The sequence below is a fragment of the Candoia aspera genome, chromosome 13, assembly GCF_035149785.1.
Source record: "Candoia aspera isolate rCanAsp1 chromosome 13, rCanAsp1.hap2, whole genome shotgun sequence".
NCBI classification, from domain to species: Eukaryota; Metazoa; Chordata; class Lepidosauria; order Squamata; family Boidae; genus Candoia; species Candoia aspera.
Genome location: NC_086165.1, coordinates 23,317,317 through 23,386,907, shown reverse-complemented (window position 1 = coordinate 23,386,907; position 69,591 = coordinate 23,317,317). Strand labels below are relative to the sequence as shown.

Below are 69,591 nucleotides of genomic sequence, written 5' to 3'. Positions count from 1 at the left end.
ACATTAACATCTGTAACTCTTCTGAACACAGGTGCAGGGTCAGAGGAGAACAGACAATTTTATCCTGACCAAGATTGTAGAGGAAGCAGGGAGCCTGAAATCCCTCCACAAGACCCTCCCTCTTTTGGCCAAATAAAGTGCTATGCGTGGTCAGGCACTCTGGAGCCCTCCAGCCCTTTTGAGTCACATGATTCCAAAGTGAATGCAGATGGGAAAGGGCAAGAGAAGGAAGAGAGGGAACCAACTCCTTACCCTCATGAAAAAACTTTTCAGTATGCTGATGTCTATGGGAATGGGGAAACGTCTGATGCTGGACACTCTGGAAAGGGTGCGGTGCTCAAGACTGCTCAAGCATCAAGATCTCAGAAGGAAGAATTCCTTTATCCCATTTCCTCCAAAGAAGAAGATTCTTATCTCTGCACTCCTACTGAGAAAGAACTCTCATCTCCAAGTTCATCCAAGGATATGATGGGGTATTCCTTTAAGTATGCAGATGTTAATGAGCAGTGTCTGGGGAGTCCATGTGCCATGGCGTCCACAGACACACAACCTAAAGAACACTTAATCAGCCCACTACCACTCCTACCAGAAAAACCAGTGAGTCTCCAGCCTACCTCCTCTTTGGGAGACACGGCCTTCTCCCACTCCATCAATGTCAGGGACACATTTAACCAGGAAGATTTAATCATCTCCTCCAAAAATATGAGCCCCTCAGATAGAAAACTCAGTCAGGAGCAGGAGTCTCCTTCAAAAAGTTTTCATCCCAAGGACATTTATTATGAGAAAGCTGAAAGAGAAGAAAGTGTAAGTGACTCAGAGTTGGAGAAAGGTGCCCAGGAGAAGTCAGAAAAAGAATCAGAGTATCCAATGGTGAAGCCAGCCAGAGAAAAGGAACTCTGTACAGAGAGTTTGGTAACAGAGGAGGACAGTGTCTCAGTACCATGGCAAGAAGCCCATGATGTGTCATTGGGAGAGGGAAATCACTCAAAGGAAATGGCCAGTGACCACCCTGTAGATCCAGATGGACAGGAATGGGGCTCAAACATGCCTGAGGCTGCCATCAAGCAATACTCCAAGGAGGAAGAGAGAAAGGACCCCTTGGAAAAAGCCTGTGGTGATGTTGATCCCAAAAGCTTTTTACTTGCAGCCACTGCTAAAGACAAGGACTCTCCAAAGGGACCGGTCCTCCTTCCTAAAGGGCTTGATTGTTCTTCCTCGGGATTTGAACTTTCCTGCCTGGAAAAGCATGAGCCATCCATTTTGTTCAGACATGAAGCCCATTTCTCCTCACATCTTGAGGATAAATCTCTCACTTTAAACATACCTGTTCCTGTTTCTTCAGAAAAGGGCCAAAAAGATGGATACTTAGAGGTATCCAAAAAAAAGGATTCCCTCTTTGTAGATGTTTCACAGCCAGATCTATATGAAGAAGAAGGAAAGCTCCCTTTGTGGACATCCCAGGAGTATCAGATACACAAGGTGTCACCCAGACCCTCTGAGGAACCTTTCCCAGGGACCTCCATCTCAGCAGTGCAGGTGACAAATGGCAGCCCCCTCCATGGCCTCCAGTACATCTCAGGAGCAATTGCTGCAGAGACAGAGACCCAGAGCCCACAAACCTTGTCCCCATTGCTTTCGGAAAAGGCCACTTTAGATGAGTTAGGGGAAGTTGCCTCTGCCAGCACGAAGGCCAGGCAGCCACCAGAATCCACTTGCGCAGTGGGCTGTTTGCCACAGCCTCCAAGCCCTGAAGAATGGCCAGCACCCGCTTCCCTTCCGCACGCCCCAGCAGGTTCTCCTCATTGTCAGCAGGAGGCAGGAGCAACAGCCAATGGCCCTGCAGAAGTAAGCATCAGTCCACTAGCTTCTTATGATCCTTCACACCTTACAGGAAAATCGAGGAGGATGGGGGAGGAGCAGGAGTGGGAGAAGGTTTGTGAAAGGCAGAGCCGCCCCACTTCTCTCCTGACCCCTGACCCAAACTTCCCAAGTCCTCGGCTGAACAGCCAAACAGAGGGTCCTGGTGACACCTCCCAAGCAATGGAGCCATGTTTCAAAAACACATCTCACTCTGGACAGAAATTATCATATAAGCAAAGAAAGGGCGAATTATCTCCATCGTTCATCAATCCGAGTCCTCACGATTCATCGGAAGACAGTGAGTTTTCACAGGCTAAAGGCCATTTTTCAGTGAAAGGAAAGCCACATTCAGTTCCTGGTGTCCATAGACAAGCTACTTCTACTGTGGAAGAAACTCCTCCCACCTCTGCAAGTGATTCGGGGACTTCTCAGTCAGACTCAGATGTTCCTCCAGAAACAGAGGAATGTCCCTCGATCACAGCTGAGGCAGCCCTGGACTCAGATGAAGATACTGATTATCTTCCAGTAGACAAAGCTGTAGGCGGTTCCCAGCATGGCACAAAGTCTGGCCATGACCCACAACCTGCTTCCTTGGTGGACCCTTATCCTCACCCTCCACGCCCAGATGTTTGCATGATGGATCCTGAAATGCTGCTGATTGAACAGAACATCAACAGACTCGATAAGATATCCAAGAAGGACCTGAAGGATAAAAATAAAGCATCAAAGAAGCTGCTGGGCAAGTCCAAGTCCTCCTCCCCATACCAGAAATCTGACAAACAATTGCTTAGTCCCATACAGCAACCATTTGACAGGTCTTCAAAACCAGTGTCAGCTAAGAAAGAGAAACTGCTCAAGCCACACATGGAGGACAAAGATGAGGTTTCTCGAAGCACCCACACCAACCCTGGCAAGAATCTCGTCAATGGTATCAAAACCAGCCCAGGTAAGACTGAACAGATGTACAGCAAAGATTGTGGAAGTTATCATTCTCCAGAGTAATGACTATCTGGGCAGAGAAACTGAGTTTTATAACCCTTCTAGAGCTTCCAAAAGGTCACCCTTTCTGTCATGGGGGCTTTGTGGGGCCACAAGAATTAATCCAACAGACAACACACAGTACCGACTTCTCAATTTTTTTCCTTCTTTTTATTAGCACAACAGAGCAAGTTACTACTTTCATTTTCATCCATAAAAAGTGATTTAGGCAGAATTAATTAACTGATTAATTAATTACATGGGCTAAACAAGCCAGATGCCTTTCCCCCCCCCTCTCACTTACCTTGTCTGCCTTTTGGATAAGCAGTACTGTAGTGAAGCATCAACAAAACAATCAGCAATCAACAGTTTAAAGTTAACTATCTCCCTAGTGGATATATGTGCAGCTTACAGTGTTGACAAAAAGTATGCATTGCTATTTCTAGATTCCTACTTAGAGTTAAGTAAGGGAGATAATTGCACTCAGGGGCAGTCTCAGCCTGGCAGGATGTGGATTTCCTCTCTTCATTCTCTTCAGCTTCCCATGAAAGCCATTGGTTAAGAAGAAATGTCTCTGGGTGTCCATCTTCAGTGGCCTTGGGGCACCTCTGGATTACTTGCATTACCTTGTCTGGACCCTGCTCTGTAACAGATGGTTCCTCAGCAGTGCAACATTGTCTAGTCCATCTCAGAGTCTCCAGCCATCTTTACTCCCCTTCCCCAGAACTCCAACTGTTTCAAGTCTTACCAGCTCCCTCCCTCCCCTACGTGCTAGCACAGCAGCGGTCCCCTTTTTCCTATAATAAAGCTGCTGTCTGAGAAAATATGTCCTCTCTACTTATGCCAGCTGCTACTATCAGTTAAAAGAAAAGGCTGTATGTTTGGCTCAGGATGTGGCAGGATGGCAGGCAGCCATGCTGTCACATAACCCCTCCCTTTCATGAAGGGTTGGGATGATTTTCCCCAAGCCTTCCATTGGCTTCATCGATATCTGCATGGCAAAGAGCATTCTTTGGGTCATTTCCATATCTGGACAGAAAAATCAGCAACTTGACAAAAATCAGCAACTTTCTTTCCTTCTTTCCTTCTTTTAGAGTCTCTCCTTTCTTTCCTTCTTTTAGGCTCTCTTCTTCCTCTGGCCACACCTCTTTAAACTTGGCTTTCTGAACCCTGGCTTTGTCCTTTGGAGCCACATTCCTCCCCCACCCACCCGCCGGCCAAGACTCCTGCCAAACTCCCCCACGTGCATCTTCAGTTCTCTGGGCTGTTGGATAACCCTCAGCCAATTCTTCCATCCACCTTCCTGTTTCAGGGTGGTGCTCTTGAGTGTAGCTGGACCTGGTAGAACATGAAAGACCTGTTCACGGATGATGTCTTCTACAACCTGTACATTGGTTTGGAGTTAGGCTGAAATATTTTAAACCTAGACCCAGGAACTTGGCTCACAATCCTCTAACCCCTTTCTGAATTTCTGCTGCTATGGATGTGACGTGACACCGTATTGGTACCGAATCCCTTTTTAATGCTGTCCTGGTGCTTCATGTCTCTGCTGAAGTCTACTGTAAATGCTTAAGACTCTTCCAATGAATCCAGGAGCCAAGCGTGCGACCCAGCCCCTCCAAAGCCACTGATAGGTGGTTCTGCTCAGAAAGGCCCAGGGTCACCTTCCTCGCCCAGTTTAAGAAGGGTCAGCTCAGGTTTTGTTTGGCTGTGCTTTGCCTGGCTAGCACAAAAGCTGACTGTCCTGCAAAAGCGGGCATGTGCGGCTTTTCCTCCCCCTCCCCCTCCCCGCCCCTGAGTTTGCAAAGTCCTTTGGCTGTTAGCAGGCCAGTTAGGGCCAAATTCTTTTTCCTCTTCTCCGTACGTGCTGTTTAATTCACAAGCTAATGCTGAATAGTTGCTCAGACCCTGCTTTTTCCACCAATTTTGTCACGAGGGCTTCATGGGTTCTGAGGAACTGATCCAACAAAAGCAGGTTTTATTATTTTCCCCCTTCTTATTTTTCTAAGTTCCTTGTTACATTTTCAGGCCTAAAAGGTGTTTTAGGTGGTACTTAATTACTCCAGCTGAACAAGCCAGAGGCCTTCCCCTCCACGCCCTTCCTCTGCCTTCCTCCTCAGTCGCAGGGAAGCAGCGCTTAAACACAGCAATAAGCTAAAGGCTCCCTTATGCACCTGTGTCCCAGGGTTACTCTCCCTTCCCTGCTGGATATATGCGCAGCCCACGCTGCTGACAAAATACGCATCAGTGTGTCTAGATTCCCACACAGAGTTACATAAGAGGCTAATTATGCAGGTGGGCCATCTGGGGCTGGCAGAACACGGCCTTCCTCTCCTCCCCTTCCCTCTTTCGCTTCCCGTGACAGCCATGGGAGACCTGATGGCAGATAGCTCTGGCTCATGACAGGTTCCCTTTTCCTCACTGGTAGGAGGTTAATGAGGCCGTCTTCAGAAATGTAGGGAATTACCTGGTGTTGTACCATTTGAACTTGCCTAAAGAAGAGTGCATTGGCGTTTCTGCTGAAAGCTCTGCTTTGGAACATTACAGAATAATGTAATGAACCAATATGCCACCCCATCTCATGACTCTTGGACATTCACAACGATTATAAAATACAATAAAATGTCTACAGTAAATTAAAATTAAGTTAAATTAAAATGAAAATCACATAACACAATCCTGACCATATCATAATTCACCACAAAGACCTCAAGAATACTTCAGATTTAACTAGTTTTTGGAAGGCTATTATTAATAGAGCTAATCTCACCTCCAGATGGAGTCCATTCCAAATGGCTGAGGCCCTCATGAAGAAAAAATGCCTCTGGCCATCCTACCTTAAGGCTGCAGGCATAATCCAAGAGAGGTGTTCCAGTTTATCACGTCCCCACCTATGTCCCAAAGAAGCCAGGAGGGGAATGTGGCAGTGGTCATGCTAGAAAAGTATTCTATTCACTTGCCTGGAGTCTACAGCCCAAAAGGAGCCCAAATAACATTGCAATATGTTACCCCAGTCAACATTCTGGACTCCACTTGGTGACTGTCAGGAGGTTTGCTGGCAAAGTGCTTTGCAAAAGAGACACAGTAGCCAGACAGGAGAACAAGGTTGCCAGCTGAAAGCCTGCCAGTGCAGTAAAGGATCCTTTGACCTCTTACCTTCACAGTGTAGGCTCAGATCTGAGTTCATGCCCATGTTCATTCAAATTCACTTCTAGTCTTCATCTACCAATGCTCCAAATGTTACTTTGGTCAATTCATCTCCCACAGGTCATCAGAAAACCAAGGAGCACCTTAGGATCGGTGCCCTGAGAGTTGGGAGCAATTCTGTTGAAAGCCCAGGTTGCCTCCTGATGCCAGAGCCCAACCAGGGAATTGACAGAACTGCCTGGCAGATCACTGGAAAACTGCCAAAGCACCCTCTGGAAACCCTCCAGATCCCTCATGCTCCTGCAGACCTGCATAGCTCCTGGGTGCCAGTCACTGGACCAGGAAGTTCAAAAGGCTAGATGTTATGGCCTCACAGCACAGCTGCTCCAAGGCAAAGACAAGGTCCAGAGTGTATCCACTCTCATGGATTAGGCCAGAGATTACCTGGTGCAAGCCCAGTTCCCAAACGTGGCCCAAGGGCAGGGAAACTTAAGTCAACTAACACTGAAAGACAAGGGAACTCCAAACTAGCCCAGAGACAAGGCCAAGGGTGGCCAGTACACCAGGGGGCTATCCAACTCATCCTATGGTCCAGGGTTGAATATAGGCATTTGCACTCTGACATTTTAGGAAACAGAAACTCTGGTCACAAGAAAAGTCATATACAATCCATGCCACTCCTTCCCACCAGCCTGGGGTTTGAGCCTGCTGTGTAGAAGCTGAAACCCAGAAGATCTCTGAAATATCTCCACTCTTGGCCAGTCAGGTTTTGGTAATACCCTCTTGGTCCACTACTCATCCACAACCAGGTCATGAATGAGCGTGGGAGGAGGAGGTGGAGGAGGATATAAATATAAATATCAGGCAAGCAGAACACCTTTGCCCCTCAACTTTGTAGGCATCACTTGATGGGACATAAAAACACATATTGCCACCTAGAAACCAATTAGAGTGATAGTCCTCTGGTACCATCATCTGCCCTTTATAAACCTGACAGCAATCTCTTCCCTCATCTTTATGAGCCCAGAGCACTTCATTTCATAAGTAACATCCAAGTACTATTTACTGCCTGTCCTTGTCAGTATTTCTTAACCCCTGCTCTTTGCAACTCTTGCTGCTTCAGTGATGCCCTCTTTGTCCTGTCACGGAATCAGAGGACACATGGACCTAAGGCGTCTGTTCAGAACCAGATTTTTATTATGAATGTAAAAAACAGCTCATAATACTTGTCCATCTTCCAAAGGGGTCTCTGGACAAAGTGGCGGCTTTCACACATGCTTAACCCAAATAAATCAGTATTAATGATGACAAAGTAGCTGCATTCACAGAAGATGATAAAATGGGTTAAATGTATTTGCAAAGATAGAATACGGGTTAATCCAGTAAACAGTTTAAGCCCATGTTGTGTGAATACAGCTAGAGTGATCTAGAACCTGCATCCAGCTTCCTACCAGTGCTTGGACTGCAAGGCTGAGGACAAGGTTAAGGAAAGGGTCCTACAGTGAAAATGGGACCTAGAGCTGCTGAAGGAAAATGGCTGATGGCAGTGGTTCATAGGCTTGAACTTTAATTGGGCTATGGACTTTCATTTTCTGGACTTCTCTCTTTGTATGAGCAGAGATCTTGGATGTGGTTTGACCACCTCTGCTAAGCTCTAATTATGCAAGCCCCAAGAGAGGACAGGAATTGGCCAGCCAGGATGTCAATCTAGGAGCTGCATCCAGACCTAGGGCCTCAGTTCTTACATCAGAAGCTGGTACTTTCATTGGAAACAATTTGTCCCTCTGCTAAGAATTGTGGGAGAACCTTTAATGAGTTATACAAGGCCCTTTTGAAAAGATGGTGGACTGAAGTCAGTTCCTAATGGCTCTAGAAGACAAAGCATTTCTTGTGATGCTGCAGCAGAGGCAGACAACCTTCTGAGGATGAGGATGCTTGGTTTATTTCCTAGGGCCTTCACTGGGGAGGGGGTTGTGGGGTAGCATTGTAGTTCCTTCTTGTTTGCTTTTATTCTGAACATTGTAAAAAATGTTTGTCTCAATGGTTTGGTTTGGTGATTTTTCCATTGAAAGTCAGTGGCATAGTTGTCACTGCCCACAGTTGCAGGCCAGAAATTGCCACCGCTAAACTACAGAGGCAGAACATGGCATTCCTTTGCTTGTCTCATCGGCCTGCAAGCAGGGATTGGCAAGAAAGGGCAAGCCACAGTTGCCCAGCAAAGCCTGGGCTGCCAGTTTGAAGATTCCATGAAATCTTCCATAGTAGCCTCCTATAAAAAGTGATTAGTTGAAGCCAAGTCTTTCTTCTCAAAGAAAAGGTACAGTTGGGGAATCAGCTAAAAGGGATGAAAGATACCTCAGGATCCTGTTGCCATGTAAGCATGCAGTATAAGTAATGAATCTAAATCCTGCCCTAAATTACAGACCTCTTTTTAAGGAAGTGCAATCTCATTCAGAATAGAATGACCAAAATACCTCTCCTTTACCTGGATTACCTTTCAACTTCTTAGCCCCCACCATTCCAGGAACCAGTTGATCACTTCTCCATCTCCATGAAATGGCACAACAAAAGGGAGAGTAGATTGTGTGTTTCTGTATTACCAATTTCATGCCAAAATGCATGAGAGCAACACTGAACTTTAGGTATCTCAAGGAATCTCAGCTGGAGCTACCTTCAGAGACTTTTCAGGATTAGTGTAACTGAAGAATCCACGCCCTGGTATTTACTAGACAGTCTAGAAGGTGCCATATTGTTTCCTCCATGGTCCAAAATGACTGCTGTTGGGAGTATTGCCATGCAAGCATGAAGTCTTTGGTAGAACACATGATATTTACTGGGCACCTTATTAATTACTTTAGTTTGACCAGAATGTCCCCATCTTGGTAGTACTCCTGTGTACTTAATAAAAGTAATGAAAGCCAACTACGGCATAATGAGGCTTCCTTGGGGTCCTTTTTAGACAGAACTAGAACTGAAGAGTCAGCCAGCCACCTTCCAAGTTCATGGATACAGAAGGCCTTGCTAAGGGGGATGACTTTCATAAAATCATATTGGACTTTCCCCTCTTAGCAGTTAATTTCCTTTTCCTATAAAGGAATAGGGGAGAGTTTCAGAGGGGATCTCTCTTTCTGGAGCCTCAACCCTATAGGAATCAATACAGGCATGATTCGATGGACATCTCTGAATCTGGTCATGTCCTAAGTTTTTTGGCCGAGGAAAAGGGGTGAGACGTAATAAAGAGGTGCCATTTTTCTCCCTTGATACTGGAACTGAGAGCATTTTCTGCATCTGAATGGTAGGACATTAAGGTCAAACAAGAGGAAGGAATTTCTTCACACACACACCATATTATTAACTTGTGGAATTCAGTACCACAAGGTGTAATAATGGCTTTAAAGATGGATCAAACAAATCCAAGATTAAGGACACTAATGGACATATTTATTTATTATTCAAATTTCTATCACTGCCCATCTCCCCCAAAAAGTGGGGACTCTGGAATATATTATTTCCAGGAATAGAGATAACACCAGCTGTTGGGAAACGCACATATGAAAGTGTTCTGGTGCTAGTAGAGCACCAGGGTGTCTAGTTAGCCACTTGAATTGTTGTTGTTGTTGTTGATATAATTACTGCCTCTGAGTTGCCATCTTGAGGATTTCACAGAGTCCCACTGAGCATGGAGGGGAGGAACAGCAGCAGATGGAGAACCAGCTCCTGGTTCCTTTCTTTCCCTCCCAGCTACAATGACTTGTGTCACCCTGGGATCTGGCCAGGAAACAGAATAAAAAGAAAGGCAATATGTCCATGGAATTTGTTATAAAACAATTTGGCCAAGAACTCTAGAGAGCCCCAGAGAACCTCTGGAGTCCATTGAAAAGGTGCAGGGGATCTGGGAGGCCAGGAAGATCTCCCTCCCTGGCCCCAGTAGAGGTAAGACCCAGGCCCGGTCTTACAAAGCAAGAGGTGCTGTTTGGAATAGAAGGATGGAAGGAGGAGGTGGGCAAGCTCTTACCTGGGTGTCTCAGGGCACTAGCCCAAAGGACCTCCACCTTTTTGAGGCAGTGGCCACAGAGGGGGTTTTGGGAGCCATGGAGACTCCCACAAAGCCTGGTGCCCAATCATACAACTCTTTGTTCCAACAATAATTCTTTGTAAGGCAAACTAACAAGGCTCAGTGGAAGGACTTTCGGGAAGCTGCATGCTTTAGGTGGTGGCAGAGTAAAAGAACTGGCATCTCCCCAGATAGTTTCATTTCTTATGTTTAGGGACCACAGTGGGAGTTTTTGTGATGCAAAAACTGAACAAGATGAGAGCAATAATTGGACAGTGATTTTGGGTGGGGTCTGCCCAATATAAAATAAACAGCAAGCACAGATCCAGAAATGTAAGGAGTTCTGCCTAGTTTTCCACTGGTCAGCTGCTCAAGAAATGGATTTCTGGTTTCCTATTGCTAATGGAAAGCATACCCAGTGCTCTATAGTGGGTCCCTGCAGAGGACAGGGAAAGGAAGAATGAGATGTTTTGTGTGGGACAGCACAGTGTGAATGGGCACAAAATATGCGACCCCTAAATGGCAGAGCAAAGAATCAGGAGCCCTGCTTAGGCCAATGTTCTGTGTCATGCCACGGCCAAACAGAACTTCCTGCATTCAGTATCTCACAAACATGGACAGGAGGGCACAGCCCCATTCCATGGTTGTTTCACAGCACTAGCATTTAATGTATGCCCTTTGTGACCAAGTAAGTAGCAAACAGCTATTGAGACAAATAGCCATTGAGAGTCCAGTCTGTGCATTGGACTAGTTTCCTTTTGAAACCATCTAAAGAGATGGCTGTCATCACATTCAATGGCAGTGAATTCCACAATTCAGATATGATGTTGTGTAAACAAGTTTGATCAGTCCTGAATCTCAGCACATTTTGTTTCAATGGGTAGCTCAAATTCTGTGAGAGAGAAAAGTGTATCTCTGACCACAAGTTCCAAGTTTGGTTGTCTCAAAGGGCATTACTAGATAGGTGGTTCCATTTTCAGTTCTCTTCCTAATTTATTCATTTTATTTATTTGTCATATTTCTCCACCACTCATCTCGTATACAATGACTCTGGGCAGTTTACAAATGATAAAATAACATATCACTAAAACAACACAGTATAAATACTATATAAATACAAATATAAGTATAAATGTAAAAATACAAAATATAAAATACAAATTCAAGATGGCAAATCAAGATCTTATCATTGGCCCCATCGTGGTGCCAACCACTTCCATGAATGGCTATACCTCCTCCCACCCCAAGCAAGGTGGCATAACCAGGTTTTAACCCCCTTCCAGAAGGCCGGGAGAGTGGGTGCCTATCTTACCTCCAGGGGTAACTTATTCCAAAAAGGCGGGTGCCACGGCAGAGAAGGCCCTCCTCCTGGACCCTGCCAATCAACAGCCTCTCATGGATAGGGTCTGTAACATGCCCTCTCTGTCTGACCGAGTGGGATGGGTCGATGTAGCAGAGGTGAGGCGGGTAGCCTGGACCCATGCCATGTAGGGCTTTAGAGGTGATAACCAACACCTTGAATTGGACCTGGAAGCAAACTGGCACCCAGTGCAGCTTGTGCAGCAACGGTGTTATATGTGCCCTCCTTGGGACTCCTAAGCCTGGTCGCGCGGCCGCATTCTGAACCAGCTGTAGCTTCTGGATACTCTTCAAGGGTAGCCCCATGTAGAGCGCATTGCAGTAGTCTATACAGGAGATGACTGGAGGGACTCCCGATCCAGGAAGGGGCATAGCTGGTGCACAACACAAAGCTGCACAAAGGCTCCCCTGGCCATGGCTGCCACCTGCTCTTCGAGCAGGAGCCATAAGTCCAGGAGGACCCCCAGGTTCCACACCAGATCTGTCTGGGGCAGTGCAACCCCATCCAGAGCCAAAGATGGTAAGTTCCCAGATATCCGGGAGCCCCTAACCCACAGCCACTCCAACTTACCAGGGTTCAGCTGAAGCCTGCTGTTCCCCATCCAGGCCCACACAGCCCACAGACACTCGGAGAGGGTGGTCACGGCATTACTTACCTCACCCAGGATGGAGATGTATAATTGGGTATCATCAGCATATTGATGATACCTCACCCCGTGGCAGCAGATGATCTCACCCAGCGGTTTCATGTAGATGTTGAAGAGGAGTGGGGAGAGAACCGAACCCTGCGGCACCCCGCAAAAGAGGGGTCAAGGGGCGGATCTCTCCTCTCCTATCACCACTGATTGGGACCAGCCCCAGAGGTAGGAAGCAAACCAGCACAAAACCATGCCACCCACCCCAACCCCCTGAGCCAACCCAAAAGTATACCATGGTCAATGGTATCAAAAGCTGCTGAGAGGTCAAGAAGAGCAAGGATGGATGCACTGCCCCCATCCCACTCTCACCAGAGATTATTCATAAGTGTGACCAAGGCTGTTTCCATCCCATATCCGGGCCTGAAATCCAACTGAAAAGTATCCAGATAATCCGTTTCATCCAGGACCCTCTGGAGCTGCAGTGCCACCACTTCCTCAACCACCTTCCCTAAAAAGGGGAGGTGGGAGACTGCATGAAAATTGTCTAGAATCACCATTCAGTGATTGATCCAGTGCCAGAAACACTCCCTCCCTTAAGGATGAATTCACCATTGCCTGGACCCACCCACACGTCACTTCCTGAGCTGCCTTCACCAGCCAGAAGGGACAGGAATCTAATTGACAAGTGGTGGCATTTACAGACTGGAGGATCCTGTCCAGTTCCTTGGGTTCAACAGGGTGCAGGGTTCTGAATTAGATGATGTTGGGTGGGTCTTGTAATCAACTACTACTCCAATATTACTGAGAAGCCTGGTTTTTCCAGTTCCATACTTTTGCATTTTGATTTTGTTTCCAAACTGAACAACTTTGCATTTGTCTTTGCTAAATTTCATTCTGTTTATTTCAAAATATTTTTTCTAGACTATCAAAATAATCTTGAATTTTATTTCTGTCTTCTAAGGGATTAGCTACTACCCTTAAAGTACACATCTGATAAACATTCTCTCTACCTCTTTAACCACATGATTAATAAAAATATTGAAAAATAAGGGTCCAGGACTGAGCCTTCTGACACCCCGCTGGATATCTCTCTTCAGTTTGATGAGCCATCATGGATAAGCAGTCTCAGAGTATAATTTCTAACTCAGCTATATAGGCACTTGATGGTCATCTGACAGTTCAATTTACACTAAGCAAGCTGGCTAATTAAGCTGGATGAAACAAGATAGTTTACAGCATTCCCAAATGAGGAAACAAAAATGAATTAAGATAGTTTGGAAAGACTTGTTCTTGATAAATCCATGCTGATTTCTACTAACAGTTGCATTGTATTCAAAGTACCTAACAAGACTGATTGGTTTAAGATTTGCTCTACAATCTTTCCACAGAGTAATATCAAACGGTATTTCCCAGAATCTTTCCCCCCCATTTTGAAGATAGAGAAGCTGTTGCTACTCCACCTGTTTGCCAAGATTTCTCATAAAGTTTCAGTCCAACCAACGGCTAATTCCTTCAGTACCCCAGGATGTAGTTTATATGGCCTTCTCTAAAATCCTGAATTAGGATTTTGGTTCTCCCTGTTTATTTCCCATCCCCTGTGCATTGGTGCTGGTATCTCAGCTGCAGTGTCTGCAAAATGCTCAGGTCTCCATCCTCTTCCTTTGGTTCTAGTCTAATGCTTTCCTTAAGAAACTGGCAAGTGCCTACCAAACACTTTGTTCCCAGTTCTTGTCACATATATCCATTTCTTCCAGAAGTTCTTTGTGTAGGCCACTGTTGTTTAATCCAAGCACTTCTTGGCAATCCCATATGAGTAGCTGCTTGTTGACTTCCAGGATCCTGTTTCTGAGTTTTATGCCATGAGGGATTGATGAAAAAAACTACCAGTGCTCTCAGTTCCTTCCCAAGACTGTAGTCTCCAGAGATGGTTTCAAGGTCTCTTCTGGTCTTGTCATTTGTCCCCACGTGGGACAAGAGGAAAAGAGAGTTGAATAGCCTTGTCTTTATCATGGACTTCCCCTTAGCAGGGAATCACCCACCAACCACTACCATGGTTCACCTCCTCTGATTCAGGGTGTCCTTGGGTTCTTTGATTTTTGGGAGCCTGAGCATGTTCTGCAATGTTCTGTGGTATCATTTGCTCAGGCAGCTGTTGATCGTCCTCCCGAGGGAGAGCCTGGCATAATTCCTGAGCCCTGTCGGCACCAAGTGTCTCCTGGTCCTCTTGCTTCCCCAGGTTTGCCTCTGCCAAAGGGAGCTTTTCCTGTTCTCCTGGAAAGCTTCAGCTGGCCTGTCCAGAGCCTCTTGTCTTCCCAGAGGCCTTTCAGGAGAGAAACTCTTCAACTCCCTTCCAGGGAGGAAGCAAGCATGTGCTTGCCATGAGTGCAGTTTGGGCCATCTTCCAGCAGGAGGACAGAGCGCCGTGCTGCTTCCCTTGCTGCCTGGGATGCTTAGAGCCTTCCCCACCAGCTGCCCTCGTCAAAGGCCCCTCTTTGCTTGCTGAGTTGTGAGTTCATCTCAGGAGGAGGCCTAGGCTGAACTGGGTTGACAGAGGGGAGAACAAAGGGGCGGGAGGGGGGGGCTCCCTCTTGACCTCCCCAGCCAAACTCCTCTTGCCCCCGTTTTACTTACGGAGCTGACCTGTGAGCAGCGGACCCTGATTCTTCTCCTGTGAGCATTTCTGTTTCAGCAGAGTCTTCTGCCTTCTTTCGGTTTGCTTTCTTTACCTTTTTAAAAATACATATCCTTTAATCTTTTTTGACACGTTTTCCTCTTCTCTGTCCAACCTGAGGTACTGCTGGGGCTAACAGCTTCTAAAGTTTTATGTGTTGTTATTGCAGAAACTTCCTGACTCTGGACACTTCTTTTAAAAGAGACTGGTCATAGCTGTCATCTCTATTTCTGCAGCACTGTGGCAGTTATACTGCTCACTTGAGGATTAAACTATAAACTGGCCAGCTTCACTTCAGTATCAGCAAAAACTCTGGAACAGATTGTTAAACAGTTTGTGAGCTTTAGAGCCAGCCTAGGTATTATCAACAAGTCACACCAAACCACAACCTGATCTTCTGTGGTAGAGTGACCAGTTTGGTTTATCACAGGGATGCAGTTCACATGGTGTACCTCAGCTTCAAGCAAGTATTCAGTAAAGCCTTCTACTGTATGACAGGCTAGCCAAGAAGGGACAAAATATGGGCTGGACTATGCTACCATCAAGGGATGCAGTGGCGCCGCGGGTTAAACCGCTGAGCTGCTGATCGGAAGGTCGGCAGTTCGAAACTGCGCGGCAGGGTGAGCTCCCATTGCTAGTCCCAGCTCCTGCTCACCTAGCAGTTCGAAAACATGCAAGTGTGAGTAGATCAATAGGTACCGCTTCGGTGGGAAGGTAACGGCGTTCCGTGTCATCATGCTGGCCACATGACCCGGAAAAGTGTCTACGGACAACGCTGGCTCTAAGGCTTTGAAACGGAGATGAGCACCGCCCCCTAGAGTCGGGCACGACTGGACTTTACACCAAGGGAAACCTTTACCTTTACCTATGCTACCATCAGATGGATACAGAGCTGGTCAAACAATCGTACCCAACAAGTATATGTCAATGCTCTACATCAAGCTGGAAGGAAACATTGAATGGTGCACCAGAGGGCTCTGTTCTGGGCCCTGGGCTGTTTACCATAGTTGTAAATGACTTGAATGAGGGTTTGAAAATGTGATTATCAAATCTGCAGAGGAGACATAGATGGGGAGCATAAAGGTAAAGGTAAAGGTTTCCCTTGACGTAAAGTCCGGTCGTGTCCGACTCTAGGGGGCGGTGCTCATCTCCGTTTCAAAGCCTTGGAGCCGGCGTTGTCCATAGGACACTTCCGGGTCATGTGGCCAGCATGACTCACGGAACGCCGTTACCTTCCCGCCGAAGCGGTACCAATTAATCTACTCACATTTGCATGTTTTCGAACTGCTTGGTGTGCAGGAGCTGGGACGAGCAACGGGAGCTCACCCCGCCGCGCGGTTTCGAACCGCCGACCTTCCGATCGACAGCTCAGCGGTTTAACCCGCAGCGCCACCGCGTCCCTTAGATGGGGAGCATAACAAACACTTTAAAGGACAAAATTCAAGATTCAAGAGGCAAAAGCCAGCAAGATGAATTTCAACAGAGACAAAGCAAAGTTCTATATTAGGGCAAGAAAAGTCAAAGTCATGAGTATAGGATGCAGGGAGGACCAATCTAGGCATACTAGAAGAATCTGGGTGTCTTGAGGCTCACAAACTGAACAAGAGCCAACAGCATGCAGGTGTAATTGTAGGCTGTATCAAGAAAAGAGTTTCTCTTTTCTGCATTGGTCAGACCACACCTAGAATATTGCATCCAGTTCTAAGCAGTGTGTGTGTGTGTGTGTGCGTGCGCATGCATGCCTTCAAGTCAGTTTTTGACTCCTGGAGACTTCCTGGACAAGTCCCTGAAGTTTTCTTGGCAAGATTTTTCAGAAGGAGTTTGCCCTTGCCTCCTTCCTAAGGCTGAGAGGAAGTGACTGGGCCAAGGTCACCCAGCTGGCTCTATGCCTCAGGTGGGACTAGAACTCAGGGTCTCCTGGTTTCTAGCCTGGTGCCTTAACCACAACACCAAACTGGCTAAGCACTGTACCTTTAGCAAATACAATGATAAACTGGGGAGGAGAGGCACCAAGATGATAATGGTCATGGAAGGATGGAAAAATGTACAAGGAGCAATTAAAGGTGTTGGGTATATTCATCCTGGAGAAGACTGCAGGGAGACAGGATAGCTGTCCTTAGGAATCTGAAGGACTCTCATGTAGAAGATAGAATAATTTGAGGAGAAACAAAGAGTTTAATAACAAGGTAGTATGGTTGGACTAAGGAAAACATTCCTAATGTTAACAGTTTTTCAGAAATGACAGGCTTCCTTGGGAGGTGATGTATCTCCTTCACTGTTAAAACAGAGGCCAGAGGACATCTGTCAGGAATGCTTTAGTAGTATTCCTGCATTGGGCAGAAGGTTGGATTCTATGAAAATATACTAACACTCTCTGTTTCCGAGCTCCTTCATTCCTATCAAGGCTTCTATTTTTCCAGAGAGTTTGCTTATACTTTCTGAAGATCCCTTCACTCTAGAAAAGTTCATGGTCTATGTCCATTGCTCCAGACTCACTGCCAACAATGTCCAATGAGAGAATCTTGGAACCCTCCTTGACCATGTTTCTTTAGATGCCACCCCAGTTGTGCATGCCTGATTCTCCCACCTTGAGGGCAGTAACATAATTTACCAGGTTTGAGAAGCTCACTTGATTCTTGTGGTTCCGAGGCTTCCTGCGTCACTAACTGGTACTGAGACTGCTAGTATCCTAGTGTGTTTTACTTGCCTTCTCAGGACTGTGATTTGTATGCACATTCTCATTCTTATTGTCATCACCCCTACTATCCTCCTGTATTTTATTACAGACTGAGTTGCCTTCTCCCATATTGAGTATTCACTCAAACCAGAATAATTTGTCTTCTCTTCTGTGCATGTGCAAAAGAACTCTGCCATGGTCTGCCTCATCTCAAAATTCAGACCCTCCAGCACTGTCCCAGTTGCCTAATCCTCAAAAGCTTGGCTCAGCATTTTCTGCAATTACAACTTGGCTGGGCTTCCAACCACTTTGATTTCTTCTGCCACTCCCTGGCATCACTTTCTCTTTCTGCTAAACCTCAACTAGACCCATTTGGTCAGGAAAATTGCAGGTCAGATTTGTCTTCTCAGTTTCCTGAAGCACTCTCCCTGTCTTCCCCAGATCTAAGAGGCCAACTTAATTCCTGAAGACTTCTGGTCTTCTTTGGAGCAACTACTATGGCTTGCATTGCCAAAGCCTTATTCTCTAATTTACCTGTAATACATTTATATGCTGATAGCCATTCCTATTCTTTTGGAACTATTCTGGCCTGCCAAGGCTACTTGGCAAAGTCCAGCTTCCATAACGCCAACTTCCAAGAAACTGAATGATCTCTCTTGGATCTAAGAAGACAGCAGAAAGTGTATTTACCTGCACTTCTTAGCAGACTTTAATAGTGGACAAAGACCATACAAATCTAGGTCAGCCTCACTGTGTCTTAGAAGCTCATAAAGGAGAGAAACCGGATGCAGTCCAGCGTCTTTATACAACGACCAGAAAAAAACTGAGGGAACAAGTGGAAACTTCCATCAAAATGGCACTTACAGTTCCAAAAGATTCCAGCGCAGATGCATCGCCCATGTGTGAATGTGCACAGATGACCACTAGCAGAACACCAGTCACTCCCAGGCACATTGTTCCACTATTACTGCAATGCACTCTGCATAGGACTGTTTTGCTTCCCACGAGCATAAAAGATGAGGAGTGGGACTGCTAGCTGGGACCAGCCAATTCAGTCATGTTGCAGTAGCATTCATTCATTCAACATCTCTGCTGCCCTTCTTGTGCACAATGACTCTGGGCAGCCATTTAGGGAGTCAGGCTGGGACTATTTCTGGGCCCAGTTCCAAGTTTTTATATTGACTCTGGAGGTTCTAAACGGTTTGGGTCCAGGTTATCGAAGGGATTGGTTGAAGTTCTGTTCTGTGAACTGCCTAGCATACTTTTGCTACTGCAAAGGATCAGTATCAAATTTAGTGAAGTGTCAAATAAAGTAGATGCTGCCCCAAGCTGGCATGAGATTACCGGTTTCTTTCTTCCACAATGTGAGGAAGAGCGAGTTTCCAATTGTTGCATTCTTCGTCAGCAACCTCCGTTTTCTCCCCACAAGTCTCCAGTAGCCCCAAAAGCTCCTCTGCAGCGACTGGACCCCCTGTCTACATGGACATGGCATACATCCCCAACCACTGCAGCGGGAAGAATACCGGCCAGGAGTTCTTCAGGAGAGTCAGGGCCTCCTACTACGTTGTCAGTGGGAACGACCCCAGCAGTGGGGAGCCCAGCCGGGCTGTCCTGGACGCCTTGTTGGAGGGCAAAGCCCAGTGGGGGGAGAATCTGCAGGTAGGTGCCTGGCTGGCCTCCATTTCTTCAGGAGGGGTGGCTTGTGGGACTTTCCAAAGCTCTTAGCAAGACCTCTTTCTGTGGAAAGTAGAAGTGAAGTACTGTGGCAGGTCCGCTCAGCCCTTCAGGGAGCAGCCACGTGCCCAGGTCAGAAGCATCCCTTTAAGGGGAAACCTCCATCCTCACCCATCCGCCAGCTCCTGTCATGCGGGGGTGGGGTGGGGGGTGGCATGTGAGTTGGCTCCATTAGAAAGTCGTCTTGCCTCCATTGCCCACTTCTTTCCGACAGACCTGCTGAGGACAAAGCGTCAGGGTCAGCCATGACTTTTCCCATTCCCACATCCCCCCCCCAATGACCACAACTCAGCTGGCTGGCCCACAACTGTTATTGCGATAAACCCCCTCTACCACGCAGATGAGTGCTCTAGCTCGAAGCAAAGCCTGCACCACCCCTAGCCCCGCCGTAACAGGACCAGCCAGAATTTCAGTGCCATCCACCGCCTTTTCACACAGGGCTCTGCATTCCTTGTTTCCCCAGGTGACTCTCATCCCGACGCATGACACTGAAGTGACACGGGAATGGTACCAGCAGACCCATGAGAAGCAGCAGGAGCTGAGGATTATGGTCCTGGCCAGCAGCAGCACTGTGGTGATGCAGGATGAGTCCTTCCCTGCATGCAAGATTGAGTTCTGAGGCCTGAGCCCCCCTATTCTCCTCCACCCCCACGCAGCACTTAGAAGATCCATCCATCCATCCGCCCGCTCGCTGCTTGATTTGTTTGCCTTTCCTGAGTGTAAATTGAACGCGCCAGGAGCAGCGTGGTTCTGTGCGTGGTTCTCTCGCCAGGACCCCCGAAATCTGCCCCACATGCCTGGATACGTGTGCAGAGCGGCACCACCTCGCAGGGCTTGATGGCTCTCCCCGGAACTGCTGCCCAGGAGTTCTGCTCCCTCGACTGGGTCCATTTGTGCCCCCCTCACCCTTTCCCCTCCCATCCCAGGGCTGAGTTCTCTCCTGATGGGTTAGTCCCACAGAACGCCGATGCGGCAGCCCTCAGGCAACCTTTGGAGGCGACATTAGAGACGACGTCAGAGGAGGACAAGACAGGATGGAGAAGGCAGGCCTCAATCCCTTTGGTGAGCCAACAAGGAGGTGTCCAGCACTGGGGCCCTCAGTCGCTACTTTCTGGAGAAGCTGAGCAGAAGAGAGAATCCAAGAGGCCAGTCCTCAGCCTTCCCACCATAGAGTGGCAAATGCTGCTTCTGTGGCATTGTGGGGGATGGAGCTAGACCTTTCGGAGATGTGGCACGACCCACCTTCTCCTCTGCCACACAATAATTTTGCTGGGGAAGGGAGCAGTTCCTGTGGCAATCCCATGCCCAGGCTGCAGCTCTGCCTTTGCCAAGGGCCCTATGCTGGAATGTCCTGTGCAACTCTCCCCCCAGCTCTGGGAGTTGCAGAGGCCCAGTTGGTTGCCAAACCTTTTGGCATTCTGTGGCGAAAGTGGCCTGGATCAGCCCTTCGGTGCAAAGCTGTGTGTGCTGTAGCCCTGAGCAGGAGGGGGTGGAGGCAGCACACGCTGGAAGTGACCTTGTACAATTCGGAACAGGTTGTGGAAAAGCATGCTTTGTCCTCCTGCAAGAATATATCTGCTTGGAAGAACCAGAGGATACCTGGCGCCATTAAAAGGAGAGGGCGAGTGAGGAAAAATAGAGCAATGTTGCTTTTTTTCTGTTATTGTCTAATTTATTATTTTTTTTAATGAAGTGTACTTTTTCTTGTGCAGGTATAATTGTTTTGCATCTGTGTTTTAAACCTTTTTGACTTTACATTTCGTTATAGGCTCCTAACTTCCAGATCACAGGGTACTCAAATTTCTAAATGCTGCAAACTGAAAGAGGCTGAATAATCCCTCGCCCCCACTTTGTAGACACCCATTTGGATCCTCCGCTCTGCAGAGGCACAGATCAGCTTTACGGCATCCAGTCATGGGATGAGGAGAAATGCATGTCAACCTTTGTGGTCCTCTTGGCTTGAATTGCTGCCCTTCTGACGTGTGTTTAGCTGGCAGACTAAGTGCACATCTGCCATTAGACAAGTGAATGTACTAACCCACTTATGAATGTGTCTCAGAAGCTGAAGCAAACAGGAAGAAACCAAGGACAGTCCCTTCCTTAGGAGATACAGGACTTCTTGTCCGTCTGTTCCTCCTCCCCCCTCCCCCCACAGCCCTGCCTGAGAATCTCTTCAAGTATTTTGTAGTTTTGAAGCAAGCTTCAGCAGCCGCCTCCTTCCCATTTTATGGCACGATTTGTAAAAATCGTTGTTAATAATATCATCAGTCCATGAGAACACAGTTTGGCCTTTGGCAATCCAAGGAGGAAAATGCTGCTTCCGCTGTTCCTGCATGTAGCAACCAGTCGAGTTCTCCTGTTCCTATCACTCATTTGGCACATCACAAAGAAACAGAAGTGACATCTCTGCTGAGTGTAGTACAAGTGTAGTCTAAACAGCACAGTCCTCCTTTTGCCCCCTTGCCCTTATTAGACCTATTCCCCCTCCAAGGTCTTCCCCACCTTCATTTCTGTATGCAATGCACTGTAATGCTAATAACCGCAAAGGAATGGGTCTGCACTAACCAATAAAGCTACATTAACCCCACCACCCGTGTGAGGCTCTCCCTCCAGCGTGGCTTGGTCCCTGGCCTCCCCTCGCTCCTGCCCCCAGCAATGTGCCTGTGCAATGATGGCTCCCTTCTGCGCTTGGCAAGGAGTGGCTGGAAAGCAGCCCTTGTCTCAGCCCAGTCATGGGCTGGGGCCACACAGCACGCTAACCCTAAAACAGGTTTAAGAGAATGGAAAGGTTGGGAACGCAAACGTGCTGTGCCCCTAGCCAACCACGGTACTGCTCAGCGTCTTGATCCTGTCCACACGATACACTGAGGCAGCAGCTGGGTTCCCGTAGCACAACGGGCCACCTGCCAGGCTCGGGTTGCACAAATCCCGCCGAGGCTGGCCGTGGAGCCAATGCTTGCAGGCACCGTGGAGGACCAGCACCGAAGGAACGGCTCTGCCGCACATCTTTCTTCTGGTGGCTGTGACGCTGCATTGGGAAGGGGAGGGGAAACCAGACTGCTACCGAGCGCATGTCCAGCCTTGGGAGGGGGGGCACTTCCAGCTTTCTCTCTGTGCTGGAGCAACAACCACAGTTCTCTTTCACTTCGGTCCAGGTGCTGGTGGCATAACAGCTTGGTGACACGTTCTCTCACAGAGATTACACTGAATCTCTCTCCATCTACATAGTTATTCTGAGGAATTTACTGCCACCAGAGTTGCCAATTCCACCAAGTTAGAGATTGGAAAAGGCGATTATAAGACACCCAAGGTAAAACAGGCTTCACGGAGAGGAGCTTTCAGCTCCAACCGTCCATGGCCGGTGGTCTGAACAGCTGCAGGTGGCTTCCCAGGTCTCATGGAGTAGCAAGAGGAAGGGGGCATCAGTCCACAGGCCATGTGTTTGCCATCATTTTGAACTCAGTGGCTGCCCGCGGTGGAAGGCAAGAGGCTGGTGCGGCCAGGTCCACCTTGGGGTCCTTTCCCTGTTCTGTTCAAGGCAAAGGGGGAGGTGGGGGCAGCCGCCTTGCTTTCCAACCACCTGGCCTTTCCTCCCGTGGCCCCAGGCCTCTCCGTGCAGAAGCCCTTGGTCCAAGAGGCGTCGCCTTGGCTGTCCCCGCCTGCAGATTCCTTGATGAAAACCACTGGACTCTGGAAAGCCAAGGCCACACCACGGGCCCTTGCCCAGCCTGCAGGGATGAGGCACAAGCCCATCCTCAAGCCATCCTGCTGCTTCTGCCTCCTGGCTCAACCACCCTTCAGAAGTTCAAGACCCCAGCCCAGAAAGGTGAATGATCCCTCAGAGTTCTGGGGCCCAGCACAACACAAGCCTCGCCACGCGTACCGCGGAATTCAGAGTGCGTTCTGCACGCATGCTGGGCTGCTTCAGTCTTCAAGCAGCATAGAAGCCTGGTAAAGAAAAATAAATGAAGGGTTATCTTGGCAACATTCTGGTCAGTTCAGCATCCTGCAGTCAACATGACCAGACTGGTGGCCTGGCTGTACTTCTGATCCCGAGTCCAGCAACTGGGACTGGGCTATCCTGCCTTTGATCCCGGAGGACTTCCTAGGCATCGCGTAGACACTTTTCCCCTTGCCCAGAATCACTTCCCCTCCACACACAGCACTGGCCCTCCTCTGAGGTTGGTGCTGCACCCCCGTGTTCTCATGACCAAGAGGCTGAGCAGTGATGCAGGAAGCAAAACGGCCCAGCAGGATTAGCCTTGGAGTGCCCTATGGCTTGCCTCATCCCTCCTCCTCCTCCTCCCTGCCAAAATCCAGAGTGTCAGGGTCAGTCTCGCTTCGCAATAAGACACAGACTCACTTAATGGGTATTAAGGATTTCCGGTTTATTGGAATGATGGCTGACAGAATGAAAAACGGGAGCGGGGGTTGTGGTGTGGAGGTGCCCCTTTTATACCCTCTCGTAGGGCCCCGGGCTCCTCCACCCTTCATTGTCCCAATCCCTCTTGATGGGATCCTTGATGGCTGCATGGGCGTTTTCCCGGTGTCTGTCCACTCGAATCGGGAGTGTCCTCCAGGGCACCAGGTGCGGCTTATCTCTGCTCATCCGATGTCCTTTTTTTCAGCTGTATATGGGTCCATGGGTGTGGGTGCTTTGGGTGCTTGTTTTAATCCCTGGTTTAATTATCTTCTTCCTCTATTCCTTGATGATCATGATCTACGTTGTGAGGCTCTTTGTGCCTTGCAACGAGGTCATGACATGCTGCCCCCCAAAGATGTCTTTATGGTGCTGGTTTCTCTGGGTATGCCTTGTGGAACTGTCTAGCTAGTTGTCTAGCCATGACGTGTCGTGCCTGGACCCACTCTGGGTGTGGGAAATGTTTCCATTTAATGAGGTATTGCAGCTTTCCTCTTTGCTTTCTTCAGTCCAGTATCTCTTTTACTTCAAAATGTTGTTGGTTGTCTATCATTATGGGTGGGGGCGGGGGTTCTTCCGTATGCCATTTGGATGTGCTTGTTGGTTTCAGTAGTGCACAGTGAAATACTGGGTGGACCCGTCTCAAGTTGTGGGGCAGTTCCAGTTTGAAAGTAACTGGATTGATTACCTGTGTGATTTTGAAGGGTCCGATGAATTTCGGTGCCAGTTTCTTCGAGGGTTGCGAGGTCTTTATGAACTTAGTGGAGAGGTAGACCCTATCTCCCACTTTGTAGTTCGGTGCCTCCACCCTGTGGTTGTCCGCATATTTTTTGTACGTGGTTTGTGCGTCTGCTAGGGCTGTTTGGATGATTGGCCAGGTTGTTGCCAGCTGTGCCGCCCAGTCATCTGGTGAGCAGGGCAGGGTTTCAGGTTGCGGCAGTTCTGGTATCGGTACAAAGTCCCTTCCGTAGACCACCTTAAATGGGGTGTGGCCAGTGCTCTGATGTACCGCATTATTATAGGCTACCTCTGCGAAAGGTAGTAGGTCTACCCAGTTGTCCTGTTGGTAATTTATGAATGCCCTCAGGAACTGTTCCAATGTTGAGTTTAGGATCTCTGTAGATCCGTCCGTGTGTGGATGCCACACAGTGGACAGTGCTTGCTTGGTCCCGATTAGTTTTAAAAATTCCCGCCAAAACTTTGACGTGAACTGTGTGCCTCTGTCGGTCACCAACCTGTAGGGGGCGCTATGAATCCTGTATATATGTGTTAGGAACAAGCGTGCCAGTTGTTGTGCGGAGGGGATGGTTGCGCACGGGATGAAGTGTGCCTGCTTTGAGAAATAGTCTTTTACCACCCATATCACTGTTTTCCTTTGGCTGGGTGGGAGGTCCACAATAAAATCCATGGAAATTTCTTCCCATGGGCAGGAGGGGCTGGCTACTGGCTGCAGCAGCCCTTGGGGTTTTCCCCCTTTCCGTTTAGTGGTGGCACATGTAGGGCAGTTGGCCACGTAGTCTTTCATGTCTTTTCTTAGGTTTGGCCACCAAAATTGCCTCCTCATTAGGTGAAGGGTTTTTACGAACCCAAAATGTCCCGCAGTCTTGTCACCGTGCAATCTGTGTAAGATTCCCCCCCGCAATGATTCTGGCACGTACAAGGCTTTCTCTTTCCAAGTGATGCTGTCCTTGATAGATACATGGTGTTTTGCAACCATGTATCTGTTTGTAGTGCTTGTGTGAGTCTTTGTTGCCAGTTTGGTGAAATTGAACGGCGGCTCCGATCGTTCCCTGTTGTTCGTGCTGGCGTGCGCTGATTCCGTGTCTGGCTGCGCGTGACAGCTGGGCAGCCCAGCTGTTTCTCAGTCCATACTGTCCCCACGATGTCGGAGGCTTGCGTGTCGTCCTGTGGCTGTCGGGAGAGGGCATCCGCCAGGAAGTTCTTCTTGCCCGGTATGAATTTCAGCGTGAAATTGAACCAGCTGAAGAACTGAGCCCAACTGCTTAGGGCTGAGCCGTTTTGGCGTGCTGAGTGCCTCCAGGTTCTTGTGGTCCATCCAAACTTCGAAGGGGCAAGTGGCCCCTTCCAGCAGGTGCCTCCACATTTCCAGAGCTGTCTTTACTGCGAACGCCTCCTTTTCCCATACATGCCATCTCCGCTCTGTTTCGGAGAATTTGCAGGAAAGGTAGGCGCAGGGTTTTAGGTGGTTGTCCGAGTCCCTTTGGAGCAGGATGGCTCCGATGGAAAAGTCGGAGGCATCTGCCTGCACCACAAAAGGCTTGGTGGGGTCGGGGTGTTGTAGCACTGGCTCAGCTGTAAAGAGGTTTTTTAGTCTCTCAAATGCCGTTTGACAATCAGCTGTCCAGTTTAGTAGCGCCCCCGGGTTTCTTGATTTGCGCGTGTCCCCCAAGCCCTTAGTCTTGAGTAGGTTAGTTAGGGGTAAAATAGTCTCTGCCAGCTTTGGCGTGAACCCCCTGTAGAAGTTAGTGAATCCGAGGAGGCTTTGAAGTTGTCTCCTCGTGCGTGGGCGCTCCCACGCCAGTATGGCTTGGACCTTGCTTGGGTCCATTTCTATTCCTTTAGCTGAAATCCTATACCCTAGATAATCAATTTGTTTCTTGTGAAACTCGCACTTGGAGAGCTTGACAAACAGCTCTGCCTTGCGGAGTTTCCTGAGCACTTCTTTTACCAAGCGTTCGTGCTCACGTTCCGTTTCCGTGTAGATTAATACATCGTCGAGGTAAACCAAAACCCCCTTTAAAAGGTGGTCACGCAGGACCTCATTAATTAACTGCATGAATACCCCCGGTGCTCCTGCCAGTCCGAATGGGAGTACCTTATATTGAAACGCCCCCAATGGGCAGTTGAAAGCAGCTTTCCACTCATCCCCCTCCCGTATCCATATGCGGTAATAGGCTTCCCTTATGTCCAGTTTAGAGAATACCTTACCCTTTGCCAGGTGGGACAAGATGTCCTTTATTAAGGGTAGGGGGTATTTATTTGAAATGCTTGCTGCGTTTAATCCGCGGTAATCTGTACAGAGCCGCAGTGACCCGTCCTTTTTCTCACGAAAGAGGACTGGCGCTCCCACTGGAGAGTTTGCAGGCTCGATAAAACCTCTTGCCAAGTTTTTGTCCACAAAGTCTCTTAATGCTGCCAGCTCCCGCTGGGTCATGGCATATATTTTGGGTTTGGGTAGGGGTACCCCCGGGACCAGTTCAATGGTACAGTCCATTTTCCTGTGGGGGGGGGAGTTTGTCCACCTCTTTCTCGCCGAAGACGTCGGCGAAGTCCGCGTATTTGGTTGGCAGTCCCTCTGGCAGTGCCGTCTCTCTGTGCTCTGCAGTCATCGTTGCCCCCCCCATGGCCGCTCGGGGGACCCTGTTCCCTGAAGGTGCTTGATAACGCCCGTCAGCAAACTTAATCTCTCTGGTTTTCCAGTTGATGACTGGGTTTTGCTGCACAAGCCATGGGATCCCCAGTATGAGTAGGGGTTGCCCCACCGGTGCCACGATGAAAGCCAATTTTTCCTCGTGGCTGCCGAGCCTTAGTGCGGTTTCTCCGGTGTATTGGGTGACCGGGCCCCCTCCCGCTGCGGATCCATTGAGCTGCGTGAACACCAATTGGTGCTGAAGTGGATAGCAGCGGAGGTTAAGCGCGGCTACCAGGTCTGGGTGCATTAGGCTTTTGGAGCAGCCCGAGTCAATTAGTGCCCAGACTTTTTCAGTCTTATCCCCATGGGTGAGGGTGACACGGACGTAGAGGGTGGGGCATTCCTCACTCACCCCTTTGTTGTTGCGCTTGTCACTGTCCTCCACCTGTCCTTCGGCGCCCCTTAGGCCAGGTGGTTGTCGTTTCCCGTCGGCTCGTTGGGATTGCTTCCCTCCTCCTCTGAGCTGTAGGGGAAGTGTCTGCGTCGGTACTCCCCCTTCGCTGCTGGTCACTTTCTTGGCGCTGGGGTTGGTGTGGTTTGTGCCCTCCTCGTGCTCTCTCTGGGTGTCGATTTGGGGCATGCTGCTGCCTTATGGTCTTCCTTGCCGCACGTGAAGCACTGCCCTTTGGCGAAGCGCCGGTCCCGTTCCTCCTTCCATGGTTGGGGTCTCACCTTCCCCTGCCTTGCAGCTGTGTGTGGGGGTCTCGCTGCCTCCGTCTGCTGCGTTTCCCTCTTGGCGTGGAGGAATGTGTCGTGGGCGTCCTCTGCTTCCCCCGCCAGCCAGATCCATTCCGTCAGGGAGTTGGGATTGTCGCGGCAGAGTGCCCACCGGAGAACGTTTAAGTTGAGCCCTTGTTTGAATTTCTCAATCAGAGTCGATTGAGACCAGGTGTCCACTTTTCCGGCTAGGGCTTGAAACTCCATGGCATACTCTGCCACGGAGCGCTGGCTTTGTCTGAGTGTTTTCAGCGCCCTTTTAGCTTTTTCTTGCTCCAGGGGGTCCCTGAAGTGCAGCTCCAGCGCCTGCAGGAATTCTGTACTGTCCTGCAGCGCCCGGGCGCCTGATTGGCACAGCTGGACGTACCAATCAGTGGCCCGGCCTTTCATCTTTATGGCCAGGGCATTCACTTTGCCCCTTTCAGTTCTGAAACAGGGACCCCATTCCTCGAGGTAGTACCTCGCGTTCGTCAGGAAAAAGGAGAGTTTAGAGGGGTCCCCGTCAAACTTTATGCCAAAGTCCTTGGCAGCTGTTCTGGTTTGGCTTCTGGGGCATGCAGTGGGCTCCACGGGGGCTGATGCGGGTCGGATTGTCTCCCGTCCTCTTGCGGTGTTTGTGTCTCTCTCTGGGTCTCCTCGCAAGTCCGTCGACTCGTCGCCCGGGGGGGGGCGGGACGTTCTCCCTCGGGTGGGCTCCTGGAGCCAGGCTCCGCTGTCGCCGCCACCGTACGCCGGGTCATCCCTCCGCCTCTCGTCCGGGTGTGCCTCCAGTCGTCGGGTGGGTTCCTGGGACCGGGCTCCACCGCCGTCGCCGTCGCCACCGCCGAGGTCGTCCCGCCGCCTCTCATCCGGGCGTGCCTCCAATCGGTGGGTGGGCTCCTGGGGTCGGGCTCCGCCGTAGTCACCACCGTCCGCTGGGTATCCGCTCCGTCTCTCGTCCCAGTGCACCTCCGGTCGTCAGGTGGGCTCCTTGGGCCGGGCTCCGCCGTCGCCGCCGCCGCGCTCGCCCCGCCGCCTCTCATCCGGGGGTGCCTCCGCGCTGCCGCCGCCGCGGGGTCCCTGCGCTGCCGTATTGCCTGCACCCCTTCCTCCAGGTCGTCGAGCCTTGCCACCGTCTGCGGACTCCCACTGGGGTGCTCACCATTCCGCTCGCCCTCGCCGTTGGCCGTAGTGGAGGACGGACCTTCCCTTGGACCCTCCATGGTGCCAGGCGCTCCCTCGCCTCCGTGCGCCCTGGGTGGCGGTTCGTCTCGCGCTTCCTCCGGGGTTGCCTGCGAGCCTGGAGAGGGTCCCCTCATCTCGCCCCCGGTGGCCCGTGGGCTCTGGGGCGCCAGGGTGGTTCCCTCCCCCTCTGCTTCCTCCGAGCTGGATCCCATACTTACCGGGGCGTTACACCTCCCGGACCTCAGCCACATCCCGCCCGGGGGGAGCGGGGCTTCGTCGCCGGGTGCCGAAGGGTTGCGCTGCCTCGCTCCGTGGGTTTCCATACCTAGCTGGGTCCCTCACAAGCTTGTTGGATAGGTGATAGGTAAAAAAAATTTTGGGGTTCCCGTTTTTATGTCAGGGTCAGTCTCGCTTCGCAATAAGACCCAGACTCACTTAATGGGTATTAAGGATTTCCGGTTTATTGGAATGATGGCTGACAGAACGAAAAACGGGAACGGGGGTTGTGGTGTGGAGGTGCCCCTTTTATACCCTCTTGTAGGGCCCCGGGCTCCTCCACCCTTCATTGTCCCAATCCCTCTTGATGGGATCCTTGATGGCTGCATGGGCGTTTTCCCGGTGTCTTCCTTTGTCCCCTCGAATCGGGAGTGTCCTCCAGGGCACCAGGTGCGGCTTATCTCTGCTCGTCCGATGTCCTTCTTTTCAGCTGTCTATGGATTCATGGGTGTGAGTGCTTTGGGTGCTTGTTTTAATCCCTTGTTTAAATATCTTCTTCCTCTATTCCTTAATGATCATGATCTACGTTGTGAGGCTCTTTTGTGCCTTGCAACGAGGTCATGACACAGAGGCTGTGAAGCCCGGCACCATCTCATGCTTCTTTTTAGAGCAGGGTGATTTTTCCCCTCCTCTGCTGTGGACACAAACGCAGCAGGGCAGCAGTGAGACCAGGCAGAGGGTGCGCTAGGAGTGCTAGCCAATTCCCTGGGAGAATGGAAATAGGGGCCGCAAGGGACACCCCCAGGGCAAGGTAGAAATCTTTTATGACTGCGGGAGTGATAGTGGAGCTGTGTGGAAGAGCTCTGAATGATCACAGCTTTTAGAATCAGGGTATCCTTTCCCCATTATCGTGCCTGATCTGCCCACCCCGGATCCCACCTCCAGCTGCACGAACCCAACTAGGAAGTTCCCAGTGCAGCACTGTTTCATTTTGGTTGTCCATTTCTCCAGCTCCAGCAGAGATACTCCATGCTACCTTTCCTAGCAAGCACTACCATGGGCTGCCTTTTATTTATCACCCCTGAGGTTCCACCCTAACTTTCTGAACCATCGTCCAACACACAGTGGTAATCCTGTCCATAAAGTCTGCTTGCTTGTGTCAGCTAGAACTCCAGCAAGGCACTGGGGAGCAACTAAAACAGGGGGTGCCCTCTGCCCTTCATTCGTCACCCAGCTCCATTCACTGTTTTAGCAAGAAAAGGAAGGTTAAAAAGCTCACCCACTGTCTGCTTGATGGAGAGGGGGTGGAATGGGAAGAAGCCTGAACAGGGAATCTCAGACACAGACACAGACGGTGGGACAAGGACAAACGTTCTGCCAACGGGCAACTGCCTTGCCTTGCAGCTGTGGAAAGGATACTGCGACATTGCTCTGGAGCTGAGAAATTCCGGCACCCACAAATGTCCTGCAAATCCTGGATTTGCCAGTCCCTGGCAGGTGGAAGGCCCTCAGTCTCCCTCCAGAGAGGTGTCACAGCTCAAACACAGAGTGTTACACTGATCCACTTTTAACTCTCTTGTGCTTCCCACTGCTTCCTCTGCCTCTTTTTTCTCAGAAGAAAATGGTCTGCTGAAAAAGCACCAGCAGCATTACCATACCAGGCCTTGGAGAACACAAGGCATCGGGAACTGCTTTGAACCGCTGCAGAGAACACAAGGTGTTGTCACCGGTCATTCGTTCATTTGGACAGAAGCTGTTTTGCCGTCTGCTGCTCATTCCTCCAAGCTGGAGCTCCCTGGGGTGAGCTGGCTCTTTCCTTGCCTACTGTCAGAGGCTTGGCCCCAGAAGCCATAAAACCCCTTCTGGGCCTTCTCCTCTGTCATGGGTTGTAAAGGAGGGAGGGGGAGGAGTGATTAACATGTGAGAAACGGAGACAGCACAGACTGACTCACCAAGCTATTCAATTTCAAACGAAGGCAGGAAACTGGGGCGAGTTAAAGGAGGGAACTGGAGAACCTTATTCACTTGGGTCTTTAGATGGAGATGGAGATGGAACTGTATCTTTCAATAAAGAAATACTTTACTGAGACCAGACTGGTTCCAGAGAGATTTCTTACTATTGGGATATCTGAACCCACGATCCTCACACCTTCCTGTCTCCTCACTCAGAACATGCCTGCCTCTTCCTTCCCCTGTGGGGACTGATTTATTTCCCTTCTCCCTGAAGCAAGTATGAAGGATGTGGAAAAGTTGTTTGATGGTCACATCCATGCATCACCTCTGCTGGATCAGTCCTAGATCCATCCTAAAGACAACTCCTAAACATCAGCAAGGACTTGCTCTCTAGTAATGGAGCAGGCAGACTTTGGGGGCACATCTGGAACTGTCAATGTCTGTGGTGGGCTTTCTCCTGAGGGTGTCTTACCAGTTTCCAGGCTGAGCCACAGACTCTCCGTTTTCTGGAAAGGCAAGCTACACAGCGCAGCCTTCTATTGCCTGTTTCCCAGGGTTCCTGTGAAATGTCCAAGCAAAGGGCGAAGAAGCAGCAAGCATCAACTGTGTCCTCCTCCTAAGGACACTTTGGCAGGAGAGACTTTCAGAAATCAGAATGCCTCTTGGCGACCCCAGGCAAAGCCTTGTTCCCTTAACATGCACCCCAGCTTCCCAGGGTTCCTGCAGCTTCCTTAGGACCATCTGCTCCTGCCCAGGAAAGCTCTGCTCCTCTGCCCTTCACAAAGGGCACCCTTTTCCATGTTGCCATTCCAGTTCTCCAGAGGAAAGAGACCCTCCCTCTCTAACCATGCTCTGCTTATCAGTCCACGCAGGGAATAATGGTGAAACCAGGTGCCTGGTATATTTTACTACAGCTTGAATATACAGTGCAAGGACTTTAGGGACAGTGTCACAATTCATTATGAGGGAAACACAAAAAACAAATCATAATTACAGATACTTTGGACTTGACATCTGGACACACATACATCTCAATTAATGCGAAGAATATATTACAAATTGCACTTGCTAAACACCACTGCCAACTCATTCATGTACTTCTAGGAAACCTTGATTCTCTTGGTGGTTCCAGCAAGGCTGGAATTTGGGATACAGGGAGGCCAGTCCACTTTCTACACCATCACAGACCCATCAGAAACCATCTTAGTTACTGCTTCAAACAGCCTCACCAGGACCACATGGAAACCTGGAGCACATGATCCACCTGGGCCATCCTGAAGCTTTCTCAGCTCCAGTGGGGGCGGCATGGACCTTGGTCAGCAAGCAACCCAAGCGGCCCCTTGGTGGAGCTTCACTGCTGTTGCTGGTTGCATCGCAGCCTCCCAAGGCTCCCACTGAGGAGCAGAAGGCACCCTGCCATGCTGCTTCCCAACTGCAGCCCCCCAGCCCCTCGCTTAGAGGGCCTTCTGAGCAGGAACTCTTACACTTCCTCTCTGCTCAGCCCACCTGGGTCTGGGTCTGGGCCCGGGTCCCACAGTCCCCACCGCCTCCCCCTCTCTTCTCTGGCTGGAGCCTCCTTCAGCTGGCTCTGTTCCGGCCCTGTCTCTTCCTCACTCACTGCCAGGAGCTCCCCCCAAGAGATGAAGCCCTGCAAGCCCCCTTCTTCTGTGCTGAGCAGTTCCTCCTTGAGGGGCTGGTCACTGGCCTGGTCCTTGTGGAAGCAGCTTGCCAAAGGGGTCGAGGGTCCTGCGGGGCCTTTACTGGAGGCCGTGCCCGACAGGCTGCTGCGCTCTGCAAGACAAACATAAGGAAGACTGCCATGAGTAGCTCGGGCCAATCCCCGGCGAACGCACCAACGCCCAGGATCGCAATACAACTGTCCTCCATGCCACACCTTCAGCCAGAAAGGATCGAAGTGCTCCGGAGACGCTGTGGCAGGGGAGGTCCTCTGCATTCTGGTACAAGCGGCCCACTTCCTGCTATTGCACTGTCTGCCCCAAGTACCCACAGCTGCAAAAAACACTCCCTGCTGGAATCCTGGTGATGATGCAAACCCGTCAGTTCCCTGAGCCAGCCCCTGCACACTGGCAAGGCACCACCCGAACAGCCCCATCTCCCGGTCTGGATTTCCTGCCACCACAAAGCCTTCCCTTCCCGCCCTCCAGCATCCTTTCAGCAGCTACAGCTACAACCACCCCTTCCCGGGTGGTCCAATCACCTGGGCACTGAGGCATCCCTCGGCCTAGGGAATCTACGGGGGTGAGGGCTTTAAGGGCTCACAGTAGCTGACACCCTCTCCCTCCTGACCCCTGTGCCTAAGATGCCACTGGAGCTAAAAGGGGGAGTGGCTCGGCTTGATGATGCCCCAGGGAGTCTGGGCTGGCTTGTCTGCCCCTCCTGCCAGAGACTTTGCCAGAACCTGGCTTGCCCTTGCTCTCGCCTTCCGACAGCCTGCCCATACAGCAGCCCGAGGACCCCCCTGGGAGAGATGGTGGAACGGCGCTATTCCGCCACTGTTGCTACCAAACTTTATTCAGTGTCATAATTTAGGATGCACGGAGCTTATTTTGGCTCTCTCTCGGCAAGATTATACCAACCCTTCAGCAGACCGCTGTGTCTTTCTTAAAATGTATCTGTGATTTTTACCATTTTCAGTGCAGCGGCTCATGCACTATCAAAATCTGAGCATGTAAGCTAAGATTCTTGGAGCATTTGCCTCCTTGGTCCAGCTGTCTCAAGGTAACTTCTGCCAGCCGGAACAAAGGTGATACCTCGGTGGCCCTAGTTCAACGAGGAAAGCTGAGGTATCGTGGGAACACCAGAAATGGTCAAACTGATCCAACCAATTAACCTGCAGGAGATTAAATTTCATCCAAAGCAGTCCCCGTTGCACACAGGATGAAGCCAACTCCACCCAGCCAGTTGTATCATGAGACACACATCCAAAATCTTTCTCACAAAAACGGACACACAGCCATTCTAGCAAAGACCCAAAGGTGGGTTGCTAACAGCTAAGCCATGTCTGTCTGCCTGCCTGACCGGTAGGGAAGCGTTAAGGGTGTCATCACCTTGCCAGGAGTCTCCTGCCAGAAGGGCTCACGAGATCAAACACAGTCCCGGCAACTGAACCAGGTTGCGCGTGCTGCCGGAACTTGGGAGAGAAGCTCTAACTGGATCGGTGGCCAGCTGGCATCGGGTCAATGTGGAGCCGCCCCCATGACCACTCTGCAAGGAACTCAAAGTAGCCCTGGCAGGATCCAGACCGTGGTTTGGATGACTGGCCCAGCAGAAATCCATGCCCCTGGGGCAGAGCAGTGCCTGGGCAAGAGAATCAATCTCTGCCTCAGTCCCAACCACCAGCCTTGGCTGCGATGAGTCAGTTCTGCAGGGAGATTCTCTGGGGGATTCAGCCACCCATGGTCTTCTGGCTCTTGCAGTGAGTCTGGGCACCATTCATGGGGGGCAGATTTCCTCTAGTTGCACTTTGTGTCTGAGAACACGTCAGCACTCTCTTTCTGATCTTTCAGCAATGTACTAGAAACACCACTTTTCCCTTCTTCGATTCACTCATGCCAGGGAAGGAGTGTTCATTACAAATGTCAGGATTTCATGGTTTACAGAAGAGATAAGCATCCTGGCAGCAGCTTTTATCAAAAACTATGGACACATTAAAATGGGCCAGCACTCTGTAAATTCTTGAAATTTAAACCAATAAATAATATTCATGCCATTTTTGCTGCTGCTGTTTCCTTGAACAGCCATTTGCCCATGTCTCAATCTTCTGAAGCCCAACTAGCAGCACATTTATTTTGTTTAAACATTTCTAGCTTTTCTGTTTAAAAAAAACAATACAGTGCCCTATCTATTTGTCATTATTCACACACGTTTCCAAGACCTTCTAGAACAACCGAAAGACAAAAGGAAAGAAGGAGCAACTTATAGACTCACACATTTATGCATTATTTTTACATTAGTAATAGCAGTATTAGTAGTATTACTATTCTTTAACAACAACAACAACATTATTCATGGTCAGTGAAGCATTCTTGCTGCAAGCAACCCAGGGGCTGGCACTGTCAAAACAATTCAGTTGGGCGACTTTCACAGAGCAAAACCCCCTCCAAAATGCAACAGGGTGGTGGTGGTGGAAGGAGCCCCATTTCAGCATCAGCCAGATCACCCATGGATCCCCAAACCAGGACTGAGAAGGAAAACCCCTCCTTGAAAAGGGACCATTTCTGCTCCCTTGTGAAAGCGGGGACAAGCCAGGGAACAAACTCCCCAGGCCTCACCTTGTTCAGTTCCGTTCACTCGCTTTACATGGCTGCCCACTTCACAAAGGGCAACTCTGTGTGGCTAAAATCAGATTGAAAGCAGCACAAAAGCAAACACATGGCACAGCCAAGGCCAGCCCTCCGCCATCCCACCTCCGATTATCCTAGGCGGGCTCAGCCACCCCCCGGCCTGACGGCTGGGGCAAAAGCAGCTGCCCACCTGCAGCCAGGAGGCCTGGGCCGGGCAAAGCAGCAGTGGCTCCCCAGGCTCTGGAGGCCTTTGTCCTCCTCGCACGGCAGGGGTCCAAAGCATCCTGCACCCTGCCGTGGCGGGGGATGGGGGGCAGCAGCTACGCTTGAAGGTTTTCGTGACTGTGAATTCCTTGCTGGAAGCTCAGGGCTGGTGGGATGCCCCAGGCCATGGAATGGGTCCCCTGGCAGCCCCCTTCAGGGAAAGGCTTAAGACCGCCGAAAAGGGCCAGCAAGTGGCACTCAGAATAACGGCAGCTGCTTCCCTGAATGTTAGTTGCACAGATTCTGTTTCTTGGCTGGCCACCCCTCGGGCATTCCACGGATGGGAAGGTAGGGGAGCCACAGGTAGGAATCAGTTGCTGCTCCCTCAGGAGGGGTTTGCGAGTCTGGTCTGGAGGATCACACAACGGAGGGGGGAGGGGCGTGCACAGCAATTCTCAGATGCTCCACCTGCTGTTCCACTGGTGTATTTTTATGCTGGTGCCTGGCCTTGGCGCTATAGTTTTAGCTGACCCCAACCAACACTATTGCTTAGCCTGAGACCAACAAGATGTTTTGGCAGTTTGCTCAGAAACTAGATTATGTAGTGTCCTGTGATTGACCTGCATGTCCCAATTAACCCCTGGAAGAGAGGCTGCTCAGACAAGCGGGCTCTTCCCATTCACCCTTGCGAGCTGCTGCGAGATAACCAACTTCCAGCACCAACCCCAGTCAGATCATTATTTCCCTCTTCTGTCGTTGTAGCAGGCGCCCAGGGCCTCCAGACACTTAATCCTCGTTAATATCTAATCTTCCTTTGCGGATGCCTAAACTGAGCAACTCCAGGGGTGGGGGCGGAGGAGAGAGACTGCAGGGCTACAAAACTCGCCCAACGAAAGCTGCCCCTTGAGAATCGAATTCTGGAGACCCGTCTGGGCTCACCTGGCAGATGGAGGAGGGATTCCCTGGGGCTGTAAGTAATTAATGGGGACAATTTAAATAAACATGATGCTGTTTGTTTTGGTCCTGGCACCTCTTTCAATGTCCTCCTGCTTCGGTATCCATTATCCAGCAATACAAGAATTTCAGAAAACATACAGTATTTCTGACTTTTTTACTGGTTTCATCTGTAACACCTATAAGCTGTTTTAAAAGTAGTACAATGGCATGATACAAACAGAAACCAAGCCAAATAAATTTGCCACCCCTTTACTGCTCTGGTTTCAGAAAACCTAAAGCTGAAAACAAGGGTGCCCCTCCCTCTTCTTCCCACGCGAGTACCTGTGAGAGGCCTCGGCTGGGCGTCATGGCAGCTCCCGGACAGGGCAGTCAAGAAGTCGCTGACCTGGCGAAGGGAGAGGCAGTTGTGCAGAGTCTCCAAGGGGTAGATACTGGGCACCATGGAGCAGCCTTCGAACCCTGCCGATCAAACAGTCCCAACCAGCAGCGTCAATGCCAGGGAGCCTCGCCCACACCGCCTGCTTCCCCTCTGGGCACCCTAAATGACACCAGCAGCAGCTCCAACCCTTTCTGAGCCCCTCAGGTGCCCCTGCAACAAGGATCAGAGCAAAACAGAAGCAGAACTGACTGACTGGCTTCCCGGTCACACGCATGGCTTATTTTCCCCATTGTTGGAGCACAGGGAGTGGGAAAAGCCACTTCTTCCAATGGATGCTGACCGCCAGCCCGTTCCTTTAGGGGGACTGCTCAGGCCCTGGAATGGGCAGCCGGAGGCCCTGCTGCAACCTGAAAGCTTCTGGGCCCAGAACCTCTTGGATGAGCCCACAAAGCAGATGCAGCAAAGCCCAGAAAAGCTCCTTTTCTGCAGATGGCTTAAGGGCTCATCCAGACAGTCTGTACTGTATCAGGACCAATGTCTCATTCACCGAATTTTAGGAGGGTCCAGATGGCATTGTTTAGCATCTGTGGTATTTCTATTGCTTCAGGACATCTTTTCCCTGTTTTTTCTGCAGAAAATCTGTTAAGGAGGTTAACACTGGAAGGGCAGCACAATTTGGGGAGAATCAAGAAAGACACAACTAATAACGTGAGCAGCCACCTTGGGGAAGATGGGTAACATTTTATGGTTGCCTCTCTTTAGCACCATTTCTTGTACGTAATTTTTCATGGAGAATGATTGGAGGAGGTGTTTTTGAGGTTGTTTTGTGCTCCAGGAGGAGCACTGAAGCGTGAGGGAACTCACAGCCAGTAGGAGAGCCACCCACCTGTGTGGGAACTGAGGGGAAAAGGAGCTTCCACCGGCATCATTCAGGGCCGCTCCTTCTTTAGCTTCAGCTTGGATGGGAATCCCTGAAGCAAAATGGCTGAGCAGAAGGCTTTCGTGCTCCTCGGTTGGCGCATGGGCGACTTGTTCAGATCAAGAGCAAAATAAACTCACAAAAAATTGTGGGGGACACTACTACTTACACAAATGGAAACAAGACCACAAACACACCAACTTAGTGAGGGGGGGTCAGACAATGCATGAGAAAAGTGTGCTGGGGGGGGGGAGGAAATTATAGCTCAGTGCCTACGTTTCCTAAAAAATAAGAACACTGTAAGGGGAGGAAATTTTTACTTGCCTTACATCTGCCAAAATACTAAAAACAGCAGCACTTATTGTTTTATGTGGTTCCCATCATTAAGGCTGCCTAAGATTGGATTTGAACTATTAAAACCTCCATTTTGGAAGAGCAAGCCTCTTAACCAAAGGGTTTTCCCCTCAACAAGAAAGGGACAAGAGCAACCTCACCTGGGCTTGTGATGGTCCTTCGGCTGCTTTTTCACTACAGCTTCCAGGGCGAGCCCCACAATGGCAGGAATGCTGGCAACTGTAGCACAACAGCCTCTGGAGGGCCCACCTCTGCCCCCCCTGCTTGATTAACAGCCCACCAGGATGCCGAGGGAGCTGGAGAGAAATGGCCGACAGGCTGCCACCCTGTGGAAGCGGATCTTGCTACTGCGTGTCGCGGGGACAGGGAATCCACCGGTTCCAGCCGCAGGCCCCAGCAGCACAGAGGGAGGCATCACTTGGCTGCCCTCTTTGAGCTGCCCTCCTGGCCCAGAGCTTCCTGCTGCCTGGGCGAGGGGCAGAAGCCTGTATGCACCACGCCTCCTCAAAGGTCCTCAGCACCTGGGAGCTGCAGTGGAGAAGAGCCACATCTGCACCCCCAGGCCCAAGGGCAGCGCCATGCCAAACGATTGGGACGGATTCTTCCCCCTCTTGCCTGGGCAAAGACGACCAGTGCTGCCCCTTCCTCTCTAGAGAACAGGAAAGCCAGCGGGGCAGCCTTGAGAGCTTGGCGTGCTTTGGAACAAGGCCCCCCAGAGCTTGCTCCAACTTGAGGACAGCATATGCTGCCTCACAGGTATGTGGGCTGGGCCTGAAAGCACATCTGCTTGAAGCAGTTCCATCAGGTGCTTAGAAAGCACTCCCAGAGGGGGCAAACCCTCCCAATATCTCATGAAGGGACAGGCCAGCTTTCTCAGGCATCTGCAAGCACATTCCTTGGGCTTCTGAATGACTGGATTTTTACACATAAAAACCAAAAGCTCAATTTTTATGTCCTTCAGCCATGTTTGAGAGTTTCAGGTAAAAAACAATTTTGCAGTATTCAGATTGACATGACAGCTCCAAGACAGAGTGGCGCACTTGTGCTGTCTACCCATTTTGCCACATGCTCCTTTCCAGCATTTGATGAGGAATACAAAAGCTTACAAACAGGACAGAGATTCATGCTTGTTTTTCAAGGGCAGAGTAGGCTACCTGTGACCTTTGAACCCCCTTTTTATGGCTTGGAGCATGACGCCTGGAAAGAAAGCCTGATTTCAGGTGAAGAACAAATGAAAACCACAGTATAAGCCCTAAAAAAAGGCCCTCTCCTGCTCCGCCACATGACTGCTGTCTTTGGAAAACTCAGCCCTCCCTCATGTTAAAAAGGGACCCTGACCATGAAAAGGCTCCCATTCCTGTCCTTGGGGAAACGCTTGGGAATGACCATCTCCAGAATCCTTCCCCATGTTCCAGAAAAACTCTTGCATGCTCAGGCAGCGGAGCTTTTATTGCCTGGCAACGTGAACTGGCAGGGAGGATGGGGGGGCTGCCTCCCGGGGGGCATGTTGCCCCTTCCCACTGCATTTTGTGGGAGCTCCACAGGGCAGGGGACAGGGTCAAGCCTCCTTCCAACAAAGCTCAACCCTGGTGACCTCACGCACAGGTCAGTGGACGTTAATTCCTTGCAGACATGCAGAAGTGATCTGTCTCTGCTCCTTAAGCCCACCCTCGCCCTGGCGGCAGAGCGATCCTTCTCTCCTCCTTCTGAGAAGAGCAGACAGTGTGGGTATTTGCAGAGGGAATGCAACAACACAACCGGTCATGAACGCACAGTAAAAGGTGAGGACACAGCAAGTGCACGGGAGGGCAGGGGGGAGCGGGGAGGAGAGAGTGTCAAATTAAGAGGCAAACATACCATTAGTTGGATGCTTTGCAAACGACACAGAAAATCGCTTTATGGCTGGCATAGACAAGAGCTCTGGGGAAACAAGAAAAAACGTCCCTTGAGTCAAGGCCAGCTGGCCAACTGCCGAAGCTGCAACTGCTGCTTTTGGGGAGAGCAGAAGGGGCACACAGAGGGAGGGACAGGAGAGAGACCAGGCCAGGCTCACCAGGTCCCCAAATGTGTATGGTTCAAGAAAAGGGCATTCAACGGCCCCGGCTATCCAACACAGTGTGGTATTGCTGGAACGGAGTGGGACCCTACACCAAACCTTGAGGAGAATGAGCATGAGGGGCCCAAGGAGATGGAAGAGAGACCCATCTCCTTGCATCTCTTCCCGAGCCCCAGCTACCTTCACAGCTTCAGGCACGAAGCCACGTGGTTGGCTGCCAGCCCTGGGAGATGCCAACCGTCACTGCAGTCGTCCCTTTCCCGCCAGCCCAGCTCAAGCCAGGGGGCTGCTGTCCCAATGCTGGCCAAGCCAAGCACCAAGGACAGGCAGGAGGGCTTCTTCAGTATACTTCATCGGATCAGTTCCGGGCTGCAGCCACACATGCTTAAGCTTGATTAGCTTTATTGGTCCGGTGGGGGGGATTAGTTTGTGGTCTTGTTCTGGTCAATTTATGATTCAATGTATTATCTGAACCCAGAAAGTGGGTTAATTCAGTAACCACCTAACACCAGCTCTGCTGTGACTGCCTATGTGTCTAATTTCTCCCTTCAGTCCTATTAGAGACTGCAATTCCATGACAAGATCTGGAGGACTCTGGTACTACCCCTCACATATCCGTGTGCAACTTAAAAACCACTTTCAGCACCACAGGGCCCAATATCTGAATAGGGCCTGCCATTTCCTCACTGGCCAACCATCTCCAGCTTCTCCTGGACCTTCAATATGAGTTGCCTCATTAACCAAGCAACAATCAAGGTCTGGAAAAGGAGAGACGCTGACCACATTGTAGAGCTCTGGAAGGGTTTCAAAATCGTACTATTTCCCACTAAACTGACCACAGGCCCTGAATTCAGATCGAATGATGTCTTGCTGAAAAGGTTCAAAAAAGAGGATGATCTTTCTTACGGATCCTAAAAGCAGAATCCTGGGGGGTGGGGGAGGAGGCACATTTAGGCCAGGAGAGTCAATCTGCTGCCTGCTCACTGCAGAAATAAACATTAAAACCTCCCCAGCAGATGGTTATCTAGCCTCCAATTGGGCACCTCCGGGGAAGGGGAACCCATCTCCTCTGTCAGTAGTTGGATTCTTGAATTCTTTTCCTAACGTTCAACCAGAATCAGCTTTTCTTGTGACTTTAATCCATTATTCTGTGCTGTGGAACAATTAAGAAACAGCCGTTGGGATTCTTCCACAGGACATCCTCTCAGGTATTTGAAGAACACTGACATAGCTGCACTGGGTTTTCTTTTCTCAAGGCCAAACGTGTCCAGCTCTTCAATCAGGACCTAGTAAGATCAGGGAGGGGGGCTTCTTCTGGGTCTCTCCTCGTGCATCACCATCAGGGACTTCCGAATCAGGTCTTCTCTGTGCCTGCTCCCCCGCAGCATCCGTCCCGCAGTCACCAAGACCTGCTTGTTCCCAGAACCCTTCAGGGACTGAAGCGGAGACGCCCCCCGCCCCCAAAGAATGTTTTCTTGGAACACTAGGATTTTTTTTATTAGTACTGGTGGTTTGTTTATATTAAGCTTGGTAATGAAATGGCATGTATGCATTTAGAATCAGATTCAGCTAAAGTGGCCTTAAGCCAGAATAATAAATAAATAAATAAATAAATAAACGAGTAAGTAAGTAAGTGTCACTGGAGGATTTAATTCCTTGTCCTCCAATCATCCTTGCCATCCTCCTCTAAACCTGTTCCATTCTCTGAATCCTTCTTCATACATAGTTTCCATAATTGGATGCTTCAGGAGGTTTTTATAAGTGAAAGAATAAAAATATGCACTGAGAAATTCCCAAGATCCTATATGAGCATTATGTAAGGCCAGAGTCCCTGTGGGCTGCTGAGAGAGCCAAGCAGGAAGACTCTCAGCCCTGCAATGCCCCCCGCCAACTTACGCTCCACGTCCCTGTGCCCAGCAGTGGCCTTGGGACGGAAGTGAGATGTCAGACCTTTCACCCCATATCCCTTTGAATTAGAGAGGGACTGTAAGCACATGTCCGAGCCCTCAATGCCCAGGACCCCAGGCCCCTGCCCCAGGGTCAGAAGATGCACCTACCATCTTTGTACAGAAAGCTGGAGGCAAACTTTTTCCCATGGCTGCGAGCATAGTCCTGAAGGTTTGGGGCACTGGAGGAGCCTCCCAGGACAGTGGTGCTGAAGAGCCTTGAGCACTGTGACCCTGGAAAGGCAGAGCATGATGTTAGTCTCTTCGCCTCTCAAAGAGGCCTATTTCAACAGATCTGGAGTCATGAAAAAGAAATCTGCCTGCACAGAGTGAAACGCCACTGCGCTGGAAAGCAGAGTCCCCTTTCCCCCAAACCCTGGCACAGGATGGCTCAGAAGGTCCCAGGCGCAACAGCGAGTGCTTCCTTCTCGCCAGCTAAAGGACGGGGAGGAGGCGTCTCCGAGCTTCGAACCACCAGAAAACAAACGGATGGTGTGCCCTGCTCCTGACCTGGGCTTGTGGACAAACAGCATCTGCAGAAAACAGTCACGGACCTTTACTGGTGCTGAGAAGGTTGCAATAATGAAAACTGGGGGGAATCTTCACTTTGGAACACTTGGCCAGAAAAAAAAAAAAGAGGGACACAGCAGTAACTGGTTCAGGTACTCAGGATGTTGGCAATAAGCCTAGAAACAGTCCAAGAAAAACCTTTAAGTTAAGTTCAGAATTAGTTTGTAGGAGGCTTTCAGTACTTGATGCCTTTCAAAAGCAGCTTATCAGCTTTGCGGAAATAGGTCCTTCATGCAGGATCCCTTCCCCTCTTCTCTAAGGACCAGCGGAATAGAGCCAGGCCCTCTTTGCCAGTGTTCCGGTCTAGCAGTGGGGCAACAAAGCCCCAAGCAAGGAAGGAAGGCAGCCCTTTTTATAGTGACCCTCTGGAATGATCTCCCCACCGCCACCGCCACCGATGTTTGGCTGGCTCGGCGTGTGGCCTTCGAGTTGGTCTTGACTCCTGGCCTGCTCCTGATCCCAGTTGCCTGGACCACTCCCTGCAGTTTTCTTGACAAGAAAGGGGTTTTCCCTTGCTTCCTCCTTTCTGAGAAAAGGGACTGGCCCAAAGTCCCCAAGTCAGGACGAGAACTCACCATGTCCTGATTTCTAGCCTGGCACCTCTAACCACTGCACCAAACTGGCTCTTGTACTGGCTTCCAGAAAGCCTGAAAATGCTTGGTTCTTCCCCAGGCCATTGGAGCCAGCATGAGTAAGCTCCCACAGGGAGAGGGTATGAATGTGAGCCAGGCTGCCTGCTATTGGTTGTTATTTATTGCTGATGATTGGCGTTTTTAAAATCTGGGTTGTTTTTTGTTGTAATCTGCCCAGAACTGCGTTGTTCAAGTTGGGCAGCCATACAATTCTTTAACCAAATTAGGAAACAGCAGCCTGGCACCTGCCAAGTATACCAAACCCCAACTCTCATCTCTCCGTAAACCTGGATTTCCTGGGAAAACTGAACTCTCTCTCAGCAGCACAAACTCTCTCAGCAGCACAATCTGTTCCTTTCCAGCAGAGGCGGGGAGGCAGCAGCGAAGCGAACCGGAGTGTGAGAGGAACAGCCTAAACAGCCCGGCCAGCAAAAGGCAGACGAACACGAGACACGTTTCCACAACCGGATCAGTGAAAGACCCAACCCAAGCAGTGTGTTACGCTTGGCTAGCTTTGGTGCAAGCTAGGTCTTCCTGGCTCTGCATGATGTGCAACATTAGCATGTTGGGTGAATGATCTACTGTGATTTTTTTTTGCTGTTCTCTTCCAACATAGGCTCAAACCTGGGACTGCCAAATGTACAGCATGCTCCAGGAAGACCTGTTTCTCCCACTTGCTTGTCAAAGTTTTCACTGTTCTGGCTTTCCTGGGATCCTCCACTTGAGTGGGAACTTCCGTCCTTTCTCTCCCGCAACCAAGAACTTTCTCCATCGCTTGCCTCAGACAACTGTTCTAGTTCAGCCTTTTCCGGGTAGGTGCACATCTAAGAATTCGATGGCACTTTCTGGAACATTTTTTTCCTATCTCGAAGCCTCCTTTCAACTCAGAAGTCGCGGCCCCTTCCAGCAGGCCACCAGCCCTGTGTCCACCCTGGAGAGCTGCCCAGACGAGTCCTGCCATCTGCCCCGGGCTCACCCATCCCGCCTGCCTCCTTGAAACGACCCCCCTCTCTCAGCACTGCTCATCTGGAGAAGCACCTCCCTGGCCCCCGTGCAGGTGGCCTCTCGGGCTTCCTCACAGGAGGGAAGGAAAGCACGGCCACTCCCACCCACTGCAAGATGTGGCCACCGTCTCCCCCCAGGAGTGGCGCTGCTCTACCACCGGGCTCTCAACCACCCAGAAATCTTCCCTGCGGGGGTGGTTTCCTCTCCCTGACCTGCCCAGTGTGCCTGAGGCTCCCTCTGTCCCCTCCCCAAATGGAAGCACAGTGCTGCCTCGGGCTCAGGGGGCTGACAGGCAGAGGGCAGGCTAGGAAAGAGGCACTGCTGCTCTCAGAAACCAGGCTGTCCTGGAAGCCCGGACATGGCTGCAGCAGCCTCAATACCAGCATCGCTCAGAAGATGCACCAACTAACCTTTGCCCCTCTCTGGCTGCGGGTGAATCAACTGAATGCCACAATGGCATGGGCAGGGGCGCCGATGCACAGCAAAGGGGTCAGGCACAACAGCAGCCTTACTAAGGCAACCCAGCCAACGGGAGTGCCCTCCCAGGCTACTTCCAAAAGAGAACATCCGGGCTGGTGCAAGCCCTCTCCGACCATGTCCAGGGCGAGAAGCGGCCGAGCAAAGGAACATCCACCCTCCTTGGTCATGAGGCGATGTGCCTCAGTTCGGGATGGACAGGAATGCCAAGGAAGAGAGCAAGACAGCACAAGCTTCCTTCGGCAGGAGTGCTCCACCTTCTCAGCAGTTTCAAAACTGTCACGAGCCACTTTAGAGGTCACTTTTGTGACTGACATTGAGGATCGCTGCTTCCGCCTCTTGCTTCTCGTGCCAAATCAGCCTGTTGGCCGTGCCTGAGCCAAGCCCCTTTCCCCTCCCACTCCCTCAGGCACTCAGCACCGGACACGGCGCAAAGGCTCAGCCGAGCGGCTTCCAGAGACCACAGCCCTACGCCAGGCCAATCTAAGAGGGGGCAAAAAGGGGCAGTCCGGGCAAAAAGGAATACAAGAAGGATACCTAAGCCACTTGGTTTCCCTTCGGAGGAATGCCTCGAGTAGGAAAAGAGACGATACCCACCAGACTTGGAGGACTCGGACAGCACCTGCAGAAAGCAGACAGTACAGCAGAGAGGCCCAGGATGCAGCAGCCTCGCTCTCGCAGGGAAGGAACCCCACAGAGAGTGCCCGTCCTCCTGTGCCGCCCCTGCTGGACTACAGGCGAAGGGGAGGGGGGAAACAGAAGATGCACCCGCACTGCCACCTTCCCCACCGCCCCCCCCGATTCACCTCCATGGAGCCGGCCTTGCGGTTCCGGATCAGCGGTGACCGTCGCTGAACGCAGACTGGCTCTGAAAGCCGAGGGGACAGCGCCTCCGGCCCATCTGCCTCATCCCTGCCCCTGGACTCAGGTGGGTCCTCCAGGCTCCCCTGCTCCGGCCTTCTGGCCTCCTTCTGCAAGAAAGCACAGGGGCTGTGAGGCCCGGGGGGTGAAGTTTGCTCGCTCAGGTGATGGAGGCTGCATTCCTGGATGTCAGGGAGCAGGCTGGCCTGGCTTTTGGCAGCCAAGCAAGGGAGACGCTAGAGAGCGAGCAAACAAACAAGCACCCCCTTCCCTACGCTTACAGCAGTTACCGTTTTATCACTTAATATACTTACATCAAAGCTTTTTTGAGAGGAGGAGAGGGATAAAGGTGTTTTCAGTATATCAATAATTTTGCAGACTAGAGTAACAAGAGAAGGCTGCAGCTGTTTCTCCCTCCTGCCACACAAACTGTCCCATGACCTCCAGGCTGGGCACTTCACAGGCAACGCCCAGCCTCGGCTGCTAATTGCCACCCTTGTCCCTCTGAAGGGAGGACGGCTCTCAGCTCTCCTCCACAGGTGCAGGCTCACCTCTGCCGATGCCGGGCGAAAGCCACATCCTGCCGGGGCACTGCCTTCCTCCTCGCAGCCTTTCACTCCGGGACTGAAGTGTAGCTCCACGTGGAACCTCTCCTCAGACGAGGGATCCTGAGGAGGGGAGGCAGCAGCCCTGGGGTGGAGGTTAGGCCAAAGGGGCTCAGCTTGCCCCGGCTGCCCGGCTGGCCCACCCACCTCACCTTATTGTTATCCTCATACAACATGATGACGATCTGGGTCATATAGTTCAGCTCCGAAATGGCACCCAGGTAGTCCATGGCTCTTCTCCACTGGGGGTCTTTCGAGGCCTGGCATGCAAAAGGGCCAGAGGGAGGCAGAACTGAAACACCGGCAAGGCTGGGCATAGGACACCCAGCAACGGTGCCTCGGGAGAGTTCCCACTCCCTGCCCCCTCAGTCCCGACTGGGGCAGTTGGACAGAGGCAGCGGCCATTTCTTCCACAGCCCCACAGAATGACCAGGCTACAGCTCGGCTGCCCCCCGTGAGACCGGGACCAAAGGGGGCTGGGCTGGAAAGGGAGCTGCTAATGAAGACTTGGGGAAGCAGCAGCAGCAACCAAAGAGGGGCCATCTCAGCACAAGGGACCCTACCCCTGCATCTCTCAAGGACATGAGAAATGGGGGGCTCCTGACCCAGAAGCCCCCACCAATGGGGCTTGTGCTGAGACGCAGAGGCAAGTCTCTGTTTGATGCCCTGGACTTCCTCTGAGAGCTGGCACCCCACGGCAGCTGCCTCTCACTTACATCCAGCAGGCCTCCGTAGCGGAAGATGCTAAGCAGGGAGTGGACGTGGCTCTCGCTGGTGAAGTACAAACGTGTCCGGACATGGCGCCCTGGAGACAGGACTCCCCTCGAATACCTGTAAGCAGTGTGGCCGAGGCAGCGTCAGTCACCCTGCTCTGCATGGGCAGGCAGGGCTTGGCCACAAAGGCTCTCTCACCAGCTGTCCGAGAACCCCACGGCCCACCCTGTGACACACTGCATGTGCCAAATGCAGGTGCTGCAGCAGGGGGAAAGACAACAAGGCCGGCTTCCATCAAGGCTGGTCATCAGCTGGCTTTCTGCACACATTCAGACAACCCAACCCGATCCATCCCATCCTCTGCCAGTGGAATCAACCCACGTCTTACAAGGGGTGCAGTTTGTTGACAGACTCATCCCCGTGGGTTCGCTGCAGGTCCAGCTGGATCTTCCTGATGAGGGGCAGGCAGAAGCCCACAGCAATCTCCAGCTTCTCCTGCTGGCTGATGCCATATTCCTAGGAAAGGCAGAGTGCTTGAGGGCAGCCCCAGCAGCCTGGCCAGATGCCGCTCGGGCAGGGACTGCCCCGTACCTGGGGGATGACAATGTCTGCCAGAGCCTTGGAGACCCTGAGCAGCTCGGGGGTGCCTTCCAGCTGCAGGGCAGCATTGTGCTGCATGTCGTACTTGACGCAGTCATAGATGTCAGGGATCTTGCTGATATCGTAACGCCGGTTCTTCAGCCGGAAGTCCTGCTGGAGCTTCCTCCAGCGCTGCAGCATCAGCTCCAGGGTCTCACCATGGTACAGCTGCAGGTCTGTGAAACCAAGAGCAGCCACGTCAGCACAGGCTCAGGGGACAGCCAGCGGGGCCAGAGGGGGGCCAGGGGACCACACGGTCACTTGCAAAGCCACTGCAGGCCAGCCATTTTTAGAAACTCCTGATGCCTGTCAGCTGCAGCAATAAAAAGACTCCCGCTCAAGCACTAAATTAGGCTTTGGGAATAAAGAAAAGTGGGGGAAAGAAGAACCACAAATTCTCTTTGGAGAGAAGAGCCAAATTCTAGGGACTCCTGAGCTCTGTGCATGTTTAACCTTCCCCCACCCCCAGCACTTTGCACCTGGCACAAGCAACTGGACCTCAAGAGTTTTAATTAGAAAAACAAAGACGGCCCCGCCAACGCAGAAGCTGCCCACTGTCTCTCCAAGACGAGGACCACACCAGCACAAGGTTCTCTCTTCTCCGCTCCAAAGGACACGGCTCTCGTACCAGCAGACTTTGGGTCCTCCAGACGTTTCTGGATCTGGGAGGTGAGGCTCTCAATCAACTCAAAGACCCGGTCACAGGTCTCCACTGGATTCCTGATGATTCCCATGGACTTGATGAGTGAGGCACTGCCTGTTGGTGCCAGCTGAAGAGAAATCAGAGCAAAGGATCAACAGCGCACTTGATGAACCAACAACGCTGCTGCCCAGACTCATGCCAATGGGCTCCACGATGGTCAGCTGGCACTGGGCGTATGGGAACCAGCAAGTTATTTGCTAAATCTCACGTTCCCTAAGCTGAGAACTGCATTCTTCAAAGCTCGATTCAATATTCTTCCACCTGCACTTCTTCAAGGCAGGTATAGTAAAATCTCTAAAGCTGAGCAAAGCTGCCCATGTGGTGAAGAGGAAGTTGAAACCGTCTCATGCCTACTGTTACGCTGTCAATTTCACAGGGACATCAGGTCAATCTACATTTTGCCCTGGTAGATAAACTCCCTGGGAATCCAGATAATTTTTACGTGAACCATCTACTTCAGGATCTAAAACCATACATTATGTGTGCAATAGCCAAATGTTGTGTTGCTGCAATGGAAATAAGACAAAACTGGCTAAAGAAGTAATTACCCTTGTTTTAAATATTACTTTTAAACTGAAATACCTTAATGAATTGTTAGGGGATATATATTTTTATTTTTTATTTTATACTTATTAATGTTTTAGACTAACACTACCTGGGTAACAAATGTATTAATATAGAAATAGAGAAGTGAATGCTCTATTATTATGTTATCTATTTTATTAGTTGGTAATATATTATTGTATTTCTTTGTTTTGTTTTTCTCCTTTTAAATTTTGCTAGTCATTGACCAAATAAATACTACTGAGTTTTGAATTAAATCAAAGTCGTAAATGTGCAACTATTCCAATTCACAAGGGTTAGGAAGACATTTCACCTCAATGTCTTGAGAAACACCTTACTTGTTGAAAACTGAATAATGTTACAGTCCTTAACAGGAATTAAACGTAGAACTAAAACTTGCTACACTCCCTCCAGTGTTGTTAGTGCATTCACAAAACTGTTCTTATTGCGGTATGCCTTTAACCAAATTGCTGCTATTTGCTTGCGATAGCTCTGTATTGGGGTAAAATCATACACTGGCAATCAGAATTCTTTCCTTTTTTATACTTTAAGTCAATGGAACCAATACGCCTTTAAAAATGCCTTAAAAGGAAACAAGATTCGTTCTCAAAAAAGGTAAAGAGGCCCTCCTGTTAAGTTTGGCTTCATGCATACCCCCATGCAGTTTCCTTGGCAACAGCATGGCAGCAGCTTCGCTTTGCCTTCTTCTAGGGGCAATGTTCAATTTCCAAGGTTAGCCTACACCCTGGCATGGACTGGCACTCCCATCAAACTTGGCCCAGGCCTGACCTTGTTTATCTGCCACCAGCAGAGACGGTCCTACAAATGCCCAAGTGAAGAAGTAGGTCTTCTTTTGTTGATGAGCAGAAAACCACACAGAAGCCAGCTAAGCACCATTCAAAAGCATTTCACATAAGACTGAACAGCACAGGAGGGAAACAAAAGTGCGACTTGAGCCATGGGGCCAAAGGGGAATCTCCCATTGACAACAGGCAGTCCAGAGGCAAGAAAGGGCCGACCATCGAATTCCCAACACATTATGCTGCCCAAGCATTATCCCACGCTCAGAGGTCCAGGAAAATCAACATGGTAGCACTCTACATCTCTCTCTCCCAGCAGAGGTAACAGATCAGAGCAATCAAGTCTGCTTCTGTGGTATATCCCCAAACAAAGCTAAACTAAAATGGATCTAAAGAACATGGCTTCTTCCATGCGGCTGGATGGGCATCTTGCCCAGGAAAAGGGTACCTGGAACCGGATGACAGCTGTCCAGCCCTCAGACTCCAGACTCCCTCAGTCCCTGACTTACCCGGTTAGATTGTTCCTGCTAGATCTTTACAGCTGTGACCAGCCAGAGTTTAGAGAAATGGCCATTGCCTTTGCCACCCTAAGCCTCTTGGCCACGTCTTCAGAAACTTTCCTGTCCCTACTCAGGCTGGATGACCTGGGTCAGGCAAAGGCCCCTCTTCTGCCAAGGAGCCCTTTCTTCTGTGGCCAGAAAATATTGTAGCAACCTTGGGAATGACTCGTCAGGGGCACCTCCTATCAACCCCCTTGGACAGTGGCTCTTTAGGAATAGTGTGCCCTCATGGATAGACCAAAACCTCTGCCACAGAACAGAGCTGCCAGCTCCCTGGAGAAAGTATCCGGTTTGCCACATGCAATTCTGGGCCATAAACACCTTGGAACTGTCCCTCCTTGGAGCTGCCTTTCTGACTGCTCTTAAAGTTTTGGATGTTTCAACCATTTTGTTGGAACTGGGATGCCTGATGATGCCCAATAAAAGCCCTTCTCAAAGCCAAAGAAATTAGCCTCAGCCACCTTCTCATAGTCCTCTGCACAGAACAAGAGGTCCTTCTGCATGATCTCCCGCAGGCGGGCCTTCACCCGGTGCTGGCAGCTGCTGAGTGAGTCGCTGTCGCTGTCTAGCAGGCCATTCATGTTGGCACTCTTCACCATTTGCACCAGGATTGGAGTCAGCTCCCCTTCCAGAGCAAGGAGGCCCTGTAGGAAGACACAGATCGGCCTCTCACCTCTGCTCCCCACTTTGGAAAAGGAGCCTCCGCAGGGTCCTGCCAGGTCCCAGATCTAGCCAGACAGCGTGCTGGGGACGTACTAAGGGCAGTGATTCTGGCAGCGTGGGATGGGACCCAAGCCCTCCCGTAGCCTCTGTGGGCCTAACTAGAGCACCTCCAAGAAGCCCCTGCCCAAGAACCTTTGCAAAGGCCGCTGCCGTCATCTGGACTCTGCCCTCATCAGAGGCGTAGATCTTGAGGTCGTGGCGGTATGTGCTGTGCAGTCGAAGGAGGCCACAGCCTGGAAAGCCAGCATAGTCTCCTGGGCAGGAAAGAGAAACTTTCAGAAGGGCTGTGTTTCGTTTTCACAGTGCCCTCTCCAAAGGGCAGAAAAACCACTGGGCAGATGGGCAGGTGGGCCTGCCTGGGCATTTGGCACCACCAAATAGTGCTGCAGGTCAGCATGCTGGGAGACATCTCCAGGCATGTGAAAAGGAGACTGGGATGGACAGGAAGAGCCACAGGCACCCATTTTTAGAAGCCAACGCTCCCTAAACCCGGTTCTTGTCAAGACTAGCTCCTGATTTTACAACACATGCCCAGAAGTCCTCCTCACAACACCAAGGAGGCCTGTGGCCCACGTGTCCAGTTACCAACCACCACTCTTTCTGCCTTCTGATGTTTGCTGGCTGGCTATTCCATGCAGAGTTGAGCCCCCGCCCCAGGCACGGAAGACCAGCTAGGCTCAACAGCTGGCAACCCCCCTCAAATGACCTACAGAAGTCCGTGCCATCCTACTTATTTTTTTGTTGTTTATTCGTTCAGTCGCTTCCGACTCTTCGTGACTTCATGGACCAGCCCACGCCAGAGCTTCCTGTCAGTCGTCAACACCCCCAGCTCCCCCAGGGACGAGTCCGTCACCTCTACAATATCATCCATCCATCTTGCCCTTGGTCGGCCCCTCTTCCTTTTGCCTTCCACTCTCCCTAGCATCAGCATCTTCTCCAGGGTGTCCTGTCTTCTCATTATGTGGCCAAAGTATTTCAGTTTTGCCTTTAATATCATTCCCTCAAGTGAGCAGTCTGGCTTTATTTCCTGGAGGATGGACTGGTTTGATCTTCTTGCAGTCCAAGGCACTCTCAGAATTTTCCTCCAACACCACAGTTCAAAAGCATCTACCTTCCTTCTCTCAGCCTTCCTTATGGTCCAGCTCTCGCAGCCATATGTTACTACGGGGAACACCATTGCTTTAACTATGCGGACCTTTGTTGTCAGTGTGATGTCTCTGCTCTTAACTATTTTATCGAGATTGGTCATTGCTCTTCTCCCAAGGATTAAGCGTCTTCTGATTTCCTGACTGCAGTCAGCATCTTCGCACCTAGAAATACAAAGTCTTTCACTGCTTCTACATTTTCTCCCTCTATTTGCCAGTTATCAATCAAGCTGGTTGCCATAATCTTGGTTTTTTTGAGGTTTAGCTGCAAGCCAGCTTTTGCACTTTCTTCTTTCACCTTCATCATAAGGTTCCTCTGTTCCTCTTCGCTTTCAGCCATCAAAGTGGTATCATCTGCATATCTGAGATTGTTAATGTTTCTTCCAGCAATTTTAACTCCAGCCTTGGATTCCTCAAGCCCAGCATGTCGCATGATGTGTTCTGCATACAAGTTGAATAGGTAGGGTGAGAGTATACAGTACTCCTTCCCCAATCTTAAACCAGTCTGTTGTTCCGTGGTCTGTTCTTACCGTTGCTTCTTGGTCGTTATACAGATTCTTCAGGAGGCAGACAAGATGACTTGGTATCCCCATACCACTAAGAACTTGCCACAATTTGTTATGGTCCACACAGTCAAAGGCTTTAGAATAGTCAATAAAACAGAAATAGATGTTTTTCTGAAACTCCCTGGCCTTTTCCATTATCCATCAGATATTGGCAATTTGGTCCCTAGTTCCTCTGCCTTTTCTAAACCCAGCTTGTACATCTGGCAATTCTTGCTCCATGAATTGCTGAAGTCTACCTTGCAAGATCTTGAGCATTACCTTACTGGCATGTGAAATGACTGCCACTGTTCAATAGTTTGAACATTCTTTAGTGTTTCCCTTTTTTGGTATGGGGATATAAGTTGATTTTTTCCAATCTGATGGCCATTCTTGTGTTTTCCAAATTTGCTGGCATATAGCATGCATTACCTTGGCCGCATCATCTCGCAAGATTTTGAACAGTTCAGCTGGGATGCCGTCGTCTCCTGCTGCCTTGTTATTAGCAATGCTTCTTAAGGCCCACTCAACCTCACTCTTCAGGATGTCTGGCTCTAGCTCACTGACCACACCGTCAAAGCTATCCCCGATATTGTTATCCTTCCTATACAGGTCTTCCGTATATTCTTGCCACCATTTTTTGATCTCTTCTTCTTCTGTTAGGTCCTTGCCATCTTTGTTTTTGATCATACCCATTTTGGCCTGGAATTTACCTCCAATGTTTCTAATTTTCTGGAAGAGGTCTCTTGTCCTTCCTATTCCATTGTCTTCTTCCACTTCGACGCATTGCTTGTTTAAAAATAATTCCTTATCTCTTCTGGCTAACCTCTGGAATTTTGCATTTAATTGGGCATATCTCTCCCTATCACTGTTGCCTTTTGCTTTCCTTCTTTCTTGGGCTACTTCTAGTGTCTCAGCAGACAGCCATTTTGCCTTCTTGGTTTTCTCTTTCTTTGGGATGTATTTTGTTGCCGCCTCCTGAACAATGTTGCGGACTTCTGTCCATAGTTCTTCCGGGACCCTATCTACTAAGTCCAATCCCTTAAATGTATTCTTCACCTCCACTGCATATTCCTTAGGAATATTAGTGAGCTCATATCTAGCTGATCTGTGGGTCTTCCCTCATCTCTTTAGTCTGATCCTAAATTGTGCAAGAAGAAGTTCGTGATCGGAACTACAGTCAGCTCCAGGTCTTGTTTTTACCGACTGTATAGATGTCTGCCACCTTTGGCTGCAAAGGATGTAGTCCATCTGATTTCGGTGTTGTCCATCTGGTGAAGTCCATGTATAAAGCCATCTCTTAGGTTGCTGGAAGAGGGTGTCTGTTATGCACATTGAGTTGTCTTGGCAAAATTCTATCAGCCTATGTCCTGCTTCGTTTTGTTCTCCCAGGCCATGCTTACCTGTAATTCCAGGTGTCATTTGACTGCCCACCTTAGCATTTCAGTCTCCCGTGATGAAAATAACATCTCTTTTAGGTGTGTTGTCCAGTAGGTGCTGCAGATCCTCATAGAACTGCTCTACTTCAGCTTCTTCAGCATCTGTGGTTGGGGTGTTTATTTGGATCGCTGTGATGTTAGATGGCTTGCCCTGAATTCGAATTGAGATCATTCTATCATTTTTTGGATTGTATCCAAGCACTGCTTTAGCCACTTTACTATTAATTATGAAGGCTACTCCATTTCTTCTGTGGTCCTCTTGTCCACAGTAGTAGATCTGGTGGTCATTTGATGTGAAGTGGCCCATTCCAGTCCATTTCAGTTCACTGACGCCCAAAATGTCTATCTTTAATCTTGACATCTCACCAATAACCACATCCAATTTGCCCTGGCTCATAGATCTTACATTCCAGGTTCCAATGGTGTGTTGATCCTTAGAACATCGGATTCGCCGTTCACCACCAGCACCGTCGGCCGCTAGCCGTCCTTTCGGCTTTGAGCTAGCTGCGTCATCACGTCTGGGGCTAGCTGAGCTCATCCTCTGTTCCTCCCCAGTAGCATTTTGACCATCTTCCGATCTGGGGGTCTCATCTTCCAATGGTATACCGACATATCTCTGATTGTACTGATCCATTTAGTTTTCACGGCAAGAATACTGGGGTGGGTTGCCATTACCTTCCCCAGGGATTGCGTTTAGTCTGACCTCTCTGTCATGACCTTCCCGTCTTGGGTGTCCCTTCATGGTTTAGCTCATGGCATCATTGAGGTGCTCAAGCTCCAGCACCACAACAAGGTAACGATCCTTTGCTGAAGCATCCTACTTATAGCTCCACTAAAATGGAGACTTGGGGATCTGTTGTCAAGAAGGCCCCTTCTCAATGCCCAGGCGGGATCAGCCTCAATGGCTCTGACCTTGGAGTGTTGGCTTAGGGCCACTGGTTCACCTCCAACGGGCTTTTTCTCTTTTGGCTTGGGAGGGAGAGATCTCCCCCAACCCACAATGGGGATGGGGGGGGGGGGTGAAGCAGTCAAGGTGGGAGGGAGAGGAATCTGGCCAAAAGGTCGGGGCTCAGCAGCTAAGTGGGGCAACTGCCGAAGGCTGGGGGAGAGGATGTGGGGCTGAAGGCAGGAAGCACACCTCACAGCTGCTTCCTCCACACTTCTAGCATTGTATCCTGGGGGGAGGGAAGACAAATCTTCCTTGCTGAGACTGCCAAGGGCTATTCTCTTTTCAGAGGTCAAGTTTTCACCGGCCCTCAACCCTCGCACTAACTTTCTGCCCCTCTTCCTGCTCTAACCCTAACCCTAACCCTTTTGCTGCTTCACAGTAGCTCTCAGTTTCCCAGCTGCTCTTGAATCCTTGCTGGCAGGAGGCTTTCTAGGCTCCCAGGTGGGCCAGGTGCTGAGGAACAGAGAGGCTCCTTCTCTGGGCTCCTAACTCTGCTGCCTACAGCCCTGGGCAGAGGTGGAAGGTGCACTCAGGCATCTCTGGGCAGCTGGTCTGGCACAGGACCGCATGCTGGAACCTGCAGCTGCATGATCCATAGCAACCAGCACACGAGGACCAGAAGCATCCACATGCAGCTGCTGTGAGAGCTTCTTAGCTTTGGGTAGAAGATGCCAGGAGCCTGAGAGTCCCTGCCAGGAGTTCGGAGCTCTGCGTTTGCTTTCTGCCTTCCACATGGAATCATCACTGCTATCAATGACAAGAGGAGCAGGAAGTGGGGTACCCAAATCTCAGCTACTAACAGGTGGCTCCGTAGGGAACTCTTGAGGACAAGCAGGACTGACATTAAGATGCGCAGCTCAGCCATGTTGCCCAGAGGGAGCAATCCACACGAAGCATCAAGGTCTGTGCTATTCACAAAGGGACTCGCAAAATTTCTGAATCCTTAAGAGCCCTGCGTCAGGCAAGGCTAATGTCACCTGCGTCACCACCTTGCCCAACGAGAGGTCTGGGGACCTGACAGTTGCTGCCCTCAGACCATGACTGCCCCAGAGACTGACGGGGCTCGTCTTCAGAGGCAACACCAAGCAGAAATAAAGGGCCACTCCCGACAAGGCCTCTTAAGGACTGCCCCACCCAAGCCGCTGCAATCAAATCCGCTGACCAGCCCAGAAGGCTGTCTTTGTGACAATGCTCTTTCTCCGCCCAAAGGGGGCTTCCTTTTGAGGAGGCACGCACCTTGGGGGGGCCACAACGGCTGCCGCCTCAGCCTCCCCCAGCCCCAGCCCCAGCCCCAGCCCCAGCCCCAGCCCCAGCCCCAGCCCCAGCCCCAGCCCCAGCCCCAGCAAGTGGTGCCAGGCTCACCTTGGCCCCCTGGATACATGCAGCGGAAGGCTCGCCCCAGCTCCTCGGCCTGGACTCTCCCTGCAGGAGTCAGTTCGCCCCCCCACTTCAGCACCAGGAGCAGAGAAGGGGAGGCTTCCTGGAGATCTGGACACGGCAGAGAACTCGCGTCACCCTCATCCAGCGCTGGGGGCAGAGTAAATATCCAGCACCCAGCCGGACTCCCCAACCTTCAGGATCAGAGCAAGGGGGCAGGACCCCAGTGGCAAAACAGGAGGGGGGAGGGGGAAAGCTGTCAGTCCTGTGAGGGCCGGGAAGCTGCCACAAAGGCAGCCTCAGCTCTAATTTCTGCCCCAGTCCTGTTGTCAGTTTGGCACTTCCCCCCAAAGTGGGGACCGCCTGGCAAGGGGTGGGGGAGGAAAGCCAAGGCTCCCCTATCCTGCAAGGGTTGGCACTTTGATCGAAGCCTTCTCAGCTCATACTCTCAACTGCCACACAGCATCCACAAGTGAAGAGGACCCTCTGCCTCCCCTGTCCACCTGCAACGCCAACTCCCCGTACCAATGGACATCTGTGCACGGTCAGAGTCAGCGTCCTCATTCTAGAAGTCGGCCGTGCTCTTCTGCAACTGACATCCTCCCCAGCCCAGCTGTTGAGGAACCTGATACCTGCCTTCCTCCTCGCTGGATGCCTTCGGCTGCCCACGCGGCAGGTAAGTCAGCTGCACTTTGCGGTTGATGCCAGAGAAGTGCCCATACCTGCCAGAATAGCAAAGGACCACTGTTCTGGGCAGGAAATGACTGGTTTTACAATCCATGCTTAAAATGGAGAGGCTGGAAGGGCACCCAACTCAGCCCCTTCTGCCTGGGGTTCTGCCCCCACCCCAGCCCACGCTGCTGTGGTACAAGAGGAGGGTGCTCCTGAACAGGCCCGAGGCAGTCAGGGAAAGCCACTCCTCCTCGGGACATGCGAGAAAGCGTAAGAGCTGCCCGCAACGTTGATCTTATCGTCCCACTATTTTGGGAGGAGGGGGCTGGGGAGACAGCTCCCTGCTCACATCTCCAACACAGTCTTGAGCTGCTCCAGTCTGGATTTCTGCTCCTCAGCCGCCGAGTCCCCAGGAGCGCCCTGCTCCTGCACCAGCCAGCGCGCGATGTCCAGCACCTCCTGTCGGGGCAAAGGCTTGCTCAGGTCCGCAGGCCCAAGGGCCCTAGGGATCAAAGGCACAGGCTCCTTAGCCAGGCCCCCACCATCCCGGGGACCCCCGCCCCCTCTAGGAAGACAGGCCAAGCATTCCTCGGTCCCACGGAGGCCGTTCCACGAGTCCTGCACAGTGCCTCTCGGAGGCCTGTCCAGCCGAGCCCTGAAAGAGGGGAGCCCCGAACCTCACCTGAAGCTGCTCTGGCTTTTTCAGCTTCAGCTTCCCAGTCTTGTAGCCCTCGTATTTTTCAAACAAAATAAAGAACCTGGTAACAGCAGAAGCAAAGCAGGTTATTGATATGGCTCCATTACTTTTATGCGTCTCCCTTTCTGGGGGAGCTCATTTCATCCCAGAACTCTTTTGGTCCTGCAGAAGAGGAATTGGCTCCAAGTCACCCAGTGAGTCCACTGCTGGAAGGAGACTTGAACTTGGATCTCCAAGTCCAACATTTTACTTTGCCAAGAGCGGCACAGCAACTGAAGGCACCAAGCCTAGTTACACCCCCAACTACAGCAAAGAGCATTTCCAAATGAGGAGCTGTGGGATAAGCAGCATTTGTAGAAAGAAGCTGGACCCTCATCTCAGCCTCTTCCCTGGACCTGGAGGCTGAGACCAGACCAAGCACCTCTGAGCGCCCCTTACCTGGGATGCTTCACTTCCATCTTCATTTTCTGCTTAGGGGTGCGATCACCGTGCCTTATAACTGCAATCACACACCGTAGCTCCATCCTGCAAGAGAGGCACTTGACAGGGTGCTGTCTCCACCCTCGGGACAGCACCCTGGCATGCCCCTCCCTCCCTCCTAAAATGGTCACACCTAGAAGATCCCAAGGCCTCCTCAGGCCAGGAGGACATCTCAGCCGCAGGGGGCTGAGTACCCTCGCCAATCTGCCTTCTAAGCCAAGGCCAAGCAAAGAGCCCTCTCCGAATGCCATCTGCACAGGGCAGAAAAAGCACTGCATGGACACCGCCTCTCTAGCTTGAGCTCTGAAAACCATGCAACCGTGGCACAGAGGGGAGAGCTGGGTGGGTATCCTATGGATGGGCAATTGGAAACACATTAATCGGTAGGCAAGAAGGCTCTTCGCTCTGTGGGCTTCATCCTTGGAGGAAAGATGACCCCTACAGGACAAATGGCCTTCAGCAGGGCACAAGTTGTCAATCTGGGCAAGAGTACTGAAACTGAGAAACTCCAACTGAGAGTCCCTTAATTAATAAAACCAGGCTAAGATTTTTTTTTAATCCAGAGGTGCCATTTCATCTTTCTAAATTTAGAAAACTGGAGTCATAAAATCTCTAACTTTAGTTTTTACAGAACATTTAAAGCTTTTACAAAAGTCTTTGTCTTTTTAAAGACACTGATGACCAAAAGCCACCTATATTAGCAGTCGCTGTTCCTACAACCGCAGAAAACCTTGCTCTGTTTTTTCCTTTTATTGCTGACAAGCAGAGAAAGGGACTAGCTGGAACCTCCTGCCCTGGGATCTCCCTCCCACCACGCCGGCCTTGGCATCTACTCTGGGCTCCCTGAGCCTGTTGCAGCTGAGGCCTTGTGACTTTGGCCCTGGTTTTATCTGAATTCCAGCAGCTCGCATGGGATCACCCAACCCCAAAGCAACTGCCCCAAAACATTAGACGGAAGAAGAGTGAAGTGCAGCATTTCACCTGATCTGTTTTTGTTACTAGCACTTCCAGGGACCGAATCGGGACATTTTCTGTACCCAGAAGGCCCTGGGGTTGCAGACCCCTGGGCATCAGCACCAACTCCACACCTTCTAGCTAACAGAACGTTGTCAACACTGCCAGGGGGACCCCAGGCCAATAAGTGACCATCCTAAGAACCTTCCTCCGAGCCCGGGATCTGACAGCTGAGCCAATTTTCTCAAGGAACCAGAAACGGAGCACTAGGATATGGGTGTGCCTCCTGCTGACAAGCCAATGTCGGGATGCTGCCACCCTGCCCTGCTTCCCTAGCGAGAGGTGGTCAGAAAGGGGGCACAGCCAGTGCAGCCAACACTCACATTGTCCCTGAAGTTGTGGGCACAATGGGGATGTCTTCTGCTTCCGTAGGGATGGACCAGGGGATATGTAACTGGGGAGCCAATTCACGCATTATGATGTTCCTGGCAGAGAAAGGAGAGGCTGGTCGGAAACCCTCCCCTTCCCCTCCCCAGCCTTGCAGTGGGTCTCTCCAGAGACAAAGCGACCAGTCTAAGGCAGACTGCGTGCAGACCAGTCATGCCCTGGCTGCAAAGGGCAGCCCAGTCCCTTTCTCCTCCCCTTCCAGGAGGTTAGGATTAACCGAAGCACCACACACCCAAGGAGCTTGGCACAGTCGTCATAATACTTCATAGAGTTCTTCACAAAACTGAAGCCATTGACATCGCAGACAAAGGACTGGCCGTTGGCCCGCAGTAAGTCAAAGCCACACACTGTCTGCTGCAAGGGTGAGACAGGGCCCAAGGGAAGTGAAACATGGGCAACAGGCTTCAAGGGACTCCACAAACAGATGTAGTACCTCAGCCCCCACTCTCCCAGCCCTACAGAGGAAGGGCCATGGGATGGCAGGAGGCAAATGCCACTGAGAGAGCTTCCGTTTCCCCGTCACACAGTTTTAGCAAGAAGATGCAAGGACTGGGGGAACTGGCACCTACAGCCTGATATTTCAAAGCCAAGGGAGAACACTGACCAGCACCTTACTCTATCTATAAAACTGTCCAGGCAGCCCAGGTGTTCCAGGCTTCAGCAACAGGAGCCAATAAATTCTGGGAGGGCTTCAGGGGGCCACAAGTCAGAGGGAAAGACCAACCTTGAAGGCCACACACACTTTTCGGGCCACCAGCTTCTCAATGGCTGTTAACATGACTGGGTAGCGGATCTCCTTTCCTTCGCTATCCCGCTCCACCTTCCCATCGAGAGCAGGGGACTTCCGTGCCTCTGCGTGTGCGTAGTCAGGACCAACCGTGTAGACCTGAACCCCAGAAACCAAAAAGCAGCATGCTCATCCCACTCAAAGCTCCCAAGAGGGCTTCAGGGCAACCTTGGAGGCCAGGCTGCATTCCTGTCCCAGGCAGCTCCCCTCAGCAGGCCCCGCAAATGCCCTCCTCCTACCTTGACATCTGTGCCATCTGTAGGCATAAACTCCTCATAAATATACGATCCGGTCTTCCGTACGTTGCTCTCTGGAGAGTAGACGCTGCTCCGGCTCCCAATCTGAAACAGCCCAGGAACTTGGCTAGAAAGGCCGAGCTGCTCTTGGAACAGGCAAGGCCCCTGGAGCATCCTGATGCCTCACCCAAAGCAGTAGGAGCCACTGTTACACCTGGCAGCACGGCCTGAGACAAATGGAGAGAAGATGCCCCTCTGGATTCCCCAGGGCAGACCGGAACAAGGAAAGCCAGTGGAACATCTCCAGGTTTTCAGCCACAGAATTTAATGGCATCCTTTCATTCATTAGGCCACTACTTGTTTCCCACCAAGGGAGTTTAAGATGGGGAGGATGAAGATATTATTGTTGTTCAATAAAAATTAATTACATCCCTTTGTAAATAACATCATTACATTCATTTCACCTTAGCCAAACCAAAACTGCTTTAGACAAGATCTCAATCAACTTCTGGAATTCAGGTTTCCACTTTATTGAGTATCCACAGGAAGGAAAGGTACCCCAGAAATGCATCCCACCATGATTTCTCAAATCTAGCACCTGAAAGGGGGCCCAACCACTGTGAACTGGAAGACTCTGGTGCCATCTCAGTGAATCACCATTTGAGTATTTGAAATTGATTGTACTATTCTGAGAAGTTTTTTGCTTGTGATTACTCCTTGAGATGTAACTGCAGAAAAATATTATTCACACAACCACCTGAACAGAAGTCACAAAGGGCTTTGTAGACACACAATGGCGCTAGAATTCTACAGGGCTGATACCCAGGTACACGGCTGTTTGGGAGCGCCACCCAGCTGACTGGAGGCCTTTGGCGAAGCCTCTCGCTCATCCGACAAAGCTACTCCAGGAGGCCAACTCAGCCAAAGCGGCAGCCTTCTCACCTTGCGGAAAAGGCGTTGGCTGCCCCCGCCAGCCGAAGTGGGATAGTAGATGTAGACGTTGTGGTCCTCCGCACTGACCGGCTTCTCCACAAAGGGCTTGGGGAAAACGGCCCCATTGACCTCCACATGGTCCTCCCCCTCCACCAGGCTGCACTCTGCACAAACATACAGGCCCTTCAGGAAGCGAGGCTCTCGCCCACGTCTCCTGCTGTTCCTTGGGGAGCCACAGAAGCCCCAGGCTCCCCCAGACAGCCCAGGACTGTCCTTGGAAGGGGCCTGGACTGGCTCGGAGTGGCAGGGAGGGGAAGTGAGCCTGGACCGAGCCTGGAACCAGGTGCACGTTAATGAAGAAACGCCTGAAGGTGGTACACAGGGGCCAACTGGTGCTGAGCACCTGCCAGGGCGAATCTGCAGCCTAAAGGAGGAGCCGAGGGCAAGGATAAGACTGGTTCTTAGGAGACCTCACCCTGGAAGCAGAGTTCCCAGCCCTGCTTCGGGCACGAGACAGAAGCCGGCCCCTCTGCTGGGGCATCTGCCAGGGCCACTGGCCCAAGGCGCCTGTCAGGCCTCCATTTCCCATGAGAGGAGCCCTCTGCCACCAAAGCTCTCACCAAAGCAAAGGGATGCTCAGGGCAACAAAGGAGACAGCCCTGCACAATGCGCTCAGCTTACTGCCAGATTCATCCATTGCGGGTTTCCGCAATGCCTCTTAACCACCCCCAACTGGCCACAAATGCACTGTGCGTTCCCAGACCCGGCCTGCCTCCGGGGGTTAGGCCAGTGAAGAGGGCACCTCCTGCTCACCTGGCACCTGGCCTGCTTGCCTCGCCTCCAGAGCGCCCTCGCTGGGCTGGGCAGCGTTTCTGCCAGAGAAGAGGCTCAGTCCCGCCTGCCTCGCACTTACCCTCAGGGTGATCAGGGTCCCGGTTGAGCACCGCGTAGCGAGGCAGGTCTATTCCCTCTTCCTGCAGGATCCGGTACACCTGCCGCCTACCAAGGACAGGAACACAGGTGGGGCTCTCTTCACCAGGGGAGGTGGCAAACTGTGGCCTTCCTGCTTCCCAGGTCCACAGGGTGTCCTAGACCACCAGCTATGTTGCCCAGGAGGCCAGTGTGTGCCTCAGATTTCCCACATTCTGACCAAAGGCATAAGCTAAGGCTGTTCCTTAGCTTTGCTCAACCTTGCTCTTCCCTGGCAGTGGGTTGCCTGATTAACGAAATTCTGGCTTCGGAGTGGTGAGCGACCCTAACCTTACACCCCTTGGCCAAAATGACCCAAAGACCTGGCGGAAGAAAACTGCCCTCTTGGGGTACAGATCCTTTCTCCAGGGCCTGCTGCTGCTGCTGCTGAGAGACAGGCACAGCCATGGCACTCCAGGGGCACAACGTATAAAGTAGTCCACATTAAGCCAGCGGTTCATCAACCTATGCACCCCTACCTGTCTTGGATGTAATACTGCATATCAAGGTCGTTGATCAGAAAAGGCTTGCGGAGCTTGGCATAAGCGACGGCTTTGTCCAGAGGGAACCCTGCAAGACGCAAGGAGGAAAGCCATGCTGAGTGAGCTGCAGGAACCAGGCCAGGAGGGGACCTGGGACTGAAATCGAACAAACCTTTGGAGTGGAAGGAAATGAGGCAGTCACAGGCTGGCCAGTTCTCCACCGGCTCATTCAGGATGACATCTTCCCCCATGATCACCACCGTGATGTACTCAAACTTGCACAGCCGCTCCAAGATTTGGGTCATGGGCTTGGACTGGGACTTCTTGGTCATGGCACAAATGCCAACAACAATCTGCCGTTCCGGAGGCTGGAAGAGAGCCAGCAGCAGCTTCAGCCTTGGGCATCGGCTGTTCTGGCGAAGCCCGGCCTCCCCCCAGTGCCACTCACAGAAGCAAAAGCAGGGCTAACCCATGAAAGCCCATGCAGGCCAGAAGCCCAATGAGGAATGCCCCCAGAAACAAAGGAAGGAATGCCCTGAACAGCACCCCCTCCTTGATGCCCTTAGTGGGATTTCCATCCCACCTCAGTGGGTGCAGGAAGACCAGCGAGCCCTAACTCAGCTTCTCCCGGGGTCAAAACAGTGCTCCTTCGGGGACAGGCAAGGGCAAGAAAGCCCCCCTCGGCCCCTTTACCGACTCCTCCTCCTCTTCCTGCTCTTCCTCATCCTCAAAGAAGTCCATCTCGTCCATCTTCATGTCTGGTTCCAGGAAGTCCACCTCCTCATCTCGGGAGCCAACAAAGAACTTAGGAGCTGAGGCGCCGTCCCTGAGGTTGGTCGCCCAGGACGACATTCCAGACCGGACAGCCAACCATCCCGCTCTGCAAGCAAGCCAGAGTCACGAGCGGGTCCGGGGCAACCTGGCGCGGGAGGGGGCAGCGGGGGGCAGAGGAAGGAGCCTCCGGCCTCCCGCCGGAGGGGCCCGCTAGAGCCTTACACTGCTGCATCCTTGGACTGCTGACGGACTTAAGAGGCGGAAGAAGGCCGAGCAGAGGCAAGGCCCGGACAGCCGCCGCCGAGCCACGGAGCCTGCAAGGAAAGCAAGCAAGCAAGGGTTCAGCCGGCGGCGGGCTACAGAAGCCACCCGGAAGCGCGCGCTTCGGCCAGGCACCAGCTGGCAGCCAGGCCCGCCTGCCAGAGCGGGCGCCCGGCGGGCCGTCCGGAGAGGCGCGCCCGGGCAGGGAGGCGCTTGGCTCGCACCGAAGCTCCGCCTGGGTCCGAACGGGCCGGCCAGGCCCGGCGCGAGACCGCCTTTTCGCGAAGGAAAGGCCGCCCCTTCCCGGGACTACCGCGGCGAAAGCGCGCCAGCGCCTCCCCGGCTCCCCCCGCAGGTGCCGCCGGGCGCCTCCGCCTCGGGCACGTCAGCGCAGGGGCTCCGGCGCCACGCCGGGCGGGGAGAAGAAGCGGCTCCCGCGGAAATTCTCCCCGCCGCTCGCCCCGCCCCTGGGGAGGCGGGGCGGGCGCGCCCTCCCCCTCCCCCTCCCCGCGGAGCGCGCGTTCCCCCGCCCCCCTCCGCGCGCCCGGCCTGGCCCAGCTGCGCGCCACGGCGCAGCGCACCAATCGCCGAGCTCTTGCGGCAGAGGGGCGCCCGCTGGCCCGCCGCAGGCCAGCCGGCTCCGTTCTCCTCCGCAGCGCCGGCGGCGCCAGAGCAGCCCCTCGGTCTGGCGCGCTCCGCTCCTGGGGCGGGAGGACTGCCAGGCGTTCTCCGGCTGCGCTCACCCCCGAGGATGCGGGGCACGGAGGGGCGGCGGCCGGGGCTCTGGAGGTGGATGGACAGGCAGGCAGGCAGACAGGCCGTGCGATGGCGCCTCGGAGTGGGCACGCGGGACGCTCGATGGCCCGCAGCCGGTGGAAAGCGGGGTGGCTCAACTCCGGGCAGAAGTGGGAGCGAGGGCGGGGTTGCCCTGAGCCAAGTTGTACTCTCGCGTCTGAAAAGCTCCTGGCGCCTCGTATCTGTGGAGAGATTGTCGGTGTGTGGTTCCCGGCGTTTTCCTGCGAAGGAATCCAAAGGTCGTTCGGTGTAATGGCAGCGTCACCCAGACACACCTGTCCAGGGTAAACAATAGTCCAGCCGCACCTCAGGGAGCAACAACAGCACCTCAGAAATGTCTCCTAGAATTCTAGAGTTGAAAGGGGCCCCGAGCCCAGCACTGCCCGTCCTGTTCCAAGAGGTTTTTCACGGTACCGTCAGCAGGCCAGGAATTTTTCACCGGTTCTGTTAAATCCTTTCAACCCATTTCTCTAATCTAGCATGATTGGTGGCAGTGATTGAATTTTATATATGCCTTTCACGGCCCCAGCTATCCCTATCCTATTATCTCCATTTCCATCCACCTCTTAATCACTAAGGAAAATGTTGGATAGTTTGGGAAGACGGAGGCTGGAAGAGGACCTTGTACACCTTTCCCTGGAGCTCTCCTTCTCTGCTAGCAAACTGGTGGAGGGCTGAGAAATCTGAAACGCCGAACACCGAGGAGTGGAGCAGGAGGGAGACAAGAGGTGGGCTGCTGCTACCCTGCTCGACCAGTTGGAGTCTTCTTTTCCCACGGGGAAGGGGACAGTCAAGCATTCCATCACATTAGGCAAGGCCCCAGAAGCCGCCGTGCCCAGCCCGAGGCCCATCAACCTGGAACATATCTGCCTGCACCCCAAGGCAGCCACCACGAGGTTGCCCCCCCCCCCGCGCGCCCTTCAGCTGCCGAAGAGCTCTCCGGGCATCTTTGCCCTTGGGGCGAGGCTCCCTATGCCCAAGGAGAAGGAGAGCGTGCCCTTCAAGGAGGTCTGCAGAGAGCGATTCCGGGTAGGCCAGAGCGGCGGCGATCGGCCCAGCATTTCTCAGCACAACCTCTTGCTTGTCCCCTTTCCTGGGGACGTCTGTTTTGTGCCCAGGGGGCTTGGTTGAGAATCATATTGTACAAAGAAAGTGGGTTCATTCATAACCAAGTTAAGGATACTGTGTGAACACAACTAGATCATCTCAGCGTCAAAGTAACCCGGAAATGCAGTTTTTTCTGTTTGTCCCTTCGTTTGTTTCGTTCTCCTGTGCATGTACCGATGCTGGTGAAAAGGTGTCGAGCAGGGAGGGAGGGCTGAAGCCAGCAGACACCCTCCAGCCTGCCCCACGGGGAAGAGGAGAGCCCTTGCCCAGCATAGCCATAGGCGGACGCTTCGGCCGCGTTCGGGAGCCGCAGAGCAGCAGCAACAGCAGCAGCAAGCCCGGGCCGGAGCAGGCGGGGACTGGGGGCTGGCTTTGCGGCGCCGGGTGTCTTCACGTCGATCACCCTAAACCCTAGAGGAGGAGTCCCGCCGCGGCGGCTGGAAAGCGGCTCTGGGCACAGACTGGCGGGAGCGCCGGCTGCGGCATATTGGGTGCCGGCCGTGGTCCGCAGCAATGGGACGCCGCCTGCCGCCCCAGCTCTCCCGGGGCCCCGTGAGGGCGGCCCGCCTGATTCCAGGCTCCCCTGCCCTGCGCTGTCCACCGTGGGGTCGGTGCTGAAGCGCGCTGTGAGCGCCGCAGCCGCTCGCGGGGTTTCAGGCGAGGCAACCGAGCTGGGTTGGGTTGGGTTGGGTTGGGTTGGGTTGGGTTGGGCCGGGCCGGCGCTAGGGCGGCGTAATCTCCGCGCTCCCCTCCCCGCGAGCGCTTGCATTGGCGGCACGTCCTCTCCCGCCTGGCTGTGCGAAGTCCTCGCCCGCCCGCCTGCTCCGCGCGTTCGCGGCTCCAGTTTCCCCGCGGCAGCACCATGTCCAGCACGTTCGCCCGCGCCCTCTCCGCCCGAAGATCCGCCGCCTTCCTGGCCGTGGCGGGCGCCGCCGGCTCGCTGGGCGCGGGATTCCTCTTCTCCCGCGATTCCCTCGGCGCCTCGGCAGTGGCCAAGCGACGCCTTTACCCGCCAAGGTAGGGCTCCCGCGGCGGTTCGGGGATGCCCTTGATGCGGCGATGGGCGCAGCTCCTGGGCGGGCTTCCTCGGAGCTGGACTGCAGGGCTGGGGGCGCCGTTGCGGGGAGACAGCGGGCCTCCCGCCCCCTCGAGGCGGTATCAACTTCCCCCGGGATCCCCTGCAACCCACCGGTGAACTTAGGAGTGGCGCCGCTCCCTTTTCTCCGGCGCCGCCAAAATGAGGTAATCTAGCCTGGCCTTCAGCCCGAGAGAGAGGGGGACTCTGCTTTCGCCTCGGTGAGCCCGCCGGAAAAGAGGATCTCCCCAGTGCCGTGAGCCCGGCTCTCCCCTTCCGAGGCGCCCAGGGGGGCCGACCCTCTCCTCCCCAGCTCAGCTTTAAGGCAGCTTTAAGGCAAAGGGAAATGCAGTCGGCTTATGCTCCGGAGCACTCTCTCCATCAGTACCTTCCCTCCTGAAGGGCTCTTGGTCTCCCGGGCTGTCTTCCCAAGCAGAAACTCGGCTAAACCCTTTCCACGGAGCAGCCCGAATCTCGGGTGGATTAGCCTCCTAAGAGGGCTCTGGAAGCATCCCCCACCCTGAACAAAGTCGGGCAGTGGAACCCCCAGCCCCTTTGGCCAGGAACGGGAGGGTCCAGGCTCCACTCAGGCCCCTGGCCCTAACAGCAAGCCAGACGCAAGTCTCAGCCCAGGTGGAAAGCAAACCCCGGGCTGGTGCGGCTCCCTCTTCCTCTTCTGCAACCCGGTGCTGCAGGAGGAGGGTGGGAGGGATGGAGGAGTGGAGCCAAGCCCCACCCACGTTTTGAGTTGCTGCTGGAGGAATAAGGGTGTCCCCTCCTGAGAAGAAGCCGTACAGGCAGGCGGCTCGGCTCAGGAGCGGGGGAGGGCCCAGGCAGAGCCCTTCCAGCACCTTCCCACCCAGCCATCAAGGCACCTTAGGAAGATCTCAAACTGGCAATGAGGTCAAGAGAGAGCTGCTTCCAAAGCGGATTAAGGGAGGCATCTTAATGCAAGCATTGCTCTGCTGCTGGGCTGCGAATTAGGGTCATCACAGCTGCTTAACTACTACAGGTTTAAGTTAGGTGTCCACCCATCTCAGCCTCCAAAAGAAAGGGGCAAGGTCAGCAGAGCAGAGAAGATTCTCCAGCTTCTGAGTGGCAAGGGCTGAGATGCCACACACCAGGAAGCAGGAAGCATAGGAGACAGGTCTCAGTCCCACCTCCTTCAAGATGGCCCCACCCCCATACTAAGGCGGAGACGCCACGGCATTGGAACCCATGTGTCCCGTGGCTGACCTGCAGTTTTAATTAACCTAGGAAGAGAGGCTGCTTAGACAAGCCACCTACCACTCTGGGCAGCGCACCTTGCTAAGTGCAAGCAACGAAATAATGAGCTTCCCACTCTGACCCCAGTTAGACAATTTTGTCAACCTGCCATCGTTATTCCTTATTTTTGTTTCTGATTGTATCTTTTTAATGTTTTTACTTGTGAGATTCCCGGAGTCATTCAGAGTTGGGCGACGTACAAACCTCGGAATAATTTTTTAAAAATAGGATTTTCCCACTTTTACCTTCACTAGGCACCCAATACCTGCTAGGCACCTAACCAAGTAGCCAATCCTCACTCACGTACGACCTTCCATTGCTAACGCCCTAAACTAAGCAACTCCTGGGGGAGAAAGGTTGAAGGGCTATAAAACCTGCCCAGTGAAAGCAAACCCTTTGCCAGCAGGTGCCATGGCACCCCTTCCTCACTGCTACTTGGGCTCATGGCCCAGATTGGGGGGCATCTCTCTGATGCGGTAAGCATCTGGACTTCATTACTAAACTTCTCTTATCTGTGATGGTCCTCCTTGGTTTCCAGCCTGCAATGCTATAGCCAGCAACACCATGCCACTAAGCAGGCACGATAGCCAGTCTGGTGTTGTGGTGAAGGCACCAGGCTAGAAACTGGGAGGCCCTGAGTTCTAGGCCCGCCAGAAGCACGAAGCCAAGTGGGTGACTTTGGGCCAGTCACTCTCTCTCAGCCCTGGGAAGCAGGCAATGTCAAGCCTCTTCTGAAAAACCTTGTCAAAAAAACTGCAGGGACTTGCCCAGGCAGTCGCCAGGTGCCAACAATGACTCAAAGGTGCCAAAAAAAAAAAGTGGTGACAGAAGATGGAGAAGCAGAAATTTAAAGTGCTCCCCACCCATCCTTAAGTGGGTGGAAAACAAGGTTGGCAACGCATTTGCTGCTTCCATTCTTGCTGATCCCTCTCCTGCCTGTGTTCCTAAGCTCTTCCAACTTGCTTTCAAAATGGGTGACAAAAGCTGACCAGTTCTATATACCCTGAAGTAGAATACTTGGTGTAGAATAAGCAGGAAGCACTAACTGAACAGTGATACAACTAAGGATGACTTAAGCTTTTCTCACCTCTGGGCTGAGGATGAGATGAAGGCAATGTTGTCACAGTTCCATAGCAGAAATAGGAGGTTGCCAGGGCACACGTGTACCATGGTTAGGGACAAGAGAGGGAGGGCCCAGTGCCTGCTCCCAA

The 69,591-nt window shown here is 51.9% G+C and overlaps 3 protein-coding genes across 4 annotated transcripts in view; 2 read left to right on the top strand and 1 right to left on the bottom strand.

The window, feature by feature from the left end:
- The window catches only part of MAP1A (microtubule associated protein 1A), an 80,032-nt gene extending 60,155 nt beyond the window's left edge, over window positions 1-19,877 (top strand). For both annotated transcript variants that reach the window (XM_063314523.1, XM_063314524.1), the window contains 3 exons: window positions 1-2,806; window positions 18,814-19,043; window positions 19,582-19,877. The exon at window positions 1-2,806 is cut by the window's left edge and continues 5,292 nt beyond it. In XM_063314523.1, the coding sequence (XP_063170593.1) occupies window positions 1-2,806; window positions 18,814-19,043; window positions 19,582-19,737 (3,192 nt within the window). In that variant the 3' untranslated portion in view covers window positions 19,738-19,877. The remainder of the gene's footprint in view (window positions 2,807-18,813; window positions 19,044-19,581) is intronic.
- A 12,020-nt stretch (window positions 19,878-31,897) lies between these two features.
- On the bottom strand, window positions 31,898-64,224 carry PPIP5K1 (diphosphoinositol pentakisphosphate kinase 1). The gene is made up of 29 exons (XM_063314407.1): window positions 64,099-64,224; window positions 63,796-63,982; window positions 63,275-63,470; window positions 63,100-63,190; window positions 62,565-62,650; window positions 61,661-61,815; window positions 60,722-60,823; window positions 60,420-60,581; window positions 59,928-60,049; window positions 59,632-59,733; window positions 58,253-58,339; window positions 57,800-57,875; window positions 57,467-57,576; window positions 57,071-57,167; window positions 56,431-56,548; window positions 51,126-51,247; window positions 50,732-50,914; window positions 48,272-48,413; window positions 47,596-47,819; window positions 47,393-47,520; window positions 47,007-47,121; window positions 46,443-46,550; window positions 46,237-46,353; window positions 45,631-45,795; window positions 45,362-45,446; window positions 42,252-42,374; window positions 39,996-40,058; window positions 36,808-36,945; window positions 31,898-32,812 (listed from the first exon to the last, which is right to left on the bottom strand). Exons 2-29 carry the CDS (start codon window positions 63,952-63,954, stop codon window positions 32,502-32,504), a joined length of 3,687 nt encoding a protein of 1,228 aa, XP_063170477.1. The 5' UTR covers window positions 63,955-63,982; window positions 64,099-64,224; the 3' UTR covers window positions 31,898-32,501.
- A 2,629-nt stretch (window positions 64,225-66,853) lies between these two features.
- The window catches only part of CKMT1A (creatine kinase, mitochondrial 1A), a 15,425-nt gene continuing 12,687 nt past the window's right edge, over window positions 66,854-69,591 (top strand). The window contains exon 1 of the mRNA XM_063314284.1: window positions 66,854-67,056. Coding sequence (XP_063170354.1) covers window positions 66,902-67,056 — 155 coding nt within the window. The 5' untranslated portion in view covers window positions 66,854-66,901. The remainder of the gene's footprint in view (window positions 67,057-69,591) is intronic.

Excerpts from the sequence above, each read along its gene's own strand:
- PPIP5K1 (XM_063314407.1), bottom strand. The coding sequence starts at position 63,954 with ATGTCGTCCTGGGCGACCAACCTCAGGGACGGCGCCTCAGCTCCTAAG. Across the intron at positions 59,734-59,927 it reads GACTGTGCCAAGCTCCTTGG|GAACATCATAATGCGTGAAT; the intron begins GTGTGTGGTGCT and ends TTTCTCTGCCAG. Across the intron at positions 57,168-57,466 it reads CTCAAGACTGTGTTGGAGAT|GTATGGGCACTTCTCTGGCA; the intron begins GTGAGCAGGGAG and ends CTATTCTGGCAG.